We start from the raw sequence: 60,948 nt of genomic DNA on the forward strand, positions 1-60,948 counted from the left end.
AGTGCTGGATTTTGATAGTTCAAAGGGTGGTGGAGTTAATAAAGACCAGCTTTTGAGGCATCGATTTCAGGAACCTCTGAGCACAAAAAAGATGTTACACACTGAGGAAAGAGCAGCAGCACTCATCTCTGCTGTCTCTGAGGGAAACAGAGAAGCGTTATCCATTCAATCCGTAACCCAAAGAGGTAACTAAGGAAGGCTGTGGTGGGGTCTGAGGACTTAATTGACCTGGTCAGTACCATCACACCCATACCATCAGCCCACAGACCTATTTCAGCTCAGGTCTGGCTCATCGGGCCTGATTTGAGCTGCCTGTTCCTAAACTACCATTCAGATTTTCTGGGTTGACCTCAGACCCAGTTCATGACTTTGTCTCTGCCTGATGATGACCATACTGTTAGTTGGACATGTTGCTGTCACCATGCCACTGGGCTGCTGTGGGATTCCCTTACCTGGGTTGTAGCCACCCTTGGCTCCTGGTTTACATGATACCTGAAGCCTCACCCCATTCCTGAAGCCTCATCACCAAGATTCCATCCACTGTCAACACTTTTGTCCTGCAGCAGTCATAGTGCAGGGGCAACAAGAGGATTAAATTTTGGGCAGACTCTAAATTAGTTCAAGAGAGGCTTCAATACCTCATTAGCTGGCTCTGCTACAGATCTGAGGAGTACTTCCAGGAGCCAGTTGGATTGGCCAAAATCAGAGCTTTTGATAACCATTACCTCTTAAAACCTGAGGTGCTTTGTGGTGCGAGATCACACCACGATGGGAGAGAAGGCTGTGCTGGGACCAGAGTGCCCTCAAAAGCCTTTCGCCATTTCTCCTCTTAGCAAGCTCATGCAGAGCCAGACACTGTTCCTGCAGCTGCACCTTGGAGAGTGGGCACCAGTGACACTTCATCTCATCTGGACCCAGCAGTGGAGAAGGAGAGACCCTGATTTTGCTGTGACAGTGCTGATCCCTTAGATCTTTTCCAGAGCATCTCCTCCTGCTCCTTCTGCCTGTTCTCTGGACAGCAGCGGTGCTACACTGGAGTCATCCCCTCGCTGCTGTGACAGAATCAGTTGATGCTCTGGCCCCAGTTCCTGTCCCGCATTTTGGAGTGTACATTATACTCTCCATAGGGTCAGACCTGGAGGGACTGAGGAAGAGAACTTGATGAAGACAAAGCCTCACTGGTAGTGATTTACCAGGTCAGAGCTTGATTAATAATTGCAAGAATGCACACAAACAGCAAGGATATCCATAGTTACACAACTAAAGGACAAATAATGTAAATACGGATGGGGGTAGAACTTGTCCTGTTATCCTTGAGGACACATAAAATCAACCCAAGCCAAAGGAAAAAAGCAGGAGAAGATCCTCTGTTCAGCAGGGAACACATGCAACTGCTTAAAAGATATTCTGAGTGTGACCAGTTTATTCACATGTTTAGCGTTAAGCGTGTACTTAGGCTCTCTCCTAAACAGAGGCCTAAAGGCAGTCAGAATTTGACCCAGATCACACAATGATTTAGTAAGGCTGTAGGAGATAATCTCTGGATACTCTGTCTCTCACTCCAGCCAGTCAATCACGGTCCCTCTCTCAGCGATCTGACTAGCATAATCCTGGGGAAACAGTAGGAAAATAAAACAGGATTTCCATTTTATCAAGATAAAGGTGTAGCCAGAGCTGATAACAGGTTACTTGAAAGAATGCTGGTCATGTAGGCTTAGTGATTGTTGCTTAATTTGTTTAAGCTGAAAAAGCCTATTTCTACAGTGGAATACAAATTAGGGTAATTATGTTGTGATGGAGTACTGTATGTATAAGATGAAAGCCTTTCTTCACAAAAGCCTCTTCATCACTTGAGTAGAAGAAAATAAAATCGTGCCTAGACAACATGTTTTTTTCTGTATTTCCATTTAAACAAAAGACTTTTTAATCTTTTTTTCCCTTCACTATATTATAGCATGTCTTGGCTGTCTAAAAGAACTTTTACTTTTGACAACCTCACAATTCAACCCTCCAACATGAATTCCAATATATGAATATAAAAGGCCAAGGTAAATATAGTAATGTATAATTGTTTCTCAGTATCCATTTACTTTATTAGCCGAGCATTAAGGTTATATATTTTTTACCATCTCCTGACTGTCACAGCTGCTCATAAGTTTTCTTCTGTCTTAGTACCCTCTATGCATCGTAAAAACACAATATACAATGATGTTTATAGTAGGTTATACTTATGTTTTATGAGATACAAGCATCCTCTAACCCCTTTGTATTTGGTAGCACTACTGGATTCTCTCAAGAGTTGAAATTAGGTACAGCCGGATCATCTGATAATAAATTACTCAGATGGAAAGCTAAGCACTGTAGATATATGTGTATTCCTGATAATTGTTTTTCTTTCAGCCCATGGATACCATCATTTCCACTTTCTGTGTGAACTGTATTTATTGTTTCTCATAGGACATCTTCTAAAGCATCAGTGTGAAGTTCTTATTGCACAGGCTTACGCTTAATCAATGCACGTGCACACTTGCACACTTATCCAAATGATTTTATCCAGACCATCCTTATTCACATAAACAAATCTTCCCGTAATTAGTTCCAGTGAATTGCTGTGTGACTAAGACCTACTTGCAGAAGTAAGAATTTGCTGGATCGTACCCTTAGTTAACATGACAGGTGAGAAAATTGATTTCCTTGTACAGGAAAAGTAGACAGTGTTAAAGTGAATACACAGAGAATCATTATTCATTCTCTTCACACTAGAATTCAAAACCAGTATTTGAAGTTTGGGGAAATTGTCTTAATTAGGATTATTTTAAATGATGGCAATTTAAAGGCAGGCGATTTAATTACCAGGGAGACAGATCAAAGCAAATGCTTGAAATGGACGCTTTAAAATGACTCATCAAGGAAGATAGAATTTAATAAAATAAAGGGAAAAAGAAAGTAAATATGCAGATTGCCCAAGTACTCCCCTCCCAGGGAGAAGACTGCCTCCCTTGTCTTCATATGGATGACTACAAAACCAGTCATAATCGCAAGAAATAGATATGTCAGACCTGGTATATGGACATGTGCAGAAAAAGACAGAGAATTGCTACTATCTCCAAAATAAAAGATTATTTTCCAGCTTATTTTTTAAAAAGTAGGGATGGTATCTACACAAAGTTACATTGCTCTATTTGCAAGTAAGGTAAAGTGTCTGAATTATAGCATTTACAGCTGTGCTTGACGGGGATATGAGAAGGCATCTAAAATTGGCAGATGTGTAATTGGGCGTGCAACAGCACAGACCCACAGTGATTGGCAGAAACCCAGGCAAGGGGCAGATTTGGCCTCGTCCTGCCCACCCTTAGTAAGGTACGTACCTGCCAGCAGGGGAAAACAGTCCTCATACCTCTGCATGTAGTGCACAGGGAGCTAAAATCACTCAGTGCTTTCTGTGGGGACATGTCACTCTTCCCTTGTTCATGTTTTGTTCTCATTTGAACATGATGCCTGGTAATCTGAGTTAAAATATCTTCCTAGAGTCTCTAATACTACAAAGTGCAGTAAGTATGAGAAGCATAAGTCACAAGCATAAGTTACTAGATATCCATCTGTTTTGTAAAAAATATTTTTTAGTCTGTTACTACTGTGATTGCTTTTGATGCAGCCAATAAATTGAAGGCCAATAAACAAAAGACATAATATGACTAAAAAGCAACCAAAACAATTAGTCAAGTTTTTGATTCTTAAATGATCAGGGAACGTCCACTGGCTCTTAGTATGTGTAACTTATCAAGCATCACATCTGTATTGCCTTTTTTTTCCCGCTCCTAAATGAAAAGGTTGGCAGAGTATGCTGTATTTTTATTATATTTTTATTATATAATTTGATGAGAATTTGAGTTGAGCTTATCTTGTCTTCTCCTGACATTAGAGCTAAAGAGCTAAAGTCTACCCTGTGGAATTCATTTGCAGCATTTTTTCCTCTATTCTGAAATAAAGAGTAGGTTTTCTCCATTTCAGTCCTCCAAAGTGATGGCTGCAGTCACACATCTCGTCAGGAAGCATCATCGCTTCCTTGGTGTAAAGGTATCACACCTTACTGTAGGGCACATGTTGAGGAATAATATTCAAATGTTTTGTAATGATGACGCCTTTAGGCTCAGCTCTGACCTTGCAGAGATCTAGGTGGCTATTACCATAACACACTCATATTTTTATAAGATTATTCTGCCCTCTGAACCTTCCACTGACATCCCGTGGGAGTTGCCCCTGTGTATTTGACAGCTGAATTGGTCCTCGGGGAATTTTTAGCACATGGAGCGACGCACACAACTTTGGTTAACAATAACATGTTGCTATGGGAGCTCTGTGCATGCAACTCCCTGCTTACTGTGATGAAAATTGCCCTGGAAGGCATACGTAAGTATGTGTAGTATTAGCCTAATTATTAAGTAGAATTAGAATCTGGTACTCTATGAATATCAACCACAGAAGGAGCGTAGCATGAATAAGGACGCTCGCCAGCAGTGGCTGAGGTGCTTCTTCTGCATTCCGTTAAACGGAAATCACATCCATAGCCGGGAGACTAATTATTTTGGAACCTAAGGGAAATGCAGCCTATATAAGAGAGAGAGTGATCTGCAGTTAAGGATCAGTGAGCCAGCTAATGGCTGGTTAGTCAGGAGGGTACAACTCCAGAATGTTAATAAAACGTGTCTGAAGTCCAACACCTCAGGGAAGAGGCTGAATGCTATGGAAGATAGACGGAGGCAGAGGCTCTGTTGTTTTCTGCTGCTGAACTACTTCTTTAAAGCAGGTTTTTAAACCTGTTTCAAGACTTGTTAATGAATTTTGAAATACCAGCAGGATAATAACACAAAACTCACTGTGGCTGGAGCAAATGCAGCTTATAAAAGCAAAATATGACTGTTTTGTGAAGTGCATAAAACGTGTTGAGGGCTTGATGCACAGGTGTACAGTAGAGTACTCTTGTACAGTAGAGGCTTGGCTGTTTTTCATCATGCCCTCACTAATACAGATCATGACTTATTAACCAAAACAGCATGTAACATTTTAAAATATGGTATAAACGCTAGCTATTTAATCTTCGCAAGAAATAATTCAGGTCAATACCATGGCTTTTTTTGTGGATGGAGAAAATGAAGTAGAAATCAGTTAAAGGTTTTGACAGGAAAGCCTGCAGGAAATACCAAATTGCTCCTTAAGATGTATTACATAAAGTAGTTGTTATATTATTCTGCTTTATATAGCGCATGCAGCTGTGGAATAAGTGCTGTAGACTAGTATATTGGTAAACACAAGAGAATAGCTTGCTCTTTAAAATGTCCCCTCTCAAAGGACCAACTGCTGTGATTCTATGTGCCCCACACCCCGGCGTGCCTGGGGCTGAGGCGCACAAAACAGATCCTACACACCTCAGAGACCTGAGCAACAAGGAATCTGCAGGAATAGCTCAGCAGGATGTGACAGCCCAGCATTTTGGGGTGCATCTGGAAGCAGATGTAGCTCTATGTCTTGGTGGCCCAGCCACAACAGCCTCCGCCACTCCATCCCTTCATGATAAAGCAGGAGACTATGGCTCAAATCCCTCTGTCCAACACCCTCTGAGAGATTCCTGTCCAGCATGGAGCCTTTTTATAATCATGGGAGTAGGCAGACGGGTGTTTTGCAACACTTTTACATCTCAAACCACAGCACCGGTCACTTTGCTTAAATGTCTTTGCCATTAGAAGAATCATAAGAGTTTCCTGAACAACAGGGACAGCCGTTTTTTTATCTGAGAGCTACTGAGACTATGATGCTGTCCCCAACGCATTCTATAGTGTCACCCTTAGAAAAGCAGTTCTCATGGAAAATGACACCTTTTACATTAGATCTTAAAAATTACTATAGCCATGCTTAATATTACACCGTTGATAGCAGCTTTCTGCTAGTAATACTATCACACGAGTAGTTCTTGCAACGCAATCTCTTCTACAGGAGTTTATAACATATTGTCTAAACTGTCTGATTACATCACCTCCTCCTCTACTTCTGCTACTAGTTCTTGTAGTTGTGGTCGTTTCTCTTCCAAAAAATGTTTTAGAAAGGAGAAAAAAGTTTTTCTACCAATTATATTTTTATTATGTTATGTCCAGTAACTGAAGGGGTCCTACAAGAGCACTGGGGAGGGACTTTTTACAAGGGCATGTAATGATAGGACTAGGGAGAATGGCTATAAATTGGAGAGGGGAAGATTTAGACTAGACATAGGGAGGAATTTCTTCACCATGAGAGCGGTGAGGCACTGGCACAGGTTGCCCAGGGAAGTTGTAGATGAGCTATCGCTGGAGGTGTTCAAGGCCAGGTTGGATGGGGCCTTGGGCAGCCTGATCTGGTGGGAGGTGTCCCTGCCCATGGCAGAGGGGTTGGAACTGGATGATCTTTAAGGTCCCTTCCAACCCAAACTTTTCTATGATTCTATGAATTGCACTCATACAAGAACTCGGATGTTATCAATAGAGTTACTCCAATTTACAACACCCTACTTAAATTTGCTTTTGAGCACCCACAGGAAATATGTGTCAGCAAGTATTTTTGCATTTTTCAGCTTCTGAAAACTGAGGTATTTTAGTATATTAGTCTTTTTACTGGCAAAATGTAATATTTAGATAAAATATTTTTTTAGGAGTTAGGAACCCTTCAGAATAAAGGAGTGTGTCTGAATATATATTTATATATATATGCACACATAATAAGACAGTAAGAGAGCTCTACAGATAGTCCAGAGCCACTGAAGGACTTCTGCCCTATTGAGAAATATTGTTGAATTTGGAGGGTTTAGCAGTGGTAAATTTTAATCTAAGAAGGAGAGTGAAGTAGTCAGACCATGGTCTGCACATTCAAATGGTGTGATGCCAGATCAGATGACGAATTTGCGTGTGCAAGGAACGGGACAGTACTAGCCCCTACTGAGGGCTCTTGCCAATGGCTGTGCCACTAAATGGTATCTTTTTTACATGTTGGACATGCATTACATAGATTGTTGGTGTTTTTTAATGCCAATCATTTTATCACACCCCTATAGAGATTTGAATTAAAAGTGTCCAGAATACCCTATACAAGCAGTAACAGATGCAGATACCAAATACGGCATAGGAGCTTTAAGCAAAAGTTTATTCTTATTTCTGCATTCTCTTGCCTTCAATAAGCTCTGGCATCTTTTTCATATTTGTAATCCCACGTTGGTAGAGATGGACATAAATTTGAAACAACGCTTTGGCATGTTTCCCAAAAAAAAAGAGTTCATATGGTGAGAAATGGATTCTTAACAGAAATTGCATGCTTGTAATTGGTTTTGACCTGTTTTCATTTCCACGTCATTTGTAATTTGGTAACAATGAAGCCTGCAAGAAAAACTCATTGGGGTTTACAGCAAGTCTCTTCCAAAATGCAGTCTGTGTGTTTGGTATTTGAAAACACAGCCACAGCTCATGAAGCCTCAGAGTGACAGGAAATCTGGACTGAGTTTTCAAAAGTGGAAAGTGGAGATTCCCATGCAGAATTGGGTGTTGGGTTGCACAACTGCAGTGGGCTGTCCTCTGACTGGGAGAAACCAGCCAAAAACTGGAGCGTGCCTGCCTTTCTGTGCTGGTGAGGAATATTGGCTTCTGTTATTTCAGCAATGCCATGATATATTCATTGTTTACAGATAATGTGAGAGATCCTGATTTCCTAATCAGGAGTGAAATCAAAGGACTACGAGCAGATCCTTGCTCTCAGCTACCTGTGACTATCATTTCTGCACCTCTTCTGGGTGTGCCAGCAAGTGTTTGAGTGGAGAGGATGACATCATGGCACATCTCTGCTCAATTAACTGCTCCAAAATGTGCTTTTACCCAAAATACTTCAAATGCCTGAGTAGACTAATATTATTGGCTTGACTTGCAATTTCTGCATTAGGTCCCTGAGGGTGCCTTCAAGCCCTACTGTCCCCAACAGGCGTCCCAAAGACCTCTGTGTACACTATCCCTGTGTAGTGCACTGAAGCCTATTTTGGCTCAGTCATGCCCCATCCCAGCTCCATCTCTGTGGTTACTCTGGCCAGGGCTGAGCCGACACTAGTGGGAGCTTGTCTCCTGGGCTCACTGCTTCCCAAAAGTGTCAGGGGCTTTCAGTGGCCTTGTTACCACTCGGGCTCTGCCCATGGGATGGCACACACCAGGGGTCATGGACAGTGCTGGGGTCCCTGCAGCACTCCACTCCCCAGCCCCCTCATGGGGCAGCTCCATTCCTGCTGCACCCCACAAAACACCTGTTTTTCACAACAACCCTAAATGAGGAGCAGGGATAGTAACTATCAGTCTCACCTGAATATAACCAACCCAAAATAACTGTGGTTTCCCATGAAAACTGGGCACTGTACCTTCTGATCGGGAGTTTGGGGGAAAAAAATGTCAAACCATGCTCACAGACATGACTATACAGGCCGTTCTGTGCATCCAAGTAGTTTCCTACCATATGGAACTGCAGTTTCTTTCAATGCCTGTTTCTTTTCCACTTTGTTTTCACCCTGTTCCTCAAACTTTGTCTACTGTTCTAATATACGTTTCATTATCTCTGAAACCATAGTGCTTTCAACCTAGGAACTAAAGGGCTGAAGATCACATCCCTCATAGCTTCTGTTGATGCATCCTATATTTTGCGTGGATTCTGATGGGTTGAGGACTTCTATCTGAGAAGCTGACTGAGATCAATTTGATCCATTTTTTAAAGAGCACTAAGTTCACTATACTCTTCTCTAAACGTGGATGTTTTATTTCCTCAGCTGTTCTTACGTGCGTTACTTAAGGAAGGGTATTGTGTCTCCAGTCTTCATTAAACATTGTTTGTAGTCCACACTTCTACAGTGGACAAGAAAATATGTTTTCGAAGATCAAACTTCAATAATCACAGAATCACAGAATGGTTTCGGTCAGAAGAGACCTTAAAGATCATCTAGTTCCAATCCATACAGCTGATGTAGCAGAGCTGTAGCTCATGTTATCATCATACAATCATAGAATAGTTTGAGTTGTAAAAGACCTTAGAGATCATCTACTTCCAACCCCCCTGCCATGAGCAGGGACACCACCCACTACATCAGACTGCCCGAGGCCCCATCCAACCTGGCCTTGAACACCTCCAGGGGTGGGGCATCTGCAACCTCCCTGGGCAACCCGTGAAGTTCATCTTTTAATCCATACAACTTCCTGGTCTGTTCCACTCAAAAATTTACTTTCTCTCAATCTGCTCAAAGATAATTTTAATTGAATTTTTGATCCTGTAGACTAAAGGGAGGGGAGTTAAGAGGATAACATTTGACAGAATAGTTCTTTATTGAAAAGTATCTGTGAGTGATCCAGGGAAGGTCAGTTGAGATTCAGTTGAGACCTGCCAAGCCTTGAAAATCGTACTTAATGCAGAATTGTTGTTCTTCATCCGCATTGAGAAAGAGCCATCTGCCATGGGTCTCACCTGCATGGAGAACCGGAGAACATTGAGGGGTTCAGGGCTGTGGGGCCGTATTGTATTACATGCCCCACATCAGGTGCAGCTGTGTGGAGTGCCAAGTGCTTCTCTGAAACACTGAGCACTCTGATCACCAACTCACATCGAAAAGCAAGTGAAGGATCACATCTATTTGTAACATCTTACAGGACTAGATCGTGACTTTTGTGCTCTAGCTCATTACTGTTTAGTAGACATCAATTTAAAAACCTACTATGCAGCTTTTTTTTGCATGCTTGTCTGTGTCAGCTAAGATCCTACTCTTGTCAGCAAATTTATCCACTGTTTCTGTTCCTAATGGACTTGAATGGTGTTACATAAGCTAACTTCATGTTGCTTATATGGAGAGTTAAATGTGTCTCGACTCTGATTCCTTTACAAACGGCCTTTTTCTCTTTGTAAGTCTCCCTATAGATATAATTTGTCCCTCATCCTTCCATTAATCCACCATAATTCCCATTAACTTCCGTGAGCGTGCCCCGCATGAAATGGTGTCAGGACAAGGCACAGGCCAATATTGTATTCTTGCAGAAAATTATAACATACTATCTTTTTTTTTTCCAATACACCTACTACTACTTTTTTTTACAGACTTTTTGCAGCCTGCAGAAGGCTCAGAATTTATTTAAAAACTTGTTAAATGTCTAAATTAATGTATCTGATACATCCATTGTTTTCAGATTATTACCATTCTAAGGACATTATGGCAATAAGATATTTGTTGCATTAGCTATGCTTACACACTGGTTTTCTTATTACTCTTAACAGCTTTTTCAAAGTCTCTCAGTTAGTAAGAAAGAAGTTTCCTGTTGATGACAGAGTATTGTATTGCTGGTTTTATATTTCTGCCTCCACCTCTTTTCTGGGGCAGATATTCCTAGACATATCACCCTCATGCAGCAGATAAATCTGTTTACTTCCATTTCAGTTTAGTTTTTCCTCAGGTGGGCTTTCTTTGCCTTTCGTGACACAGTGACATTATGGAAAGAGATACTAAACTTGGCATATTTGTAAATATGTCTTAAATGTAGACATATGGTTGCCTTTCAGTATACACCTGGCACATGTGAAGACCGCAGCTACTGAATTATTCGAGTTAAAAGTGGTGGTCTTTTCAGCCTTTCTGGAAATTAATTTTGTTCAGGTGTATCCATCTATAAGAGGCAGATGTGACTGCAAATACGGGCATTTGTCCGTATTGCTTTACAGAAAAGAAAGAATAACCCTCCTCCCCAACTACAGATTTTTATTTGAGTGTGTTATGGTTGTATTTCCCCCCAACCATAAATTACAGTGTGTGTATGACAAGGGCTTTTTTGAATACCTACGATCTACTGCTTACCCCTGCTCACATGTTAATGCACCAGGTTCTTACCTGAGCCGGTTCTGTATTTAACAACATGTTAAATTAAAGAAGGTAAGTTCACTGAATCCAGCAAGCTCTCAGTATGATGAGTAAATAAACCCTCTTGATTCTGCTGCCTCAAGTATGTCTTGGCTTTTGCTTGTCAGATATGCTGTACCTAGGCTAATTCTAGGCAAAGCTAGAATTATTTACTGCACCATTGCACTGGGTATGAAAATGGCACCAATATGTGATTTCAATAAGGAATTGTTCATCTAGATCCCTGTGCAAGGCAGTCAGCATGGCCAGAACACCTCACTAATCTAGAATCATAGAATGTCCTAAGTTGGAAGGGACCCACAATGACCATCGAGTCCAGCTCCTGTCCCTGCATAGGACAACCCCAAAATTCACATCATGTGTCTGAGGCCATTGTCCAAACGCTTGTGGAATATTGTCAGGCTTAGTGCCATGACTGCTTCCCTGGGGAGCTCTTCCAGTGCTCCACCACCCTCGGAGTGAAGAATATTTTCCTGATATCCAACCTAAACCTCCCCTGGCACATCTTCCTGCCATTCCCTTCGGGTCCTATTGTTGGTTGGTCACCAGAGAGAAGAGATCAGTGCCTGTTCCTCCTAATCCCCTTGTGAGGAAGCTGTAGGCCATGATCAGGTCTCCCCTCAAGTGTCCTTTACAGGATGAACCGACCAACTGACTTTAACTGCTCCTCATACAGCTTCCCCTCTAAACCATTCACCAACACCTAGGGTGAGGTGGGGCGAGGATTTCATCCTGTAGCTTGGCTATACTTCCAACCTAGTTGGAGAAGCTACCATAAGCTGATTCCTGCTTCTCTGCAGAGGGAACCATGGCCTAGAGTAGCAGATAAACTGGAACATCATCTTTAATGGCTGAGAATGGAACACAGATATCACATCAGGGTTTGTAGCCTCTTGCCCAAGACAGGCTCCTAATTTATTAAGTCTCCAAACATGTACTCCAAATATACATGTGTACTGTACAATTATACATGTACCCAGATGAGGTTCAGAAAAATGCTTCAGCATAGGATTTGCATGGGATTAATGTGCCTTAATCTAAAAAGTCATGTGAAAAAGCCCTAACTGCAAAACATATTGTATGTGTTCCTGCCCCTCGCAGGGGGGGTTGGAACTGAATGATCTTTAAGGTCTCTTTCAACCCAAACTATTCTATGATTCTATGATTCTCCTCACTTCACCAGTGTGCGAGATGGCGCTTGAACACACTTATTGCACACAAGAGCACGTAGTGCTGTGTGAAAACATAGTAAAAGTGATGGGACACCAGGCTACAGGCTGTCCTTTGCCTCAAAAGATCCAGTCTCATCTCCTTAACACCGAGCTTGCAGGCACTGGGGAGTTACTGAGTTCTGCTCTGGCTTCACAGGATTATTTATGGTTTTGGCTAGGTGTCTTCCCTCTTCTGGCTGACTGCCCTACTCCCTAGGCTTTTATTTTATGTTTACTCTTGCCTGCCTTCCTTCAGGCCTCATAACTCTTGCATTCCTGCCTCTGCCACAACCCAGGTGTAAAGGATGTGGCCCTCACTCAGCTCCTCTCCACTTACAAGTCTCCCCAGGACAGTCGTGATGTACCCCTCAACTCTACAGCAGCTCCCAGCCCACTTCACTTAAATTTTCTCCCTTATCATTCAGACTGTCTCTGAAAACAAATTCAAACTCTCAATTCAGTGCAAATCAGGCTGCTGAAGCCCTAATGAAGGGTGAGGGCTAAAGCACTGCGCTTCAGACCCAGCTGTGAGAAGCTCCCTGATCAGTATTGGGGATCTCGTAGATTGTCTTTTAAATTTAAACGTTGAATTTTACTCCACTTTGGTTTAATGCCCCCTATGCACCCAGGCACCTAATCTGCCTGTGAAACCTATTCAGGAAACAATAAGGTGCTTTTCGGGATCACACCACTGTTGTTATAACTGTACTGCATTCAGAAACTGAGCAGCCACCTCCCACTGCTCCCACTGCCAGCGCTGCTGTCCAAAACCCATTGCCAGCTGGGGTGTGGTGACCATAAAACATTCGAGATCGAGTGCTACATGATCTCCAAGGACACTGGTTCTTGGAAGGAGAGGAGCTCCTACCTCCTTAGATGATTCCCCAAGGGGTGGATTTTCTCTAAAAATCTACTTCCACCCCCCAATACTAATTACTAAACCTCACAGTACTTTGTAGATGCAATGTAAGGGTTTCAACATTTTTAAGGTACTGTGAAGGTATTGATGAAATCTGTGAGGGAGAACACCTGATCTCTCTATCAGTAATATAGTCCAAGCTGCATTGTGTTTTTTATTATTTGGTAAATTATTAGATTAAATAAACTTTTCTTTCAGTTCTTATGTGTACTGAGATGTGTCTTTTCCCTGCATAGGCTACGCTACTTTTGCTTCTCATGAGTGATTTTGCTTTATCGTTTTCTAATTTCTGAGAAGGGGAAAAAGTGATTAAAAAAACGAAACATGCAGTCAAATAGAAAATATAATTTTATTCAGGTATAAGCAGAGTTGAGGAAGAGACAAATGCCTCTTTCTTGGTCTTTATTCTCAGGTAACGCAAATGATACCTGGGAAAATACGTCTGAATGCTGCAATGTTCTCCAAGCTGCAGATGCTTTTCTAATAGCTATGGAAAAACTGTTAGATCATTCTTGGAACGTCAGAATGATGATACTTCCAGTACCTGAAGGGAGCCTATGTGAAAGCTGTGGAGGGACTTTTTACAGTGGCGTGTAGTGATAGGACTAAGGAGAATGGCTATAAATTGGAGAGGGGCAGATTTAGACGAGACATAAGGAGGAATTTCTTCACAATGAGGGTGATGAGGCACTGGCACAGGTTGCCCAGGGAAGCTGTGGCTGCCCCATCCCTGGAGGTGTTCAAGGCCAGATTGGATGCAGCCTTGGGCAGCCTGATCTAGTGGGAGGTGTCCCTGCCCATGGTAGGGGGTTGGAACTGGATGATCTTTAAGGTCCCTTCCAACCCAAACTATTCTATAACTCTATGATTCTATGATAATGAAACACTGCAGTTAAATAATATCCTAGAACAGCAGCTGTGGAGTGGGCAAATATAAAAACCCATTCTGAAACACTATACTGGCGTCTTTTTGTTCGAGGCAGCGAGTCTTAGCAAAAGGCACTACAGAAGGCAAAAAATTATTTCTAATGCAGGAGTTGGGCAAAGCAAGCTTTCTAGGCAGATGTGCTTACAGATTATTCGCAACAAGTTTGTCCAGTAATGTCAACTTCTGTGGTGTGTTTGAAAAAGTAGTCCTAACCATAACTTTTTCCTTAGTTGTAAATCAGCAGTTCAGGCTTTTTCTTCATAAAGAGGAGGATTTTAAACATCGCACACCAGTACCTATCTCTCATGTTGCTACTCATGATAAATGCCAGGTGATATCTGTCATGGAAAGAAACACTCTGCACCCACCCTGATTTTAGCAGCTGGCTTGCTTCTGACTTCTGCTGCTGTTGATGCTCTCCTGCAAAGCTTTCTCAGGCATACTGTGAGTCAGGATTTAATCGTGCTTAAGGGTGAGAAAACATAGAGGATTTCAGTTCCCAGGTTCACTCCAAAACAAAGTTTTGTTTAGTTTCGTAGAATGGTTTGGGTTGGAAGGGACCTTAAAGATCATCTTCTTCCAACCCTCTGCCATGGCAGGGACACCTTCCACTGGATCAGGTTGCTCGGAGTCTCATCCAACCCAGCCTCGAACACTTTCAGGGATGGGGCATCCACAACTCCTCTGGGCAACCTGTGCCAGTGCCCCACCACCCTCACAGGAAAAAATGTCTTACTAATATCTCATCTAAATCTCCCCTCTCTTGTTTAAAGCCGTTACCCCTCATCCTACCCCTGCACTCCCTGATAAAGAGCCCCTCCTCATCTTTCCTGTAGGCCTCCTTTAAGTACTGGAAGGCTGCTATGAGATCTCCCCAAGGCATACCCTTCTCTGGGTTGAACAACCCAAACTCTCTCAGACTGTTCTCATACGAGAGGTGCTCCAGCCCTCTGATTATTTGTATGCCCCTACCCTGAACTCGCTCCAACAGATCCATGTCCTTCCTCTGCTGAGAATTCCAGAACTGAATGCATTATTCCAGTTAGGTCTTGTAAAAGCGGAGTAGAGGGGCAGAATCACCTCCCTCAACCTGCTGTTTACACTTCTCCTGTTACAGCCCTGGGTACAATTGGCAGTTTAACATTTTAGTATTTAACTAAACTAGTTCATTTTGGTTTTGTTTTGTTTTTACCCACAGCCATACTGAGAATTTATCTGTTCTGACTGTCACTTTGTCAGAACATAAGGGTTAGAGAGAAAATTGAGATTTATCTCCTTTAAGAACAGCCACATTGTAGGTGAACTCCTCAGTTGCAGTGCAATAGGGAGAATTAATCAATTCCTCACAGCTGGCCCAGCTTTGTTGTCCTGGAAGTCCCTAAACTGAGACAAAGGAAGAGTAGACATCCTTCTGATTTGAAAGAGAGAGCAAAAAGTCCCACCCAGCCTGCCCCAGTCTGTATGACTGGTGAATAGTTTTGGCTTAACAGAACTGATCTATAGACACAAACTTAAATAGAAATATATGCCTAGTAGCCATTGTTATAAGGTAACTTCACTGTGGTGGTGGGTTTTTTTTTCCTAGACGCGTAATTCTTCTAGGTTTCTATACATGGAACAGTCTATTTATTTTCCTGAAACTGTTATGCCATTGTGACAAGTAATAGGTTTGGGGTTTTTTGTCTGAGTCCAGTCTTTAGATGACTGAGAACATACCTGAAAATACCAATGTTATAGTGACAGAGCACTGTTAATTCAGTTTTATGCACGCCTTGCCTGCCAAGATCAAGAAAGTTTCATGTTACTTTTTGATAACATGGTAAAACTTTTTCTCTCTAGTTTATGTCTGAGTGAGGAAATAAGCATGATACAAACTCCTTAGGCAGCTCAGAAACCTGGCTGAAAAGCTGGAGCAAGTTTGTGGCTGTCCTTGATGCTATGTCTTTTGAGATGGATATCAATCATCAAAATTTCGCTGTAATAATTCTTGAAGTTTGATGAATTTGAATGCTTCATCTTTTGACCTTTCTGATGCATAAATGTTTTCAACATATTTATCTAAACTTTTAGGGAAAAGGCATCTCAAATTATGTGCGGAGGAAAAAAAAAAAAGAAAGGAAAGAAAGAAATCTGGAACTAATAAACTTGTGGAGCTTGTAAATTCCTTCTTTCCAAGTTATTCATCCTAAAGAGGGTAAGAGCTCTGCTTCTTAGAAACAAAAATGCAGACAGAGGAATGGGACACTTAATGAGCATAATATATCTGGAGGCTTCGGACTGAGGACAACCTATGTTGAGTATCTGCCTTTCTAGTCAAATCTCTTCGATTTCTTTCCCAAAATGAAAGGTTTGTACTACAAAACAGTCAAAATTAATGAAAAGTTAATCAAAATCTGACCAGAGTACACTACCCTTCAATACAGGTTATGTCCATGTTAACTTTGTTGTGACGCTCTGAGATTGGGAGGTTTATTCTATGTGAAAAACTTTTTCTTTTTTCTTTTTTTAACCATCACCACTTCAAAAGTGGATGAAAGAACATTGTAAAAAAAGACTTAGGAAAATCATTTAGGGGGAAAAGCCACAAAGAGGAAATTTGAAGCCACAGAATATTTAGTTAGGAAAACTGATCACATGAAAACAGGAAAGAAGATGATTAAAATGGAAATATTTGGCAACTTTAAGTATAATAGACACCAGTAATCATTTGCTCCTGTGTTTACTATATAAACTGTATATGAGCAAGCTACATATACATAATACATGTCAGATTTCAGGTGTGAGCCAGGTTGTGTGTGCATTGCCTTATGATTCACAGCAATGTGTATTTTCTAATCAGTGTTCCCAAAAGCCTGTGAAACACAGAGGCTACGAGATTGAGACTACAAACCTTAAAACTGGTATTTTGCATCAATAAAGCAGAGGAAGCTTCTCTACCATTCATGTATCCCGTCTCCTGTGGGAAGTGTCCTACAGCCATGAGGCCCCCGGCTTTATACTGGTGTCTCTCTTTCAACCTCAAAGCAATAGGGTGAGAAGACCTCACTGCAAAAAATCGGGAAGATGACATTATTTGTCAGTTCTATTAAAGGCTGATGACTTCTTGTTGTTCTGCGTGAACTGGGCATTTGGATTATCTTCAGTGCTTCTTTAAAGCGCAGAGAGACAGACAGTCGGTGTGCCTGACTCAGATGCTTTTCCTCTCTGCTCGTATCCCTGAGCGAAGCTGTAGCTGGTTCTGTAGGATGGAAGTGTTTCATAGGTTTTAAAACCAACTTCTATAAATGAAAATTTATTTTGTTTAGCTTAGAGACAGTCAACTTTAAGATACCAGAAAGGAAACGCTGGAAATCAATATAAATGCTGGCAGAAAAAGATGCTCTAACAGATTCCCGAAGAATTGCTACCTTTGAGGTTAACTGTATCATTGAGAGGGGGAGGTTTAACCGAACTCCATGGGTCCAGTGGCTTCATAGGGATTATCTGCTGCCGTCAGAGGAGAAGGGCTGTATTATTTCACTGCAGGTGGTCTCCAGCTCTTAAGTGACTGATCACCCATGTTCCTGAGAGAAGACTGAGTGTCTCTCCAATATGAGAGCATTTTGATTTCCAGGGAAAAGCCCAACACTGCATAAAAAGCTCTTGGCACAGCACACTTGGGGACCCTGACTCTGCTTCCAAAGCCTCGCGATTTTTCCATCAGCAGTCACAGCATGGGGATTTCTGTAGGATCAGTAGAGTGAGATGCTGCCAGACGAGTACTGCTCATTATATCCTGCCTGTTAGGGGACTAGGGAACACAAGGGGTCCCTGGGGAGTGGACAGGTAAGGTACTGAGCTCTGACTATTGGCAGGACAACAGCCACACACTGCCCCCACCTCCTCGGCAAGAAAAAGTTATGTTTCTCCAATTACAGTTCCAGGTAAAATTTAGGCAGAGACAAAAGCATCTAAGTGGAATTCTGTTGGTCTCCTCAGTATTGTAGAAAATGCCATGACTCCCACTGTCACTGGAAACACAGATGCTCGGGTCTCTTTTAAACCCCATGACCAGGTGATGCCATCCCTGATGGAAACAGAGAGGTTCCTCTGACACCAAGATTTCGTTAGAGTCCCCTTCAATTTCAGTCAGAGGCCTGAGCCTCCGTATCTCTACAGAAAAGAAAAACAGATCTGGATGCAGAGCTGCAAAGAGAGCTTTGAATTGTTTTGCATGGAAGGGACAAACCTGTGCCTGGCAGGTTGTTGGGTTGTTGCAGGGCTTGTACTTTGGATCTCTACAACCTGTGCCTGGCACAGCACCAAAGGACGCAAAGAGGGCTAGGAATTAGTCACCCCCTTGCTCCTCCTCTGCAGGACAGCACTTTGTTTCCACTCACAGAGAAAACAAGAGCACTTTTGCATCATGCAGGCCAATTTAGTAATGAGAAAATTCTGTCCCTAATGAGAAATGAGTAGTCATGCTAATGCAGGAGGATATGTTGAACGTCATCTCGTATCACCAAATATATTGCTGTAACCTTTAAATTCCAACTATCAGTTTCTGTCAGGCCAAACCAAACTAAACTCACAGACCAACCCGGTTTCCTTGTGCCACTGATGCAAACCACAGTGCTATGTCTGCGGACGTTTGCTTTTCTCTGAAACCAGCTTGCATGTCCCCTCCTAACTCCTCAAAAAACACTCTAGTTCTAACCATCGATTGTAAGGTGAAGGATGAGCACAAACTGTTTTCAATATCCATCGCCAGTTTTCCACACTGGACTTTAATTCTTAAGTTGTGTGTTGGCAGTTGCAGTCAATAATGACTACAGAATTTTCTATTACATTAACCGTAGCAAACTGAAATTTAATACCTCTGAAAACAGAGAAAATATCCTGAGTGTTACAAAAAATAAAACAAATATTTCTGAATGGAGCCCAGCAGCTGTCCTCTAATTACTTTAAATGTCAGAATATAGAAACTATGGTTGAGTGACAAGTCAATTTATTTGCATGCTGGAGAAGTTCTTGTTCTAGGCATGTGTTTATATGATAACAGCTTCAAGCATATGCTTTTTATTTTTCTGAAAGAGACAGATGATTTTTTTTTCTAGAGGCACATAGTAGGCTTCCTGCTCATATGCTGCAGTTAGCACACATTTTTCCTTATTTATGGTTTTGTGGGTGTGAATCTACTGTTCTTGGAAAATGTTGGATTGACAGTCGCACAAGATACTCCAGCCTGCCCTGCTGCTTTCCTTAATCCTGACCTGACGAAGCCACCTCCTAGGGAGACAAAGCCAGTCACTCTTCATCCCCAGCTGATACCTGGCTTTTTCACAAATCTGGCAAGCAAGATCACCACTTCTCACAGTACTTAGTGTGATTTGGGCGTCTGCTTGGAGAAACTGGTTGAAGATTTATATTTGTTTAATATATTGGGTTTGCTTGGCAAGGTTTTGGAAGTAGATGGGCTATAGGACTGGTTTTTGTGGGAGCCAGTGCCAGCCAGCTCCAAGATGGACCTGTCGGTGGCTAAGGCCAAGCCCATCAGCAACAATGGTAGTACCTCTGTGATAACGTATTTAAGAAGGGGGAGGGGAAAACCTGCCACAGAAACAGCAACAGGGACAGGAGTGAGAATACGTGAGACAAACAACTCTGCAGACACTAGGGTCAGTGAAAAGGGAGGGGGAGGAGGTGCTTCAGGCACCTCTGGTGAAGACCATAGTGAGGCATGCTGTCCTCCTGCACCCCATGGAGGCTAACAGTGGAGCAGATATCCACCTGCAGCCCACTGAGGACCCCACGCCAGAGCATGTGGATGCACAAAGGAGGCTGCAACTCCATGGGAAGACAACGCTAGAGCAGTCTCTTCCTGAAGGACTATACCACATGGAAGGGACCCACAGTGGAGCAGTTTGAGAAGAACTGTAGCCCGTGGGAAGGACCTGTGTTGGAGAAGTGCATGGAGGACTGTCCCGTACTAGGGCAGACTGAGAGAGTTGGGGTTGTTCAGCCTGCAGAATAAAAGGCTCTGAGGAGACTTTATAGCGACCCCCCCAGTACCTGAAGGGGCTACAGGAAAGCTTGAGAGGGACTGTCTACAAAAGCTTGTAGTGATTAGACTAGGGGCAATGGGTGTAAACTGGAGAGGGGCAGATTTAGACTAGACATAAGGAGGAATTTCTTCACAATGAGGGTGGTGAGGCACTGGTACAGGTTGCTCAGGGAAGTTGTGGATGCCCCATTCCTGGAGGTGTTGGATGGGGCCTTGGGGAGCCTGATCGAGCAGGATATGTTCCTGCCCATCGCAAGGGGTTGGAACTGGATGATCTTTAAGGTCCCTTCCCACCCAAACTATTCTATGATTCTATGATTCTATGATTCTTTGATTCTATGACTGTCTCCCATGGAAGGCACTCCACACTGCAACAGGGGAAGCGGTAGAGGACTTGACCCCTTGAGGAGGCAGTTCAAATCAGCTGAAATAAACCTGGAGATTTCATTTTGTCCAGCTTGCCCAAGAGACAACTCTAGTCTGTATGGGGGCTGGGTATAAAGCACATAGGTATGCAGTGACAAAAAGTTGCCCTTGGGCAGCAAAGGGCAAGAAATCAGGATGGGTCAGCTGAGCAAACATCAAAGACTCTCAAATAACCAACAGAAAAGTAAATAGTCTAAGGCAAATGGGATACACCCATAACACTACTGAGATTTCATAGAAATCAGTCTTTGAAAACAGCTCTGCTGGGGTGTCTCTATTTGTCTTTCCCATTCCAGAATATTGAATTAAAATGATCTGTTTGCTCTTAAAGTTCATCTGTTCTTGCTACTCATTTCTCACCGCAGCCTCTTGACACCTCAATTATCTCTTCGGCAACTCCTGATGTTGGAGTTGCCCGTCTGGATATTTCTAATGCACCCCACCATGAGACTTGCTTAGCAAAATACATGCAGGTACAGAGGATAAAAGGTATTATACTTATCCATAAAGGGGCTGTGCAAGGTCTAGGAATTATTTAAAATCCACTTAAGCCCCGTGAAGACAAGAAGTAATGCATTTAAGGATTATTATTTGAGGGTATTAAAGGAACATATTTTAAAGACAAAAATCCCTACATGATTTCCATTGCTACATCTCTTGCAGAAATTAGGGTGAAAGATTAAGACATCCATTAATTTCTATGCTCGAGCCCATAACTTGGGCTGAACCCAGAATTTTTTTGTTGTTCTTTGGTAACAGCAAAACTGCTATGAGCCGTGTATATGATGTAATCATTGCTTAAGATAATTGGCTGGGGTTTTGGTACATCAGTGTCAAGCCAGATACCAGATACCAGATACCTGGCTTGATACCTCTAGTGTACTGCACATGGAAGTCTATCATTTTGGCTCCATAACGCATCACCCCAACAGCTGGTTTAGTCACTTAATATCTGGCATAAGCGGCGAGATGAATGAATTCTGTGGGAGGCTAAATCTCCTTTAACAGCTGTAGCAGAAGAGAGGTTGCCAAAATCTCACGCTGCAGCCTGTGATTCCAGGCTAAGGTATAGCAACTTTCTGGAAGCACGATGGGGCAATAAAAGGTGTGTTAAATATACAAGACCGTGGAAGGCAAATAAAACATATAAGATTTCTTTTGGCTGGTAGTAGTGGTTGGTTTGGTTTTGCTTGGGAAGCAAGGATCTGACCCTGGAGCTTTCTTTGCTCCTCCACCTCATCTTCTGCCCCTTCTGCTTGTTACTCCCTTCACTGGAAAGAAAACATTGCTACTGTAAAGACTAAGAAAACGGGGTTTTATCTGTGTAATTGTTCCAGTACCAGGTTATCGTTACATTTCACAGTACTTTTTGTGCAGTGGAGCATCGAGTTTAATCCTTTAATTTCCAGGGGTGCCCTTGGAAAGCTTCGAAAACGTAAAGCCGCGGAAACCAAAAAATAAAGTGCATTAATGCGGAAGGGTTCGTCAGTGTTATCTATGCCCCCCCCCAAAAAAAAAAAACAAACAGCTGAACAAAGACGGCTTCTTCCCTTCTCTCGCTGCTTCATCGAAACGCTATAACTGCTCTGGTTTCCGTGGTCCCGGGCTGGCACTTCTCGTCACTCCGACGGCGGGGACATCCTCCCCCCGAGAGTCTCGTGTGTCCCCACTTTTAAAGGGCTTTTAAAGGCCACCACAGGTGTGTTTTTCCCGAAATAGCGGGATGTCCGACACAGCGAAAAGCGACCCGAAACGCTCCGGAGCGACCTCGGGAACCCACCGCTCGGTGGCACAGTGGATGGGAGCCCTGCGTCTCACCAGGCAGAGACAGACAGGGCAGAGGGTTGTCGGGTTGGGGTGAGGAGGAGGGAGCCTCAAATGTTCCCACCTCGGGAGAAGCAGAGGACGGGACGGGCGGCCACGCCGGCAGAGGCTCGCCGCCCCTTGCCGTGGAGTCTGGGCGCTCTGCCGTGGGTCTTGGTGATCGAAGCCTGGAAATGCCAGGACACTTAGACACTTATCTCCTTCGTAACCTGCCGAAGGGAGCCGCTTCCAGTGCTTCTCCGGGGGAAATATATATATAAAAATGAAGCTTTTAGTCTCGTTGCAAAATTGCGTTCATCAGGTTTTGGGGCAAAAAACCCTCTCTGGCTTTTACCATTCATTCACCCCAACTCCCACAGAAGCAGGGACCCTGGGGACGAGTGTGAGCAGCCCAAAGGATTTGCCAGTCCAATCCCCTTCGGCCACGGGGGCACCGCTTGGAGACGGGTTCTCCGCCTCACGACGAAACGTCGATGCTTTTAATTAAATGCAGCTACTCTTTTTTGTTGTTGTTGTTCAAAGGCGTCTAGAAGGGTTCGGTCCCTACTTGTGGAGAGGCAGCCGGGGTGCGCTGGCCGCTGAGCACCAGGCTCTCCTGCCGGAGAGGGCCATCACCCAGCGCATCCCTGAAGATCTGTACTCACCAAGCACATTGATAAGGAAAGACGACGGAGGGATCCGCTCTAGTTTGTTCCAAACCCATTAAAGGAAACGCACGGGGTGGGGGACAGGAGCCGATCCCCTCCCTGGACCGACAGACCCCCCCCCAATTCCTGTGGAAAGCGCAGGGAGGGCTGAAGGGTCCGAGCCGGGAGGGCTGCGCTGGGAACGGGCTCACGGGGAAGGGAGACAGGGGCTCTAAGTTGCCAGAGGTTCTAATGGAAAGGGGGACAAGGCTCACGGGGAAGAGAAACAAGAGTTCTAAGGGGCCAAGTGTGTCGTAGTGCCCAGGGATCCGCGACGGCGTGCGTCCCTTCGAGAGTCGCCCTGGGGGGGCGCGGGCGGAGGGCTCAGAGCGCTCCGCATCCTCCCGCGGCGCTCCGTCTCCCTCCCCGCCGGGGGAACGGCGTTAGCTGGGAGATTGCAGCAGCCTCCACGCGTGGAAGGGGCCCCTTGCGGCTTTCTGCGCCGTTTTTCCCGTGCCCCGAGCTTTTATTGAAGAGCTGAAAACGAGAACCTCGTCCTCCCCCGTCTTTTCTTTTTCGGAAAGGGGGAGGTAGAGGGGAAAAACCTCTCCCCAGTGCTAGGCATCCCGGCTCCGTTGCCCCCTCGGTGCCCCGGGAAGCCCTCGGAAAGCGACCGGGGCTGAGGGAGCGCACGTCGAGCAGCTCCGGGACAGGTGCGAACGCCGGGGCTGCCGCGTTGCCTGCCGGCACGGGAGGGCTCCTGCCTTCCCTGCTGGGCACACGTCGAGCCGCGACGGCAGGCGGTGGATAGCCCCTAGGGTAGGGGAGAGAGCCCCGGGAACCCCGGGGGACACGGGGAGGAGCAGTGTACCCACTCGGCAGGTCCTGCTCTTGCCTCGCAAAGCCCAGCCCGGAGCGCGGTGCGAGCTCGCCGCCTCCTTTCTCAGCCCTTCGGAGCCGCTTGGCTTGGAGAAAGTTTGTAGGGGCGAGAGAAAGAGTTATTTGATCTGTTTCCTAAAGCAAATGATCGTTCGCTTTGCTTTTTTTTTTTTTTTTTCCTTCTTCTTCTTTCCTTTCTTTATTTTTCTTCTCCTTTAAAGTAATCTTTTTTTTCCAACTGTGTGCATACCCAAGGTAAACAAACGCGGGCAGGTACGTCCTGCTCCCCCCGCCTCACCCATCGCTCCAAGGACGTGGGGAAAGACTGGAGGAGTGGGGGGAGATGATGGGCAACGCGAACAAGACAAGATCCTCCCCCCCGGGGCCAAAAAAAGTAACCCAGGGGATGGAAGAAGGACACGCAGCGAGCTCACACCCCCTCCCCCAAATCAAGTGGAGTCCGTGGAGGAGTAGGCAGTAGGTTACCGACAGGAGCAGAGATCAAATCTACCTTCCTCCTGCTAGAAATTAAAAAGCATCCCAGGGACTGTGCCGCTGAGCAGCAAGAAGGCTTTTAAACCCCCACTTTTCTGGGCAAAAATGACTCCAGGCACGTCTCCCTCCCGCAATTCCCTCCCTCTGTTCCCTCCCCGCACCCCGAAAGCTGCCGAGGAGCACGGAATTTGCCTGGTCCTGCCGGGCATCTCCACGGAGCAGGCCTGCAGGTTTGCCTGCGAGTCCGGAATTCCCTGTTATAAGCTCTTAAACAGAATATTGAAACCATTTTCCTTATGGTGCCTGTTCTAGCCTTGTAGCGCGGGCATTAAACAAATAGGAAAAGTGTGTTAAAGGGAGGCTACGGTTACAGCATCTTGGCCTGACGTTCCCATATATAATTAAAACCATAGCCACAATAATACATAAATAAATAACAGCAAACAGAAGGATCCGTTCCCGTTCCAGTCGAAATCAACTGTTTTGGCTCTGTCACTGCATTATTTTATTAGAGCGGTCTACGCCGTTCGCTCTTAATTATGTTTTGCTTTAGTAGGAAGGATAGCAGGGAAAGAAATGATGCGTTTGTTTTTCTTTTAAGTCCGTGTTTAGATTTAATTTTCCTGCATTTTAAAATAAACACGTTGGCTGGAGCATGTTTGATCTTTGCAAGAAGGAAGTCTATATTGTGAAGGAATGTGCAGCAGTTTGGTATGAAAATGGGGTTGTGACTCACAGCTGCAGGCAGAAAAAAAAAGGTGTTGTGGTGTCAGCCAGAGGTGTTCAGCCTAATAACTCAAGCTGTAAACTGTATCCTCTAAAATTACTTACGTAGTAAATCAATCAGGGGTTAAAAAATAGACTGGAAAGCGTAAGGGAGGAACAAAAAAAATCTTTTAGAAGTTCCCTTCATGAAAATTATTTGTAATGACCGGAATTAGGAGTTTAATATCTCCCTCATTTTCTTAAATGCCAGCCTGATACAGTTAATTGCCCCCATATACTCGGTGGTGCTTGCTCTGGGTCGTCCGCGAAGCTGCAGAAACTTGAAACACGCGTTTGGGGGCAGCTATTTCATGGACTCGCTTTCCCCGATTTCCAGCTGGTTTTGACCATCTCGAAGGGCAAAAAAAAAAAAAAAAATGTGATTTCCAAGAGGCAGCGAGTGATCCTTAAGCGTTTACCATCGCAGGGGGAAAAAAAAAAAAAAAACAAAACAAAAAATCAAAAAACTCCGAAAAGAGCCGCCTCCTCCTCCTCCTGCCTGGCCAGGCTGCTCCGCTTAGGCAAGGAAAACGCCTCTGCTATGTCTCTCTGCCCGAGACAACGGCGTTTTTCTGTCCCTCCTTGCCTAGCGTAGGTGTACCTAGTCTGGAGACAGTTGGGAAATCGCGGAGCGTTTGAAGAGAGAGTTCTCTTCCAGTTTAACCTTTGCTTTTGCCGCACGGTGCGGGACAGGGGAGGGTTGGAAAAAAAAACCCCAACCCTACTCCGGTGTCATCTGCAGAGTTAGGCTGCGAGGGAATGGAGCGAGTAATGAAGCAGAAAGGTGGATCCCAGGTCGAGATATTGCATTTCAGAAGAGCTTTCCCCGTTTCTCAAGCGGCGTTCGGTCTGGCTGTTGCCTTCGTTGTCTCACGGAAACGGGATGCGGGCGGTGGGTTCCTGGGCAAAGTAACTTGGTGGAAAAATTTCCAGAGGGAGGAAGATTCAATGACTGGGGGAGAAATAGATAAAGTGGGATAAAAGAAAACAAAAATAATTTTTTCAAAAAAATAAGAAAGAAAATAAAACAGAGAAAAATCGCCCTGCGGCGGTCAGCAAACGTTTACGGTGGAAATAATAAGTCACCAACAATTAAAATCTGGAAGCCACGTTCATTAGTATTCAGGACATAGCACCTAGCTTTCATGTTTATCTTTCTCCACGGATCAATATTGTAGCAGCATGTGCCAGGAACGAGCAGAAATCTGGCCACTGCATGTGGCTGACCTTTCCCTCTCTCCCTACAGGTCAGATCGTCTTCATCAAAACAGGTCAGATCGTCTTCATAACTATCATCACCTAATGCGGCCACAGCCACGGCTTTCATTAAAACCGGGATTTAATCTAGGGGCTGTGACTAAGAATCAAAGGAGAAGGGCTGTTTGCCCACACAGAGGAATTAGTGCTCTTAGGAAGAAGAAAATAAAGAAGTTGGAAGGAAAATTGCTCTTCCCCCCCCCCCCCTCCTTTTCCCCCAGCCGCAAACTGCTTTATTTCGGGATCCAGACCGAACCCACGCACACGGCCGCAAACACACCCCGCTGGAAGAACTTCCCACCCCCTCTTCAGTCGCCGGTTCTTTTCCACACCAGAAGAGGGTCCTTTCCTCCCGCTCCGGGACGGAACCCACGCTTGGGGCCGGCTGGAGGAGCTCCCACTCCTGCCGCTTTCCCTCCCGAGGGCTTGTCTTGTCCAAGCATCACTTGAGGCCACGGGCGAGGGGCGCGGGGGAAACCTGCTCATGTTTCCTGTCCTGCGAGGAAGTGGGATCGGCGGCCCGTTTGGTGCCTCGCTTCCTCTCCTCAGGACAACAGTAGGGCAGACACTTTGAAGTGTTATTAAATAAAGACATGAAACCACTGGCGAAGGTCCTCGCCCCCTCCCGCTCGTCTTCTCCTTCTTCCCCTCTTTTCTTCTCTTCTTCTTTTCTTTTCCCCCAAGTATTGAAGGGTAGAGAAACCCTCCAGCCTGAGCGAGGCTAAAACAAAAAGAAATTTAAAAAAATCGGAGAGGAAAAAAAAAAACCAAGGCACTAGGGAGGAATTGCAGTTTGGGAGGGAGAGGAGCACCGTGCCTTGCAGAGTGGGACGACAGTTTTTTTGCTTGCTCTGCTGGTAAATGCGACTGCTTCCCCCGGCCGTCTGGCTCGGGGAAAAGGAATTAAAAAAAAAAAAAAAAAAAAACAAAAAATTCAAAAAAAAGGAAGAAAAAAAAAAGAGGGGGGAAAAAGGAAGGAAAGGAAAGGGGGGAAAAGGAAGAATAAAAGGTGAAAGTGAAAAAGAAAAAAAAAAGGGAAAAACAAAAAGGAGGAAAAAAGCGACCCCGCGAGATTAAAAACCACCACCGTCAAACTCAACCGTGCATGGAGATGAAAAATTTACGTACCTCGCTGTGCCCGGCGCACGCCTAGCGTGCCCATGTGGCTGGGGAGAGGTTTGGGGGAGCCTGGTTATGTCTTCATAGCGGGCAGGAAACGTGTACGAGTTTCTGAAAACAAAGGGGAAACTTAAAAGGCTGTTGGGGGTTTGGGGAGGTCTGGGCAGAGCCGAGCGGAGCGGCTGCAGCCCCGCGGCGGGGCTGGCCGGGCAGGGGCAGCTCCTTGCCCGCTGGGAAGCGTTTCCCGGGACCGGCCCCGAGCTCGGTTTGGGGAGTGAGATGCTCTCTTTGATTTTATTTCGGTTAGTGCTTGTGTCATTTCTGGGTTTTTTTGGCTGGAGGTTGGTTGGATTGATTTATTTGATTGATTTTTTCTTTTTTTTTTTTTTTTTTTGGTCACCATCAGCTGCAACACAAAGACACTCGAGCAGCCAAACAGGTGAAGGAGAGGGTTTCACCGAGCACGGGCAGGTGAAGGCAAGGCAGAGCCCGCAGCTCCGGGCTGCTCTTTCACTCCTGTTGCCTGGGGCAGAGCACAACTTGCTTTATGGACTGAGCCTCAATTTCTTTTTTGGCTTAGAAAGAGCCCGTAAGGAGAGCTCAGTTCCCACGGATATTTGTTTTTTCCCCCCATGTTTTCAGGGGCTCTCCAGGCAGAGTTAGGAGCGAATTTGATGATGAATAATAAGAATTAGAATGAAAACCGTACATTTCACAGTAAACGAAGAGCCGTGCCACCGGAGGAGAACAGGGACGGTGGGGCTGCCGCAGCCGGGCACGGTTTCTCCGGGCCCGGGGGGCAGCGGAGGGGTGTCCCGAGTGCGGGGACGGGGCCACACGGGAGCCGTCGGGCAGCGCCGTCGGGGGGCGTCGGGGCTGCCCCTGGTCTCCCTCCAGGTTGGTCCCCAAGTTGTCTTCACGGTTTTGGAAAACTCTGTCTCCTTGTGGAAGACAAAGGGAGAGAGATGGGGGAGTGGGAAATTGGGGGGGGGGGGGGGGGGGGGGGGGGGATGGGCGAAGGAGAGGGGACAGAAGGAGAGCAGAGGGGGACACCGGGGCCACAGGTTCCTGAGCTCGGGCCACCCGCGCATAGGGCTGCGAGGCGGGTCTTGGTTACTCTCCACGCTCCCCACCCCCCAAAAAAACACCCACCCAACCCCTGAACCCGATGAATTACCGCTCTCCCTTAAGCGTGGCAGGGCCGGGCCGGGGTCAGCGCCCGGGGGAGGCGGGCGGAGAGGGGCTGCGGGCTGCAGCAGCCGAGGCCAGGGTCAAGTTCAGGGCCAGCCCTGGGAGGACAGGGAAGGAGGGGGGGTTGCTCACGGCCAAGGGCGCCACAGCCCCTTCCAGGGCCTGCCGGGATGAAGGCATCCCTGGCTGCCCCTGCTGCCGCAGGACCTGCCTTTCAGACTGGGGGAACTGCCTGCTCCCCTCTGTCGGGGGTCGAGGGGGCATCAGCCCCCCGAAGGCAGAAGGGGAGAAGGCGGAGCTGGGGTGCTTCTCGCCGGGGTGCGGGGACCCCGCAGTGGGGTTCGCTGCCTCTGGGCAGGGCTGCCCGTGCACCCCCGGCTCCAGGAGGGGGTTTGGGCAGCCGGTGGCTGGCAGGGGCTCTTGAAGTTTGGTTTTTCGGCTGCGGGGAGGCCGGGCAGGACAAAGAGGGATCCTCGCGGCTGCGTTTCCCACGGATCTCTCCAAGGGGCAGGAGGCATATGCCAATGATTTTAATAAATATTTTTTTGGCGTAATATTATTACCGAACATAAATTAGGTTTTAATAGCCGTTTGATTACCCGGGGAGCCTGCCGTGTGCGCGGGGATGGCTGCACTGGGAGGGGCGCGGCCGCAGAGGATGCTCCGGCTCGGCTCGGCGGCTAAACTTCCTTGACAGCGGCGGGACGGGATGGGGGGAGTCTTTCCCTCTCTTCTCCCCTCCTCCTGGGTGTAGGTAACCCTCATCCCACCCCGGAGGCGAGCAGGACACCGCGTATCCCCGTCTGCATCCTTATCTCCCCCACACCGGCTCCGGACACCTCGGCCGGTATTTGGACGTGGGGAATGAAGCCCGAAAAACCCAAAGCGACGTCTGTAGCGGGTGGGAGACGGTGGGGAGGGCCGGGTGGGAAGAGCAAAGGGCTCTCCCTGCCTGCCCGAGCTGCCGTTGAAGGTAGCGCAGCCACCGCAGGGCGCTCGGAGCCCGGCTCACAGCGATGCCTCTTCCCAGGGCGTATTTCGGTGGCTTGGCAAGGCCGAGGTTTTTCCACGATTTCCTGGCTGTTGACACAATCTCCTTGGGTGTCCTGGTGCGGCGGGAGAGCCGCTGAGGCTCCGCCGTCCTGGCCCCGACGGCGCCCGCGGAGCAGCGCTGGGGCAGCATCCCGGCAAAGGCATCGCCCCGCGGCTCTCCAGCCCTCGCTGGACGCATCTGACAACCCAAACCGCTCCTTTGGATAAAAAAAATAAATAAATTAAAAAGAAAAAAAAATAAAAGGAGAGAGAGAAAAAGAGAAGGAGAATAAAAAGAAAACTCGAACAGAAATGCGAGTTCTCGGGAGTCGCCACTTTTTCCTCTCCAGGGCTACCAAAAAAAAACGGGGAGGCGCAGAAGGACTGGATTTACGGCTCGATGCCTGGCTGCTGCCCCTTCACCTCCGCCCCGGAGCGCCTCGCTTTGTCACCCAGTGGGGAAGGAGCTCCCCTTCCACACAAGCACCTCGGGAACAAGCGTAAACCCCAATAAGGCAGAAGGCTAAGGGAGCTTCGCTCTTGCCGCTTAAAGCTCTTTCTAAAGCAGATCCTGCCTAGCAAGACATTTGGAGAACGTGCAAACGCTCACCTTTTTCTTTTATCCTAGAGGCTTCCCAAAACGATGTGGGTTTTTTTTCCTCTCCTGGACGGAGACCCCAGCTGGAAGAAACCTTCCTGTTCCAGTAACCGGTGGATTTTTTTAAAAGCATTTGTTTTACAGCCGCCTCTCAGCCCCTCACATGCACCAGAGCAGGTTTCAGAGAGCCCTTGGCTTAGAAAGGAAACAGCTCGTGCAGTTTCAACACGTTTTATTATATTTCTGTATGCATTACTCTCAAAACATATCACAAGAAATGATGAAATCACTTAAACCTTCAAATAAAAAATCTGAAACAGTTTATGCTCACAATTGTACATATTTATAGTTAAGAAACATTCTTTATAAATACTGTTTCCTCTGTAGCAAGTTAATACCATAATTTAATTACAAATGGATAAATATGGTAACAGGTATTTACAGGAGGAAGGGTGTTATTACGGAAAAGCTAACGGCACGACGTTTATTTTTCCTCACAATCTTTCGAACAGGAACTAACAAATTGAACTTGCAAAAGCACTAAAACATCACATGTAAACCCAGCTAACAGAAAAAATACATTCACAAGCGTTGTTGTTCGTGTGTGTGTGTCTGCGAGTAACAGAATGGAGACTTTGGCACGGTATTTCTTCCCCGGTCTATAGTTGAAATGCAGTTTACAATCAAGTTGCCTCTTAAAAAGGAACACAATATTCAAGATATCACGATTACAAAAGAAACCATTTTTTTTCCTTCCACGTTACTTTTTTTTTTTTTTTAAAGGGGTGAACTAAAAAAAAAAAAAGGAAGAGAGAGGGAAGCAAGGAAGGAGAGGAGGAGAAATGAAAACAAGTCCATCACTTTCTCGGGGAGGGGGGTAAGAGGAATAAAAAATAGAAAGAAAGAAAAAAAAAAAAAGAAGGAGGAGGAGGGGACCAATCCGCGGTTTACAAACGGGACGAACTTCTATACACCAAGAATCCAGGAAAACTTCGTTGCCCACCTCGCCGGAGGAAGGAGAGGGCCCTATGTACAGAGTTGGCGGGGCGGGAGGGCTCTGGCAGCTCCGGGAGGGAGGCGCAGGGGCCGGAGGGGTTGGAGTCTCTGATCTTTTGTCTGGAGGCTCCGGAGGGAGAGTTTCTTTCCGCCGGCTTAAGGAGCTTTTCGCTGGGTGATGCGTTGGTGGCGTTTGGGGTTGTTTCTCTCTCTCTCTCTCCCCCCTTTCCGTTCCTCTATTTATTTACTCATTCTCTTACGTTTTTCAGCACGTAGTTTTATAGAATTAAAAAAAATTGTTTTGCTGGTTCAAAATGTCCTCAAAAAAAAAATCAGAAGAAAAAAAATAAAGGAAAAAAAAGTCCAACAGCAAGAACAAGAAAAGGCCCGCAGACCGGAGGGGTGTGGGGAGATGAAGCCCCCCCGTGCCCGGTCGTCGTTTCGCTGCCGGCGGGTGCGGCGGCATCTCCCGGCGCATCTCCGGCGGGCTCGGTCCCTGCTGCCGGGGGCCGTGCAGAGCAGTCCGGCGGGGCCCCCTCTACACGTACCACTCGTTGAAGTTGGAGGAGAGCCCGCTGTGGCCGCCGCCGCCTCCGCCACCTCCGCTGCCGCCGCCGCCGCCTCCTCCCCGGTGCACGGCGGACACCGCGGCCGCCGCCGCCGCCGCTGCCGCCGCCGCCGCCGCCGGGGAGAGGTTGGTGTTGCTCTGGGACTCGGCGCTGGGGGACACCAGCCCCGGCGGCGTGGAGGATTCGTAGCCGGAGCTGGCGGCCGGGGAGGATTCAGAGCCTTGCGGGGACGATTCGTGCACCTGGGGGGCAAAGGCAACAAGGCCCGGTGGAGGGGGGACGGCGAGGGAGCGGCAGCCCCCCGGGAGCGCCCCCCGCCGCCTGCCCGGCCCCCCGGGCCCCGCGCCCGCCGCCCGCCGCCCCGACGGGGCGCCCGGAGCGGGGCGGCCGCCCTCCCGCCTCCCGGGGCCGGGTACCTTCATGTGCTTGCGCAGGGAGCTGGGGTGCGTGTAGGACTTGTCGCACATCTTGCACAGGTAGGGCTTGTCCGAGGTGTGGACGTGCATGTGCTTCTTGCGGTCGCTGCTGTTGGCGAAGCGCCGGTCGCAGCCTTCGAACTCGCACTGGAAGGGCTTCTCCCCTGCAAAGACAGAGCGGGCGGGGGTGAGCGAGGGCATCCCCGCGCAGCCCCCCCGCGCAAAACCAGCGCAGCTCCCTCGGGCTTTCCTCCCCTTTCCCCACTCTGCGCTCTCGGCCTCTCGCTCCCAGACGCTTCCCAGAGCAAAGAGGCTCCTGCTCCGCAGTGCCCGTCCGCCGCCTCCTTTTCCTAACGAATTTCGCTCCCCCCTCGAGTCCTGCAGCCCCTCCAGGGCACTCGGTTTTATTTCGACCGGCCCCGAAAGACGTTGAAAGACAGGCGATAAAGAGGGAGAATTAGGGGGGGAAAAAAAAAAAAAAAGAAAAGAAAAAAAGAAAAGAAAAGAAAAACACAAAAAAAAGAGAAAAGAAAAGGGAAAAAAAAAACCAAACACGGAGCCGTTTCTCCTTGGTACCAAATCCGCTATCCTGTTAAACTGGAAACCATTACCGGCAGATTTAAGGCCGGGCAGATTGTTTCGTGTATGGATATTCGAGATAAACGCGCATCCGCTGGGAAAACTAAAGGTCTGTAAAATACTTCATTTAATTTTCATAGGGATTCCTCTCGCCTGGCTGCCAGGACTCCAAATGCCAGGGAGTAATTTGGAGGTGAGAACTTCACATCTCCCCCCTCTCCCCCTGGCTTTGGGGGGGGGGGGGGGTGGAGTGGAGGGAGGAAAGCGTTTAATATTAAATTCCATTAGCACCCAAATTGTTTCTTAAAGACATCCGCTCAGACACAATGACTTCAGCGCGGGCATCTCATGCAAATACATTTCTCAAATTTTAAACCTTGCTAAAGCTCGTCTCGCACCTCGCATCGGGCTTTAGCACTTGAGAAAACAATAGGCCTCGAGATTTTTAGTCTTTCTCCGGGTAAATATTTAGAGTGGAAGTGGCTAAAATATTTGGCCGTCCTTTCTGAAATAGTCTGGCACGGTTCGAGCCGGCAGGAGCAGTAAATGAATAATAGATGAGGCGGGAGGATGCGTTTATTTTTGTTACCCTTCGACTCAAGCGATTTTCCATCGGGAAAGCCTGGGATCCTTTGCCCCTCTTCCACTTGATTTGGGTGGAAGTTTCCAAGCCTCAAATCTTCTGTTCCCTATTACATCATTTAATAAAGTCTCGCAAAAACACCTTCAATCACCTCGAGTGAGACTTTAAAAACACTTTTTTTTTTTTTATTTTGAAATGAGAAAATTTTATTGCCTTGCTCACGCCATTTAAATTTAATGGAAAGCATTCCCAGACAGGGACATTTTGCCACTACGAAGGGGATTTTGCACTAATGACAGATTTTGCACGTATTTACACGGTTTCTCTCTCTCTCAGTACCCATATACGAAAACCACGCTCGCAAGCGCTGAAGTTACATGCCAATACACCGGGCATTGTGAGTGTATAAGGCTTTTCGTGTATGTATATATACATATCCACACATATATATACACACATACATATACACACGTCTTCCCATCTTTTAGCAGGACGGCAGAATTTAGTTCTCCCCGTGTTTCGCGTTTCTGCGGTAAGACCCCACCGAGCCCCGGCACCAACCGACATCGATCACCCCGCAAATTACAAGAAATTAGTAAAATATCTTTTCGAAATCGGGGAAGTTTGGGGGTGGGGAGGAGGATGCCGGCAAAGAAGAAACCAAAACAAACGCAGCCGTGTGAGGGAACGCGGGGAAAAAAAAAAAATAAATACCGAACGGGAGCTTTATTTTATCACTCTCAACGTTTTAATTCTCTTTGCCCGAGTCTCTATATCTTATATATATTTAAGTACACGGACAGAAGAAGAAATCTGCCGAAAGAAATTCGAATTACCTGTGTGCGTCCTTTTGTGAATTTTGAGGTTTTCTGATCTGGCGAAAACTTTTCCGCAGCCGGGGAAGGGACAGGGGAAGGGTTTCTCTCCCGTGTGCACTCGGATATGATTGACCAGTTTGTATTTCGCTTTGAAGGGCTTGCCTTCCCGGGGACACTCCTCCCAGTAGCAGACATGGTTGCTCTGCTCGGGTCCCCCAACGTGCTCCACCGAGACGTGGGTGACCAATTCGTGCATGGTGCTGAAAGTTTTATTGCAACTTTTTTTGGGGTTGTTGAGCTGCTCGGGGTCGATCCACTTGCAGATGAGCTCTTGCTTGATGCACTGCTGCCGCATGTAGCGGAAAAAGGCACCTGGGTGGTGGTGGTGGTGGGCTGCCATGTTCATGCCCATATTCATATTCATGGGGCCGTACTGGTTGTGCAGCTGAGCCGCCGAGTACGGGTCAGTCCTGGGGCTGGAGACCTGCCGGTACTGATCCGAGCGGGCGAACACCTCTCCCGGCAAGCCCAGGCGCATCTGCCCGTTGAGGACGTTCTGGGAGGCGTGGGGGCCGTGCTGGTCGTGGATGCCCGGGAAGAGGAGGTGGCTCTGAGCGTCCGTGTGCGGGTGGTGCAGGCTGCCAGCCGCGGGGCCGAAGATGCCGTGCTGCCCGCCGGCCGGCGACGAGTCCCCGAAGCCGCGGCTGCGAAACAAGAAGTCCCGGGTGGAGTTGAAAGGAGCCCCGGAGTAAGAACCGACGTGGGCGGCGTGGGGACCCAGGGCGGCGGCGGGGTAGCCGGGAGCCTGCGAGGTGAACGCCGAGCTCTGCCCGGGGGAGAGGTCGTGGGCTCCGGCGTTGAGCTTGAAGGCGCCCATGTGCGCCGCCGCCGAGTCCACGAAGCTGTTCTGCGCCGCCAGGCTCAGCTCCCGGTCCTGCATCTCCGCCGCGGCCGAGTGGTGGTGCCGGGCGAAGGTGCCCACGCCGAGGGCCGGGAACTGCGGGCCGGCGTCCAGCAGCATCGTCCGAGCCGCTCCGGGGCCGGGGCCGCCGCCTCCCCCGCTGCCGCCCGCCCGCCCCGGTGCGGGGCCGCCGCGTCCCCCCGCCCGCCCCGAGCCCGCTGCCGCCGCCGGAGCCGGGCAGAGCGGAGTCCAAAGGCGAGCGGAGAACCAAAGTGTATTAAAGGAGCTGAGGCGGGGGCGGGCAGGGGAGGGGAGGGGGAGCAGGGGAGGGACGGCGGTGGGGATGGGGGGGGCAAGGCTCGCCTCGCCGCTCCCTGCGGCACACACGCACTCACACACTCGCGCACACACACACACGCCGCTACCGCCGCCCCCCCCCCGCCCCTCCGCCGCCACCGGGATGTCAGCGCCGCCGCCCCCCGCCCTCCCCGCGGTCCTCCCCCCCCCTCACACACACACATACACTCCCTTCCTTTCCCTTCCCTTTCCTCTCGTTTTTTTATCCTCCGCCGGGCACGAGCGGCGTCTCTCACGGAAGAAAACTTGCAGCCGCGGGTTCCCACGGAGCGAAGGGGACCCGGGGGGGCGCCCCGCACCGCCCCCGCCGCCGAGGGGCGGAAAGGAGAGGAGGGGGGGATGCCGGAGGCGGATTAAAAACAATAAGGGCGGCGGTGGGGGTGGGGAGGGGAGGAGGATGGGGGGAGGGAGGGAAAGGGGCCGCGGAGCGCCGGGGCCGGAGCGGCGGAGTTGCAGCCCCGCTCCGCCCGCGCCGCCTCGGGCTCCTCTGTTTATTTCGGTGGGCGCTGCTGAGGCGGCGGCTTTTTATTTTTCTCCTCCTCCTCCCCTCACTCCCCCTCTTTTTCTTCCCTCCCTCCTTCCCTCCCTCCTTTCCTCCATCCCTCCCTCCATCCCTCCCCCCTCTCTCCCTCTCCCCTCCCGCTCTCCCGGCTCCTCTCCCACCGCCGCCTTTCCCCGGCCGCTTTCCCGGCTCCCGCTCATTGGCCCGAGCCGCCCCGTCCATCCGGGCGTCCCCGGCCACCGGGCTAATGGCATCGCGGCCGCCCCGCGCCCTGCCCGCCCCCGGGGGCCGCCCCCAGCCCGGCACCGCCACCGCCTTCCTTATTTTTGGGGGGTGTGGGGGGGTGTTCCCCCCCTTCTCCAGCCTCCCCCGTGGCGAGGGGAGCGGCGCGGCGAGCCACACGCACGGCAAATATCGATGTGCGCTTGGCCATGCGATCCTGCCTTGGGAGGCAAACAAACAAAGCGAGGGGCTTAAAACGTAAACAGGGGGGGATGTGTGTCCGTGTGTGTTTGTCTCCGTGTGTTTGTCTCTGTGTGTGTGGCTGGGGGCTGCCGACTTTTTGGTTTTAGGTGGTGGCAGAGGGAGGGAGGAACTCGCCCATCCTGCAGCCCCTTTTCGGCTAAAGCGAATCAAACCCATGATGGAGAAAGCCAGGAGGGGTGGGGGGTTTATCAAATAAAAGTCACGTTGGAGGGACGACGGCGGCTTGGGAGGGGTAGAATAAAATAAAATAAAAATGCAAATAGAAGAGGGAACGGTCGTCTTGTTTGTTTGGGCTTTTAAACCATTTGCGCGGGAGCAGAGGAGTCGATCTGCATGTGTTATGAATGTGCATCCGAGAGCAGATGCTTTAAGGGTTTGCCTTATCTGTCCATTTTCTTGAAAAAGAAACAAATACTAGTCCGAGAAAAAAAAAAAAAATCCCCAAAACCCACCCTGCCATTGTTATTTGGAAACCGGTTTCTTACATGGCAGGAATAAAAAGCATCCAAGCCGCACACCCACACCCCCGCACACACACAGAGCAAACAAGTCCCCTTCCCCTCCCCCTCCCGTAAATACATGTCTGGCCCCTGCTTTGGTTTGTTTTGTAGTGGCAGAAAAATAATCATCTCGGGGCCAGCAGCTCGCCAATAAATAAGGCTTTGTAAAAAATAAACCCCGACGTTAATATTTGGAATCTTAACCGTCCTGCACTTGCGTCTCGATCCCCACGGCCTCTGGGGTCGGTGGAGAAGCAGCCCAAAATATAGGGATTGGTGTGGTTTGGGGGTGCTTTTTCGAAGAGGTGGACGAAATTCTCCATGAGACATTCCTCCTGTGACTCCTCACGGCATTAAATCCCACATCAGGCACAGGCACCCTCAAAGATGGACCCAGAGTCCGAGCAGGGCTTTCAGAACAGAAGGAGATAGATAGATAGATAGATAGATAGATAGATAGATAGATAGACGGAAGGAAGGAAGGAAGGAAGGAAGGAAGGAAGGAAGGAAGGAAGGAAGGAAGGAAGGAAGGAAGGAAAAGGTAACATTGCCCACCAGCTAGGGTTGTTTAACTAAAATTTTCCCTATCATTGCCACTAAGTAGTTAAAATATTTCCAAGCCTGTCCGAAAGCGGCTGAAATACGGCAGTACCGGACATTACTCTTCGAACAAGGGGAGGATTTAATTGGGGAAGAAGTGGGTTTCCGTCTAATCCGAAATGGGCATTAGAAGATAAACTGAATTTTAATGCAGAGCTACACCTCTGATGCCAGCAACCCTTTCCTCATCACCACGCCGTTATTCGGTCTTGTCTTTACAGGCAGGAGTGTCTGCTCCCCAGATATCGCCTTCCCAGGCTGCAGCTTGGGAGCATATGCTGTCCTTGTCCTGACTCCCCCGCAGGTTCCCAGGAACAGATCGCCAACAAATTTTATCTTCCTTTCCTGAAAGATTTTCGAGGCGGAGGTCTGAGAAGTGTCCTCCACCGCTGCTGGGGATTTCGAGACCCCAAGCTGGAGAGGAAAGCTTGGTCTTCTCCATCGTCTGTCTCCAGATTAGTGAAAAAATCATACGAACAACTAGACCCTTGAATACTTTTTTTTCCCTCTCTCTAAATTTTAAAGAAGCTACTACATCTGAGATTAGAAAGGGAATCAAAATGTCCAGGAAAATTCTTAGTTAAAACCACTATTTTGAAAAAAAAAAAAAAAAAAAGGTGAAAAAAAAAAAAGAGCGAATGTTCATATAATTGCCTACCTTCTGGATATGTACCTCGTTCTTCTTTCTTCCTTCTCTGTCTCACTTTTATTTTACTTTGTTTTTTTCGTTCTTTACGTTTCTTTCTTTCTCTTTCTTTCTTTCTTTCTTTCTTTCTTTCTTTCTTTCTTCCTCTCTTTCTTTCTCTTTCTCTTTTTCTCCTCTTACTCTCTATCTTTCCCTTCCTTCCCTTTTCATCGCTTTTATCTCCTTCCTTCCTTCCTTCCTTCCTTCCTTCCTTCCTTCCTTCCTTCCTTCCTTCCTTCCTTCCTTCCCTCCTCCCTTCCTTCCTTCCTTCCTTCCTTCCTTCCTTCCTTCCTTCCTTCCTTCCTTCCTTCCTTCCTTCCTTCCTTCCTTCCTTCCCTCCTCCCTCCCTTCCTTCCTTCCTTCCTTCCTTCCTTCCTTCCTTCCTTCCTTCCTTCCTCCCTCCCTTCCTTCCTTCCTCCCTTCCTTCCTTCCTCCCTTCCTTCCTTCCTTCCTTCCTTCCTTCCTTCCTTCCTTCCTTCCTTCCTTCCTTCCTTCCTTCCTTCCTCCCTTCCTTCCTTCCCTTTCTTTCCCCTTTCTTTTTTCTTTCTTTTCCTTTCTTTTCCTTTCTCTCCTTCCCTTTCTTTTCTTTTTTCTCCTTCCCTTTCTTTTCCTTTCTCTCTTATTCCTTTTGTGCCTTTCTTTATTCCTTTCTCTTTTCTCTCTTTCTTTTCCTCCTTTCCCTTCCTCCCCTGCCTTTCCTGCCTCCCCTGGCCCCGTTCTCCCTCCTCTCAGCGGCGCCGGCTCCGGGGCGCTTTTTGGAGGGGGAGGCCAGGCGGTGAATTCCAGCCGGAGCCCCCGCGGGCTGGCCGCGCTCTGCTATTCTTTCAGGGCTCCAGCCTTACTCTCTCTGCAGGAAACAGAGGAGCTGATCCAAGTTCAAAGTCACGTCGCCGTCCCTCCTAAGAAGTGCTTTATTTCCCTCCGAACCGCAAAACCCCTTTCCCCCCCATGTCACCGGGTAACAAGGGAAGGGAGCGAGGGTGGGAGGGAAAGGAGGGAGGGAAGGGGGGCAGAGGCACCGCCAGAAACGCAGCTCACGGCAGCTTTCCAGGGAGGAAAGAGAGAGGTTACCCGAAGTCGATGATAAACTGGTTTATTTCCAGAAGTTTTTTTTTTTTCAACAGGTTTCTGGAGGTGCCAGCCCTGCAGAGCAAACCTCAGCCTTCCCGGGAAAGCACTCCCCTCCTTGTAAGTGCTCCGAAATTTTCTTTCAAACTGCTGGGCTTTAATTCTGATGCGGAGGGAGCTGGAGGAGGAGGGTTTAGGGACGGGAGAGAGCGGTTTCTTGCTTTCCCGGCACATACCCTCTCCTTCTGCCCCTTTGCCCGGGAGGTGTCATCTGCTCCGAGTCCTCCTCCCTCCCTCTCCCCCGGGCAGCCGGGGGTGCAGCCTCGCCGGGCAACCAGAGGAGGAAGGGTCATCCAGGCTTGGGATGGAGGGAAGAGGGTTTTTCCCCCCCCCCCCCAAATCCAGTCTTCTCTCCTCCTCGGGACGAGGTGTGAGGAGGGGGCGTGCGGCGGGGCCGCAGCTTGGGAAGAAGAGGCCAATTGGGAGGAATCACTTGCACCGTTGTCTGTATCACAGACACTCATAAATTCAACAAGCTCATCAACAGGATATTAAGTTGCAGGTTACCTTTGATGGTGCCGATCCGAGGCACTTCTAGGCCGTTCGACCTATGACCCGTGAAGACCACATGTGTTGTGCTGTAGCCTCCCTCTGTAAAATACACTTCGGGACAAAAGTTCTTTGTCAGGCTCTACCGGCAGCGTAATGTAAAAGAAAAAGGGGAAATAATGAAAATCTCAGCCAAAGCTGTAATTTTTAAATGCCTTTTTTTTTTTTCCTTCCTTTTTTTTCCCCCCTTTCTTTTTTTTTAAACCTCTAGGTAGGGAGGGGGCGCAGGAAGGAGCACCATGTTTTGTGCTATTAATATTTATTGGTCTTTTATTTGCATATATACAAATATATATATATACTTACACATATATATGTATATAAGTTATATATATGTATACAAGCAGTTGCCATATAAAACTCTGCACTCGGCCGTGATGCCGTATGGTAGAGAGGGAGAGAAACAGAATAGCGGTGGTTTCCAGGACGGCAACCTCGGTCAAGCGGCAGCCGGTGCCTCCTCCCTGCCCAGCTGAGGCTGGAAAGATGCGCCGCGTATTTTGCGCGCCCTGCCCCACCGCGCAAACCCCGCGCAACGCCCTTAAAACGGAGTTCGCCGCAGCACCGATTGGTTTTATTATATGCATCTTTTTTTTTTCTCCTTTTTTTTTTTTTTTCCTCCTGGAAATGCCCATGTAAACGTTGGAGGCAGGGGAAAAGCTTCCCAATAATGCGCGATGGACTTTGTAATACAATTTATGCTGTCATTCATAAATAACAATGCCATATGGTAACCATATTGCTTATACAAGTAAAGCCGTCAAAGTGTCACTATTTGATTTATCTCAACAGCTTCTTCCAATGGTGACGTTCGGCTACAGAGAGAGGGGAAGGGAACGCAGAGCAAAATTTGGCCTGGGTTTCCTTGAGGCCGCCTCTCTCTTTTCTCTCTCTCCGCATGCATAAGTATACACGCGCACCTACATATACACAGGGATTGAAGGATGGAAATTTTTGTCCTTATTTTGCCCCTCTTTGAGAAATCCTCGAAGGGGCCGTGCGGGGATGGAGCCGGTTTTCCCTGGCAACTCCGAAACTTTAGTAGGTGCCCGCAAATCCCCGTCCCTGATACGCGGCGGGTCCCTGCGGAGGCAGCCCCGACGGCGGGCACGGTGCCGGCGCCCCTCGGGGCTGTGAGCCGGCCCTGGGGCTCCTGCTTAGGCGCACGGGACGACGAGAGCAGGGCGTTTATTTGCCGCGTTTTTAAGGGTCTAAAATATCCATCCCCTGATCTCCTCCAGGAAGGAGGGACGGGGAGCTTCGCTGCCAAACGCAGCCTCTCTCCCTTTCGTGCCCATGGACGAGCCATGACCCCCCTCTCCCGTCCGGGGTGGCGGCACATCCATGCTGTCCCCTCGACGGGACGAGGAGGAAGGTGTCGGGGTCAATTTCCACCCGGCTTGGGGTGCTCCCCTCTGCCGCTGGCCGAATTCATCGCCAGTCCCCCGTGTTCGCGGAGGGAACGGTGCCACAGGGTACTCCACGCCGCAAGGCAGCGAAGAAATCCACCCGCGACGGGGCGGGCGGCCGGGCAGCTGCTTTAGAAGGTTTGGAGAGATGGGGAGGTCTTGCCGAGGAAAGCGGCAATCGCCTTCACTTTTTAATGGTTCCCCAGAAGAATGTTTTAACACGTTATAAAATATTGCTCCACGCTCCCTAACTATCAATAAGACGTGCATTAAAGACGATTGTTTGTAAATGGTGCTCATGATCATTAGCATACATTTACATAATGCAGCTCACAGCACAACGTTTTACAGCTAAACCCTTCCTAAAGCCCATAGCCCGAGCTCGCTTTCTAGAGGAACCTTTAGGAAATATATCTTCGAGGGCTTCCAGGCTTTCCCTCCGCCTCTGCAGCCACTCCCAGTGTCCCTTGGCGGGGTTGCCAGCGAGCGGGACACGGCGGGAGGGCGCTGCAGCCGGCTCAGCCGACCCCCGACGGGAGCTGCCGGGGCTTTGGGGGGGACAGGAGGGGATAGGGACGCTCAGCCCTCCCCCCTCCCCCTCAGTCCCCCTGCCTGGTCCCCTCAGCGCTGTGGCAGCCTAGGTCTGAGCTGGGCTCCGTGAGTTAATGGGCTTGAAATTCTTCACCATCCTTTTTAGGGGTTGGCCCCGTCCAAAACCATGGCAGCCCGGGCAGCCGCCTTCTCTTCCCGGTGTCCTAAAAACGTGCGAATTTCCACGTGAGTCCTGGCCAACCCCTCCCTCCCCACAGTCGCAGGTCAGCTGCCTATTACCCAGCTATAAAATATTTTCTTTGTTTTATAGCCACTCATAAAAAGAAATTGATCGGGGGGATATATTTGAATTAAGACGTATTAAATCGATGACAGATACACACCACGCTGCGTTTAACAGGAGCGGGACACGGAGGCATGAGCAAGGTACTGTTCTTCACCTCCACAGCATCTCCCATCCAACCATTTACATCTCGGGACCTCGGTCCGGCAACGCGCCCAGAATTTGGGGGAGGGGGAGGGCGCTGTTGGGGTAAAAATACACGTATATAAATACTTATGCAGAGGCACGGCTAGTTTGGGACGAGAAGTTTTTACTGTGCAATAAAACCATCGAGCAGCCCGTTTTAAAGCCGGGAGAGTATTTATTCTGGTTCCTTGCCTTGCAGCATCACCGAGACCCCCACCACGACCAGGCGAACCCTCGGCAGCATCGGCTTGGCTCCGGGGGGCACCGACGGGTCCCCCATCAGGGGAAAGGGGACCAGGGCTCCCCGCGGGGCTGGTTCCTGCCCTCCCGCCTCTGTCTCTCTTTTGGCCAAATCCTGGGAGTTTTCCCCACGTGAGTAGAGGGGGAAAGGGAGGAGAGGAGGGCTGGAGCCCGGCCCGGGAAATGCCGCACCAGCACGGGGCTTCCATTGGACGTGGCTCGGCAAGGGACACGCAGATGTGCTTTGCTCGAAGGAACAAGGTGGCCGGGGAGGGCCGGGAGGGGGTGTATGTCCCCTGGCATCCCCCGCCCCGTTTCTTCTCCTGCTGCCCCCCAGCACTGCACTTTCTTAAGGAGCGCCAGGCATTCCCAGGAGGACCAGCAGACTAAGGAAAGTAGATGACATATCAATAAAGGCCACCACTCCTCCCGCGGCCCCAGAGAAAAGCCACGGCACTGCTCTTTTCCCTCTCTTCGGTTGGCAGGGATACCCTCGGCCCTGCCTTTTCCTGACGCCCAAACGGCAGCATCCTCCTTTGTGCGGGAAGGGCAGTTTTGGCGTTCCACCAAACGCTTCTCTTTCGAGAACTAACACACTCAGCACCCCAGGGCCAGTCACAGCGTTCCCCCCTCTCTCTCCCCACGTCTGCCCCCCTTCAGGGGAGCCCCAGTTTTTCCTGTCACGGGCAGCAACTCCTGGCAGATGTCCCTCAGCCGGAGATTCCCCCATTTCCCAGCCCACCTCTCTCCCCGACATTCCAAAACGTCGAGGGGCGTTGCTGCTCCGGGGCAGTGTAACTGTGGCGATTTCCTCCCTGTTAATTCGAGGCTGAATTAGGGCTGAGGCGGAGGCAGCCTCCTGGGGTACGGCTGGTGGCCCCGCGAGGGGCGGCTCCCCCGACGGGGCGTCCCGGAAAGGGTCTGCGGTGCACCTCGGGAGGAGGAGATCTCCGAGGAGAAGCCGAAGGCAGGCTCCCAAACCTTCTCCCTACCATGTGCTGCAGCCTCGGCTGCTTACTCGCTTTCTAACGGGAAGGAATCCCCCTCCGCCCCCACGGCCGCCGCCCTCTTTTTAGGAAAACCCTGGCTGCCGTTGCCTTCAGTCGCCGCCTCGGGCGTGAGTACACGCAGCCCGAGCCTCGCGTGGGCGTGGGGTGGTGTGCGTGGCACCAGGGCGTGTTTTCCCGCCTCGTCGATGAATGAACGATGGAGAAAAGAGAAGGGAAACGAGCGCCGAGCCCCTCGGCGTCACCGCGCGTGGGTCGCTCCGAGGCGAGGCGAGAAACCCCCGCTAACGGAAAGGCGGAGGAGCGGCTCCTGGGAGCAAGGCACAGGGGGAGCGGCAGCTGCTGCCCGCTGCCGGCGGGGACGGAGGGGAAGGCGAAGCGGAGAAGGGAAACGGGGGGCGCGCAGCGGGTGCGCCCCGTCGGGCCCCGCGCGAAGTTTCGCAAGTGCAACTTCGGGGGGCGGTGCGGGTCTGGGGGCGCGGGGGGCTGCGGGGGCGGGTCCCCCGCGGCGCCGGCGGCCTGAAAGGGAGCCAATCGCGCTGCCCCGGCCGCTGCCAATCATCGGGATCCGTCCAATCCCTCCGGTGCGGTGTCCGAGCCGTCTTTCCCACCGCGCCGCCGGAGTGTGCTGAGGGCTCTGCCAATCGCGGGCGGCCAGAGCGGGGCCGGGGATGCGCGGAGTTAGGAGCGCAGACAAAAGAAGTTAAAGAGCCGCTTAATATATACATGTTTTTGAAGGCGGGTAGAGGGAAAAAAATAACAACAGCGAGCGTAGATGGGCTTGGCTGTGTCGTTATGGAGCCCCCTTTGAGCAAGAGGAACCCGACACTGAGATTAGCGGATTTGGCAGCGGCTCAGCCCCATCCTCACCAGAACATGACAGGCTTCCCGGGGCTGGGTAACCACCACGTCCACCCCCACCACGCGGCCCACCTCCACCCGGGGGACGCGGGCGGCGACCCCGGCGGCGCCCTGACGCCGCTCGGACCCGAGCACATGGCTGAGCCCACCGCCCTCAAGCTCACGCCCGAGGCGCTCACCGCCGCCGCCGCCGCCTTCGCCGCTCCCGCCGCCACCACCGCCGCCGCCGCCGCCGCCACCGCCGCCGCCGCCACCACCGCCGCCGCCTACGCGCCGCCCGCCGCCGCCCTCCCGGGATTCCCGTCGGGGGGGGCCGCGGGACGGGAATTCCTCCTGCGGCGGGAGCTCCCCGCCGCCGCCGTGCACGGGGCGCTGGGCGAGCAGCACCCGCCCGCCGGGTCCCCCCACCTCCCGCCCCCGCCGCCCCACGGCGTCTTCATCTCGGCCGCCGGCACCTACGGGGCATCCGACGGGGCGCACGCCGCCTTCGCGCACGGCGAGCAGGGCGCGCCCGCCGGCCGCCACCCGCCGCTGAACGGGCAGATGCGGCTGGGGCTGGCGGCCGGGGAGCTGTACGGCCGAGCCGAGGCGCACTACGGAGCCGCCGCCGCCTCCTCCTCGGCGCTGCAGGGCTACGGCTCCGTCAACCTCAGCCTGGCGGCGGCGAGCGGGCACGGGCACCCGCACCACCCGCATCCCCACCACCATCACCACCATCACCACCACGGGCACGTCGGGGCGGCCGGGGCCTTCCTGCGCTACATGCGGCAGCCCATCAAGCAAGAGCTCATCTGCAAATGGATCGACCGGGAGCCACCGCCTCCTCCGCCTCCGCCTCCGTCGCCGGGCGGTAGGAAGCCTTGCTCTAAAACTTTCAGCACGATGCAGGAGCTGGTGAGCCATGTCACCGTGGAGCACGTCGGCGGGCCCGAGCAGAGCAGCCACGTGTGCTACTGGGAGGAGTGTCCCCGGGAAGGCAAGCCCTTCAAAGCGAAATACAAACTCATCAACCACATCCGAGTGCACACGGGAGAGAAACCCTTCCCCTGCCCCTTCCCCGGCTGCGGAAAAGTCTTCGCCCGCTCCGAAAACCTCAAGATCCACAAGCGGACTCATACAGGTGGGTGCCCCTCCCCGCCCGGCCGCCTCTATAAGGGGGTTCTTCCTTTTTCTTTCTTGGCTTTTTTTTTTTTTTTTTTCCCAATTCTTTATTTTTTTCCTTTCTTCCCCCCCCCCCCCCCCTTCCTCCTCTCTACGAACATGTGACTTTTTCATGAATAAGTAATTCGGCGGCACACGGGCCACGCACACGCAGCCCCGCACCGGCCCCTCTGCCCCGCACACACGTGTTCCCCCACCCCTCCCGCCCCCCCGCACTTTGGGCAACTCCCTCCCCACCGCCCTCCCCACACCGCGGCACCACCGGATAAACCCAACCCTTAAAAACCCACGCAGGACACGGGGGGAGACTAACGGAACGCCGAGGAGAGGATGAGAGCCTGGATTGGGGGGGGGTGTTCACCCCAAGCCTGGGGGATCCTCTGGGAGGCCCATCCCTCTCCAAGGACAGCTGTGCTGCCTTTCCTGCCGGTTCTGGCTCCGTGCGGGGGGCTCTGGGCCCCGCGGAGATGGGGCTGCGGGGGCTCTTGGGGGCGCAGTTCCCCTGCGCTGCGGGCGGCGTTGCCACGGGGGGCTACCGGGGCTACCGGGGCTACCGGAGCTGCCCCTGGGGCTCCAAAGGACTCGACCTCACTACCAGGGGTGCCCCTGCTACCGAGGCTACCGGGGCGCCCGGTGTTGCCGGTGCCGCCGGGGCTGATCCGGCTGCCGGGGATGCTCCCGCCCGCGGCGTTGCCGGCGGAGCCGGCAAGGAGGGCGCAGGGAAGGCTCTTGCCGGAGGACACTTCCCTCTCTTTGTGGATCTGAGGAGGAAACTTCAAAGCAGCCCCGGCAGCCCCGTGGGGCTTCGCGGAGCTGGAGTCGCGGGAGGAGGGAGCGGCACCCCCGGGGATGCCCCGAGGGACAGGGGTCCGGCTCGGGGCTCTCGGAGGGGATCGGGGGTGTCTGAGCCTTTAAGTCTTTCCCCCTCCTCTTTCTTTATTTTATTTTTGTTTTCTTTTTTTCTTTCTTTTTTTTTTTCCTTCCTTTTTTTTTTCCCTTTTCTTTTTACCTTTCTCCTCTTTTCTCGCCACTCCCGAAATACGCATTTCGAGTTGGGTGTAAAAACGCTGACGAAAACCGAACCAAGCCGGGATTTATAGTGGTAGACAAATATTATTCCTCGGAGGACACTTAAGGAAGTGGAGTTGCCGTAATTGCTTTCTTGATTTATTGTGTGCTGCTCGGGAAGAGAAAAGCGGTGACCGCGCAACGTGTTGTTCCGATGTAAAACCAAATGGCCCATGGCGGAAAGGATTATAGATTTTTATCTCCAGAATATATCAGGCATGAGTCCATGTGTAGCCGCGGAGATCTGAGGATGCCCAACTCTCTGCTGCCTGGGTCGGGGGATTTCTCCTTCGGAGGAGGGGGGGACGGGACATTGACACTTTTTTTTTTTGGGGGGGGGAGGAGGGCTGTTGTTGTGTTAATGGCACCGCGAAATGAGTTAGGTGCCGGAGGCCCGTGTTTTTGTCATCCAGCCGTTCCCATCTGTCTTGATTTGGAAAACAAAACTTCACCGCGGACCTTTCTAGGCTCCTCAACTCTTTCCCAAATCCCAGCTCCAAGGGGTGGGGGGCAAAAGGGGTGAGTCCAGGGGAGCCTTGAGAGTGGGGGGATTCAGCGGGAAGAGAGGTCCCCAAAATAATCTAAATAGGTACCGGGCAGAGTTTGCAGCTCTGAGTCGTGGTCGAGCGTCGCCCCGAGTCCCTGCGTGGGACACGGCCCCTTGCAAAGGGGGTCTGGAGGAGCTGGCAGCCGGGGGTCACTCGCAGCCCCCCAGGGGGGTGCCCACGCGTCAGCCCACGGGGCTGTCTCCACGCAGAAGGGGCTGTTGCAACAAAGCAGCCCTGGGGGCTTGCTGCTCCCCTCCTCTCATGACAGCTCGGCCCATGGGAGAGCGAAGGGGATGTGACTCTTCCCCCACGCACAGCCCTCGGGTGGACGAGGGATCCCAAACCTTCTGCCTGTCCCTATGAGATTAATTACTGTAATTTTTCCGCCTTGGCTTTAATTTAGTCATGTGCAGCTCGGGAGCAGGAGAGATTTACAAACTATTCGTTTATTATGGGCATTTTTGAGTGGAGGGGGAAAATAAAGACACATTAATTATATCATTAGGGGATTTTGCGTGCTCCTAGTAATGCCTTAGAGAAGTATGTCGGTAATTCAGGAGGTGTTTGCCTGCTTCTTCCTCCCCCCGCCCCTCGCCTCCCACCCCTTTCCTCTAAAGCATCACCCACTGCTCATCGCACCCTGAGGCTACAGCCCCATTTTGGGGACAAATCGCTGTTGCCACCCTCGACGGGGGCTACATCCAAACGGGAACCCTCCTTCCAGCAAAAACTGCTGCCCCCTCACCGAAGACAGTGCTCAGGATTTCTAAGCATCCCCCGAAGACTCCTAAACCCTGCCCGCCCCCCAAAAAAGGGTGAACCCAAAGCCTCTCCGTGCCCCCCCCGCCCCCCCCCGCCACCTCCACTGCTGCTGCCGGGAGGAGTCAGGGGACGGCCCCCGGCATCTCGTCCCCTTCCTTAGGTGGGAACCACCTACAAATAGTTAAACTCTGACGTGATGCCCTCGTCAGCGTGCCAGGGACACCTTCCCCGCTCCTGGATTTGTGTGGAATTGGACCGTCGCGATCCGGAGGCTGGAGAAGAAGAGCTACCTTGAGGGCTGTGGACCCCGATCCCGATCCACAGCCCTCAGGGGGGTGTGCACGCGTGAACCCACCGGGGAAGGCAGTTCTGTGAAGTCCCGACGGAGAGGGACACGCAGACGCTGCATCCCGGGGGGGCTCCGAGCATCTCTCGGAGGTGGCTGCTCTTGGGGCCACCGCCGGCAGCAGGAGGTGTGAGCCGGCATCCCTGGGGTAATACAGACATAAACCAGCCAAACCCGCCGGAAGATTCGCTTTGCTTTTCCAGATTCAAAAAAAAAAAAGAAAAAAGAAAAAAAAAGAAAGAAAAAGAACAAACGAGGTGACGCCAGATTTGTGTTGCTGGGAATGGCAGCGTGCGGGGTTTTCACGTGAAAACTCCACTTTAAATCCACGAGATACGTTTTCTTTCCACCCCTTTTAAAATTACACATATATATATATATTTTAAAGAATAAACCTGATCTTTCTGGTGCTACAACTCCGTTGGTGGGTGAGCTGATTTTAACTAAAAAGTTGACGCGAAAATAGGCTGCGGAGGCACGTGTTTATATACTTACAGCAGAGAAATACATGTTATTTTAAAAATGAAATTAGTTTTGTTTTTTTCCTTCGATATTTTTCTAAACGTGACGCGATTTTATGAACAGAAGGAGCAATAAAAAGCGCCTGGTGAAAATTAAAAAACGTCCACCGAGACAGCTGCTGGGTTGTTATTTTCTGAGCGCTCAGAGCAAAAGAGATCTGAAAACACACATCCCCCATGTCTAAACCCACAGCTTTTTTAACTCACGAGTCTCAATAGTCGTGACAAGGATTGTCTATGCAGGTCTTTCTGTAGCATGTAGCGTGGCAGGGAAAGGAAAAGTTGCTGTAAGAAACTCCGGTCCGTGTAGGGTAGAGAGACCTGGCATATTTCTTTTTCCTCTGGTGTCTCTGCAATAGGCATTTCCTCAGCCCTGTTGGCGAACTGAGGGTCGGTCCAGGGCAATGATGTGTGTGCCACAACATACACGTCCCAAGATCTGGGATATCAGAGCCGGGGCGGGGGAGGAGGAAAGGTACGCCAGGCAAACCCGCCCCGGGCTGATTTTCACAACCCCTTTCACTGGTAAAGCTCTTAAAATAGACCGGCCGGAGATTTTTAGACCCATATTAGCCCGGGGTAACCAGCTGCGGGAACAGCAACCCACTGCTGTCATCACCAGTGCCCAGGGTGGTCCTCCGTGCCTGCAGGTTCCCAGCTGATGGGTGCTCCCTCTTTAGACGGGGATGCTTAAACAGGTGTTACTTTTCTTCCGCCCTCCCCTCCCCCCCGCCCCCCAACTAATTATTCCCTCAGCATAGTGCCCCATTGGGAAAGGATTACGCAGGAGATGTGCCAGGAGAGCCAGGCTGCCGGCAAACGCCAGCCCTCGCAGGCGAAGGCATTGAGAGGTTTTGTTTGGGCTCGGTCATTAGAGCGGTAATGAAGGTTTCTCGTGTGCGAGGGGAGAGCCTCAGAGGGCAAACAAGGCAGGGCCCTGCCTGCGGCTGAGGGTTTGGAGCCCGCCAGGCACATTTCACAGAGTTCCTTGTTGTTCTTACTAAGTGGCAACCTGGTTTTAGCAGTGATAGCTTCATATATTTCCTTTAATCCTTCTTGCAAGTTAGCGAATAACTCTTCTATCATAACTGGATGATCTTTAAGGTCCCTTCCAACCCAAACTATTCTATGATTCTATGGTTCTATGATTCTATGGTTCTATGATTCTATGATTCTGTGATTTTATGATTCTATGACTCTTGGAAAGAATCAGCCTGATGCAGACATAGAGAATTTCCCCCTAACAGGCTGAAGTTAAACTTACAAAGAAATTAACGGTTTAAAACGTGAATCCGAAGGCATCGATCGTTGTGCCGGGTGCCACCGGCTCTGCCTGTTCTCTTCCAAAGCACGGGGGGAAATCGGAAGCCTCGCAATTGTCGTGAGAGGGGAGGAAAAAGGGGAGAAGGAAGGGGAAGGAGGGAGGCCCCGGTGCCGTGCCCTGTCGGTAACGGTGCCGTTTCTGTGTCCCGGCAGGAGAGAAGCCCTTCAAGTGCGAGTTCGACGGCTGCGAGAGGAAATTCGCCAACAGCAGCGACCGCAAGAAGCACTCCCACGTCCACACCTCGGACAAGCCCTACTACTGCAAGATCCGCGGCTGCGACAAGTCCTACACGCACCCCAGCTCCCTGCGCAAGCACATGAAGATCCACTGCAAGTCGCCCCCTCCCTCCCCGCCGCCGGGCTCGCAGGGCTTGCCGGGGCCCCCCGACGGCCCGCTGTCCCCCGACGGCGACACGGCCCCCCGCGCCGCCGCCCTGTCCCCGCCGGTCACCAACCTCAGCGAGTGGTACGTGTGCCAGGCGGGAGGGGGGGGCCGGCGGCCGCGCACCCCCTCCAGCGGCGGTACCTCCCCCCTCTCCGAGGAGGACGAGTCCCACAGGACCTCTGGAGGGAGAACGGCTCCCTAGGGCCGGGACGAGCCGTCGGTGACCCACGGCTGCAGCGGCAGCCGCCTGGCACGGGGGCTGGAGTGGAAGTGCCGTCAGGTTTGACTCGCGCTATTTATTCCGTGTACGAAACCCTATGGTGTTTGTACGGTAACTAATTTAATTAAAGAGACTCGGACTTTTTTTTTTTTTTAATTTTTTTGTTCTTTTGGTAAGGAAAAGCATTAATAACGCCACGCTGGGCCATCGCAGCGACGCTTCGCAGGGGGACGGTGCCAAGGGAGATGCCCGGCTCCCACCCTGCTCTGGATAAGAGACAGAGCCGGGGGAAGGCTGGGAGCTGGCAGAGCCCTCATCCTTCCCTGGAGTGGCTCCTGAATACTTTAGCTGCCGCCCCAGCGCCTCCTCCCCAGCCTGGCTAAAGCCCCACGTTTGCAGCGGCCTCCTGACCGTACAGCAGCACCTGCTGAAGTCCCGGCCGGTAGAGGACAGGTTACACATACCCTAAAATAAAACAAAATAAACGCATTTTCTCCTCCCCTCTTGCAGTTCAGCTCCTTTGTAAATATAGATTCCACTCCCCCCAACCCGAGTCGTGGGGTCCCACCCGGCATTTTCTCTCCAGCTCTCTTTCTTTCCCCTTTAGCCTTAACCAAGTGAAAACGATTTAGGGAAGGAAAGATAAAAGACTCAGCACTGCCTCATCGCTCCTCCACGGGTTTGTACGTGTATGGCTCCTAAAACTTAGCTGGAGAATAAAAGAAACCCGGTGCTATTTGACAACAGCAATACTGTGATACATTTTGGGTTGGGTGTTTTTTTTTCGCTGTAAAAAAACACACGAAAACTGACAGATAATTTCCCCTTTCTCGGGGTTGGCATTATTATTTCTTCTGGTTATTATTATTATTACTATTATTATTATTATTTTTAAAGTTCGTCTCGCAGGGGAAGGCTTTGCCTCTCGCTGCCTTCATCCCCATGTGCAATCAATTCGTGGCTGCGGGTGAAACATCCCCCCCCTACCCGGTCCCAGAGAGTGCCATGGGGGGAGGGAGGCGCGGGGATAGGGCTATTATTATTTGCTATTTTATATTTATATATATTTAGGTTGATTTCCTCTCTCCAGCCGAGCCGGTGCCTGCGCTCACTCTTGCTTTTCACCATCCCCCCGCGGTGGCCGGGCAGAGTCACCTGGGAGGAGTGGACCAGAGCTGCTGGGAAAGAAACAAGGAGGGGGGGTGAAAGGAGCCGGCTGAGGTCGGGGTGCCCACCTCCCCACACCCCCTCCCTGCGAGGCAGGGACCCCCCCTGCCCACCGCCCATCCGCCAGGAGCAGGGCGCAAATAAACTAAAGAGCACTAATTCCTCCTCAGAGACCCCGAGAAGAGAAGCGGCAGCCTCCCTCCCCTCCCCCAGGGCTTGTGGAAATGTGTTTTGTGTGCCGTGAATGGTGGATGTCGTCTTGTCATTGTTAATAACGTGTATGCGAACGCGATTATTTTGTACAGTCGAATTAATTTATTTTCTGACATCATCCTTTTTTTTTTTTTTTCCTTCGCCCCTTCCCTCTCTCTTGTATTTTTTTTATTTTTTTTATTTTTTTTTACTGGAAGAGTACAGAGAACACCAAAGAATTCTCTTATTAATTTTAGTGATAGATTGTTGTTTTTGATGCTGTGGTTTGTTAAAAAAAAAAAAATCATTATATTTTTCAGCTTACTTGAATGAACGATGTAATGTGAAATAGACTCTTCCTGCATGTCCTCCGTGCGGTGTGTTGGTGCTGATATAAATATATAGTTCATAGAGAGATTATATTATTAGTACAGTGCATGGTGCTGTCACTCTGGAAGCCGTTAAACGTTGTCTTCATATCGTTGTGTTGGGTCTAAAGAAGCAGGCGTTACTTTAAAAAAAAAAACAAACAGAAAACTTGAATAGAAAATAATTTTTTAAAGTTCTTTCGATTTGCTTTTTATTCGTTTTTTTTTTTCAAAGCCGATTTGAATAAATAGAAAATAATAAAGTAAGGTATGGACTTTTTAAAAGTATAATTTATGGAATGTAATCTTATTAGAGATATTTTGGTGCTGATTTATAAACGAACTTTTTAATTTATGCATTTTTTTCAACAACAGATTGCACTATACATTACTACATGGCAGGGTTTATAAACTATGGCTCGGGGGGATATATCACTATTTTTATGTACTTGCTACACATAGGGTCACACACTTGCCCATCAGTTTTATGACACATGATACCTCTTATATAAAATAATATTAATTTAATTTTTTTTATCTCTGTAAACCCCATAAAAAAGCAAAAAAAGAATTATTATCATGCAAATGAATAAAAATATTATTTCTGTGTATTGCATGTGCCTTACTGACAGACGAGGGGCAGAGACAGACCAAAACACCTCCCTCCCGAGGTTCAGTAGGTAGAGTCAGATACAGTCACAGCCTCAGAGGAGCAGCAAAGATTTGGGGGCGGCTGAGACATCCCGGCTTTTCCCAGCGAAACGTGTGAGTTAAAAAAGGTTCTCCTTCGGATTTACTATTCGGTTTGCAGGCACGCAGGAGGAGGATGCTCTGGGCCAAGCCAGCCCTGCCTGCCCTCCTGCTGCAGGCTTTGGTCCAGTCGATGTTTGTCCCTGGAAGTAAAGAGGGCTCTAGTGGGGAGAGGGGGGCAGAAGTGGGGGGGTTTGCCACCTCACGCTGGAGAGATTGGGTGCTTTGCTGCTGGCTTGCCATGCACAGGGCAAAGAGAGGCAGATAGATAGATAGACAGACGGACAGACAGACAAACGGACAGACAGACAAACGGACAGAACGCGGAGAAAACTCAGGCGTTTATACGCACGATATTCCCCATCTCTCTCAAGGACAGACAACTTATCAAAGTATCAAATCAAATCAATAAAAATGTTAATATTTGCTTTGGGGAAAAGATTTTCTTCCTGGCAATCTCGTCTGGCAGATGCTAGCGAGTTAAATAACACTACTCTTCAGCAGAAGACATAGTGGCAAAACCGTATGCCAGAAGATTATTCTGAAATAGAGTCAGGTCAGGCGAGAAATAACGCCAGAAGATCACTGGAATGAAAAAAAAAAAAAAAAAAAAAAAAGTTTTCAGGAGCTGAGTGAGGACACACGTTCCTTGTTTCGAGACAGGAAAACTCAGTGAAGCCCCTGTTGAAAAAATTCCGGGCAAAGTCATGTGTCAATATCCTCCAGGATTATTATTTTTTTTTTCTTTCCCTTGTATTTTTTTTAAATATATAAAATAAATAAAACCAGCACAGGATGATTTTTTTTCCCTCCATGTAATTTACCAGTGCTCGAAAATGACTGGTCAAAATGTCAAGAACAGTTTCACTAAAAGGTTAGAGTGTTTTTCAAGTCAGTTTTGTTAAATGTGGTAAAGGTGAAACAGGTTGCAAAGAGTTGTTTCAAGCCGAATGACAATAACCAACATACGAAGCAGAAAAACACTCATAAATGAGGGCTCCAATCAATGGGAAAACTTATAGCTCCCTAATGAAGTTTCTTGTGAAAAGGAGGGCGACACAAAGCCACCGAGACATGAATCATTCATGGGAAATATAAAAGATAAAAGATATCTGACAATGAGCAGAACCTTGTATAGAGTGTCTAAAACAAGTTTCCCCTTCTTATTTTAGGCTTCCCCCCCCTCCAGCCTCCCTCTCCTAGTGTTCCCTGCCCGCCCTATAGAGTTAACATTGACCAGTGCACGTCCTGCCCCACTTCAAAGTAATTTAGCCCAGAACGGAAGGCTTGGCGCTTGGACAATCTTCATGGTGTGTTAAGATTTCTATGGCAATTGGCAAGCAAGACGTTCCCATCTGAATATGGCTCAAAGAAAGCCACTTATTGACACCGAGTTGGCCATCATCAAAGACTTCATCTTTTTCCTAGGCGAAACGTGGTCCTAGCAAACACTGTTTAAATCATCTACCTTTGTAGTCGGGGCTTGGGAGATATCCCGCCACACACTATTGCTGGCGCTCGGCCCTTTAAAGCGGCGCTAGCGAAGTTTGAAGGGGCTCAGGAATATCGGGAGTGTGGGAAATGGCATTGCGGGGCCGGGGGGAGGAGAAGCTGCGCCCCCCAACACCCCCTCCATGGGCAGGGATTGGGTGTCCCACACGGGGCAGGCGGCTGCTTTGCTTTTCGGGAGCGGTGGGGGACAAACAAGGCTTTTTTTCAGGGTTTTTCTCGGCGTTTTTTTGTGCTGTTTGAGATGTCGCCAGGAAGGATGGATTGTCAGCATCCATCCCCCCCTACTCCCTCCCCCCCCCCCCCCCCGGCAAAATATTCGCAGGTAGAACGAAGTAGGAGAGGTCATGGAACGCGGTGGCACACGCAGTGACACAGGCACACACGGACACGCAGTTACAGACGGACACACGGTGACAGACGGACACACCCGCTCCCCCCCGCATCCCGCGCCCACAACCACGCTCCCGCATTCACACACACACCACGCAAGTGCCTAATCAGGCAGGGAGAAGTTCAAAGGCAGGTTCTTTGAAATTCAAACTACTGCTTTTATGGTACATCAACATGGAGCGTTAGGATTGCTATGGCAATGAGCGCAGCAAAAGCAAGCTGCATTTAAAATAGTCCACCTCGATTCGAGACACTCTATTAAGATACAGTTGCATTGACCTTTAGTTTCATGCCGTGTTAGCGCAGTCAATTTTCACTTCATCAGAACGTCTCATATATATTTTTTTTTTTCGGCCCTTCTCCCTCCCCCATATCCCCTCCCCTTTTTTAGGACACCCCCCCCCCCAACTTCAGCGGATAAACAAACAAACAAATAAGCGGAGAAGGTCCAGCTCTCCTCCTCCTCCTCTGCCCCCCGCCTTTTTAAATTCTTTTTTTCCCACCTAAGCACTTTTATTTGCAGAGCGATTGTTCTTTGTTTATTTAATACAAGTACTGTGTGAATGGTGAAAAATAAACACGATGAAAAATAACCAAACAGATGATTCCGCCAAGTGAAAAAGCCCGGACTTAATAAAAGTGCGAAGCAGTCACCGTTGAATGAGAAATCCTTTGAAGTGGAACTTATTATAGGAAGAATACTTTTTGGTTTCCCTAACGACGCTGCTGAATTGAAAGGGCTCGCCTTTGTCAACGATTTGTTCTCCTTTGCCGGGATGCCCGCAGAAATTACTTACATGGGCTGCCTTAACATGCAGCCTGCAAATCAGTAACTTCCCAGCTCAGACTCGCAGACGCCGCTCTCCTAAGGACAAAAAAGAAGTCAGGAGGAAAACACCCCAACCTTTCACTCAGCCTCTTATTTTGGGGAGTGGGAGGTGGCGGAGGGAGAAGAGGGGGTTTGAGAGGGTTGGGGGTGGTGGTGAGGGAATAGGGAAGGCGGGTGTCCCCCCGCCTGTCCCCGCTCTGCCCCGCCCGGCTGCGACACCCGCAGTGGCACCGCTGCTCCACTCCGTCCCGGCTGGAGCAGGGGGTGGCGGGGCTCCTCCGGCAGCTCCGTGGCTCTCCTTCCCCCCCTCCTCTCTTCCCCCCCCCCAATCCTTTTTTTTTCCTCCTCTGCCAAGTGATTTTCCCAGGCAGAGACATATTTAATAAGGGTCGTTTATTACGAAGGCGCTTTGAAGGGTCGCCCCTGAAGCCCTGTGTCCATTAAAAACATGGAGGTGACATTTAAACCTCGTTTTAAAGGAGCTCTGGGGTAGTTCAATGAAAGGCAACTCGTTTGTCTTATGAGCTTGGAAACAACCTCCCTTCTTCTCCTTTTGACCACATGGCATAACTCAAAAACAATAGTTCAAAAGTAAAATGGCATCGTGGTGTTCAGCCTCAGACAGGCACCCATCTAGCAGGAGAGAAAAGGGATAGTCCATAACACAATGTGCTTTTTGTGTCCGACTCTGTCACAAGGATTTCGTTGTTTGCTTTAGAGGCTGCGCCTGTTATACTTTCTTGAAAGTGCTTGTGTTAAACAAGAGTTATAAGTCATCCAAAACAACAAACATTTTGATTTTCTTTGCCTAAAGGGTTTTCCCTGGCCATGGGCACCGTGAAAAAATAATGTACTTGCTGAGAAAGGAGCACCAGTAGTAGCATTACAAGCGCAGTGCATTAAATATTGAATGACACGAGGAAAAAAAAAAAAGAGAGCTTGTCGAGGGGCACTCAGCCTTAAAGTCTTTCTTCAACTTTGTCTTCAGTGCCTGTTGGACTATTTAAGATGGTGTTAATTAAGGGCTGCATCTGATTCCACTACCCCCCAGCTTTGTCTCTTTGCAGCGCTCCCGTCAATAGCCCCTCTCAACCGCGAGCTTTCCCCACACGTTGGTTTAGTGGTGCATGTGTCACTTCTTATTTCGAGGCTGAAGAGAAACCCGGATCGTGCATTAAGGGCAACGGGGAGATAGTAATCAAGCGGTATTCCAGGGCCAGGAGGGGACAGAGGGGCAGGGGCAGCAGGAGGGTGCGGCGGCCAGGGCTGGAGCAGGGCGGCAGGGAGAGGACCGGGGGCACCGCGCTGGGGTGAAAGCCTGTTTGCACATTGCCAACAGCCTGTTTGGCAAACAAGAGGCGGGCGAGCTTCATTTGTTTCAAATTAATCGTTTTCCGAAATTAAAAAAAAAAAAAAACACACAAAGAAAAAAAATAAAAAAAAAAACAGAGGGGGAAAAAAAAAGAAATAAAAAGAGAAAAAAAAAAACCAACCAGCACTCCCCAAAATCCTGTAAGAGAGCAGGAGGGGCCGTCTCAAGCCGCTTGGTCCCCTGTGTGAGCCCACGCGTGCCTGCGTGGGAAGCCTTGGCGTGTGCCTCTGCTCCTTCCCGGCTGCATCCCAGCAGCTGCTGGCTCTTGTGTTTGTGTCCCCCCCTCTAAATGGGCCCGTGCCCGTGCCAGACACCCCTCGGGGGCATTTATCATCCCGTATCGAGGGGCTGGCTACTGCCCCCTCCGCAGGGAGGACAGGGGCACCCCGGTTTTGGGGGAGAAGCTGTTCTATCCCTATTCCCGCGCTGTCGGGGCTGCTCCAGCCATCGGGGGCGCCACTGGGGGTCGTTTCCCCCCACACCCCGTCCTCTCGCTGAAGGCCGAGAGGGGATTTGCCCCTGGGGGGCATCGCCTCCCCGCTCAACAAACACCATCAGCGGCGGGGGGGGGGGAAATTGGGAGGGATGCTCCACTTTTCTCCCTATCTCCTTTGCAACTCGCCAAAGGCACCGGGCGTTAAAAGGAAGGGGGCGCAGAGGGCAGGTGTGGGGGGCTGGGATGCCCCGTTCCCCCGGGACCAGAGGGGGACCCACCGCCCCCACAGCTCCCTCCAAGCTGGGGTGCGTTGGGGAGAGAGTCGAGGGGCCACCTCCGCTCTGCCCTGCCCTAGGGGCGAGGGGAGTAGAGCCGAGCGTGGGGCTGGGAAACCAAATAGCCGGATTTTCTTCTTCGTAGTCGTCTTTTTCTTTTCTTTTCTTTCTCTTTTTTTTTTCTTTTTTTTTTTTTTTTTTTTTTAATGTCTGTGTTCCCCCTCTCCTCCTCCTCCTCCTCCTTTCACACGGCGAGCCCGTCTAAAGCGCTCCAACTGGCCTTTTCAAACAAGAAAACCCTTCAAGGAAAAATGGGCACACATCCCCTTCCAGGCACCTTGCCAAAAATCTCCCAAGCACCCTACCTGGCATCCTAGCTTAAGTTTCTTCAAGAAGTGTGTGTGTGTGTGAGTGTGCGGGGCGGGGGGGGGGGGATCGGGGCCGCGGGGGGGGGGGTGGAATTACAGCCGCCCTGTAGTGGTAGACACAAGTTCAGAGCTCCACTTCCCCCGTCTTTAATTAGGCTGGGGAGAGCCGCAGAGGCGCCTGGTTGATGTGCAGGCGAGGCGGCCGGGCCGAGCGAGTGAGTACCCAGCGCAGCCCCGACGGGACGGGGATGGGCGCCCGGGGAGGAAAGGAGAAAAGAGTTGTGGGTGGGGGGGGATGCGCCCGCCGGGGGTGGTGGTGGGGACTGCGTACTGGAGAGGGGGCGATCAGGCCCCCTTCTCCCTCCCTCCCCCGGAGGAGGGGATGGAGGGAATGAGAGTGGGAGCAGTGGGCTGGGGGTGTGCCAGGGTGACTCGCGTCCCCAAACTTGCGGTGCGAGTTTGGAAAGGCCAGTGCCGGTGCTGCAAAAAGTCAGCCCGAACCAGCTGTGACTTCACCTATTAGCCCCGATGTCTTTCCGAGGAGATTGGCGGAGTTAAACATCCCACAATGGGCGCTCTGGGGCGTCTCCAGCCTGACCTCTACCCGGTTTTAATAGTTTCATAGGAACTTCATTAAATCAATTACTTAGTGAGCACATCATCATTTATTTGTAATTAGCACTGAAGAGCTTGATTTTTGCAGCAGCCCGCAGCCCGGTTCCCAGCGGGGTTGGCCATGTACTACAAGCACTTTTGTTTGCTGTGTGTGTTGACTCGTGGTATTATTCGGCCGCCACAATAAAAGTGTAATCTTCACGTCTTAATCTAGCGTTCAGGGGGGAAAGGAAAACAAACACGGAGGGGACGAGGCGCCGGTTCCGCGTCTCCCCTCCCCAGCAGCGGCTCCCGGGAGGAGGGCGGAGGGTGGGATGGAGCCCGGGACCCGAGGGGAGGAAAAGGGGAGGAAATGGGTCATCCGCAGCCAGGACAAAAGGGAGCGGCTCGGTGGTTTGAAGGGCATGAAATAAGGGCTGCTGCAGCTGCGAAGGGGCTGCCCGGAGCCGGGCAGGGAGTGATGGAGGCGGGGGAACCGGCGAGGCTCGGAGCTGCAGGAGGCTGGGGGCAGCAAGGAGGCTCCCTTTCCAGGGGGTTCGGGGCGGGGAAGGGATGGGAGAGGGCAGGGAAAGCCGCCTCGGGCGCGGGGTGAGCGGCCGGGGATGGGTGGGAGAGGAATAATCCCCCCTCACCAACCAACAGACCGACACATCAAACACCCATCCAAGCAGGTTTCCTCGCTTCTGCCACGGCCCCCACGCGTGGGGCGCCCCACGGCTGCCCCCAGGCGACAGCCCCGGCCCCGCTCTCTCCCAGAGCATCGCTGAGCGCCCAGCGCCGGCAGGGACAGGGAGACCCGGGGGGGAGGTACCGAAAATGCCGGCAAATAACCCAGACTGGGAATTATTTAGGGACGGGAGCAACTGTTTTGTGCGAGGAGGAAAAAGGTTGTCAGGGCACGCAGCCACCACAATAAGCTCCGCAGTGGGAGCTCGTGCTTTGCCATCAGCAACTACTTCGTGTTATCAGGAGAACCGGGCTTTGCAGCTCCCCCGGGCTGGGCAGGGGACTGGGAGAGGGGATGGCTTTTGGGGTGTCTGTCCACCATGTGCTCCCCTTCCTCCTAGGGAAGGAGGGGTTGGAACCCCATTAGAGGCGACAGCATATCTGCAAGCTCCCCGGCTCACCCGCCCCAGTCGCGGGGGGGGGGGGCATCAGGACGGGCACTCACGGGAAACTCCACAGACGAGGGGGCGGGAAGGGCTCTATATAGCCCTGGGTGGGGGCAGTACGTCCAACGTGACACCCCCACTCCGCTCCTCAGGTGCTGCCCCCATTCCACCTGCAGAAGGGCTCCACTCCACCTCCTTCCACCCGCCCAGACCTTCCCCACGGAAACCCGCCGGGGTGAACGGGACAAACAGCCACGGAGGGGCCCAATCCTTAATTTCCATCCTCATCACAGCGAGAGCCGGGATGCGGGGGCAAAGGAAGGGTGCAAATGCCACCCGCAGCGCTGCCGCCCCTCACCGTGCTGTCGGGTCGGGCATCCATTGAACCCCGGCCCGGGCCGTGGGGGATCGGGGCACAGAGCCCCCTCGGGTGCAAGGGCTGAAACTAGGAGGGGGTGAATGTTGTGTCTTTGGCAGGGCGGGGGCCACCGCCCATCCATCGCCCTCTCCCGAGCTGCAGGATGTGCAGACACAGGGGATAAAACACGCGGGTACTGGGAGGAGGGAAAAAAACCCGGAATCCACCGCTCAGGAATCATGCAAGTGCCGAGGGTGTCCGGAAGTTTCCTAAATTAATGCAAAGAGAGGGGGGGAAAAACCCACCCCAGTTGGGACTGGGAGCCAGGAGAACTGTTTACTCGAGCAGAGCAGCCGGGATGCCACATGGGTTTGATTGCTGCGTGGTTTTAATATTAAGAGAGTC

General features: G+C 50.3%; 2 protein-coding genes and 1 long non-coding RNA gene across 3 annotated transcripts; 2 read left to right on the plus strand and 1 right to left on the minus strand.

Annotated features, from left to right (window-relative positions):
- Positions 1 to 30,480: 30,480 nt before the first annotated feature.
- ZIC2 (Zic family member 2) lies at positions 30,481 to 35,298 on the minus strand. Its single transcript, XM_054077970.1, has 3 exons — positions 34,238 to 35,298; positions 32,240 to 32,403; positions 30,481 to 32,065 (listed from the first exon to the last, which is right to left on the minus strand). Exons 1-3 carry the CDS (start codon positions 35,238 to 35,240, stop codon positions 31,793 to 31,795), a joined length of 1,440 nt encoding a protein of 479 aa, XP_053933945.1. The 5' UTR covers positions 35,241 to 35,298; the 3' UTR covers positions 30,481 to 31,792.
- A 3,629-nt stretch (positions 35,299 to 38,927) lies between these two features.
- LOC128850905 (uncharacterized) lies at positions 38,928 to 43,009 on the plus strand. Its single transcript, XR_008448137.1, has 5 exons — positions 38,928 to 39,208; positions 39,375 to 39,438; positions 42,034 to 42,113; positions 42,199 to 42,314; positions 42,557 to 43,009. It is a non-coding gene; the product is annotated as an uncharacterized LOC128850905 (long non-coding RNA).
- Positions 43,010 to 44,138: 1,129 nt separating this feature from the next.
- Positions 44,139 to 50,933, plus strand: ZIC5 (Zic family member 5). The gene is given in 4 exon segments (XM_054081846.1): positions 44,139 to 44,659; positions 44,661 to 44,733; positions 44,736 to 45,585; positions 50,348 to 50,933. Coding segments are annotated over 4 exon segments (1,686 nt in total). The 5' UTR covers positions 44,139 to 44,330; the 3' UTR covers positions 50,782 to 50,933.
- Positions 50,934 to 60,948: the final 10,015 nt, after the last annotated feature.

Source organism: Cuculus canorus, chromosome 1 (assembly GCF_017976375.1).
Source record: "Cuculus canorus isolate bCucCan1 chromosome 1, bCucCan1.pri, whole genome shotgun sequence".
NCBI lineage: Eukaryota > Metazoa > Chordata > Aves > Cuculiformes > Cuculidae > Cuculus > Cuculus canorus.

Bases quoted from the DNA above. Each gene is read 5' to 3' on its own strand.
- ZIC2 (XM_054077970.1), bottom strand. From the start codon at position 35,240: ATGCTGCTGGACGCCGGCCCGCAGTTCCCGGCCCTCGGCGTGGGCACC. The intron at 32,404-34,237 runs GTAATTCGAATT...CTGTCTTTGCAG, and splicing joins TCACAAAAGGACGCACACAG to GGGAGAAGCCCTTCCAGTGC. The intron at 32,066-32,239 runs GTACCCGGCCCC...TTTGCCCCCCAG, and splicing joins CCCTGCGCAAGCACATGAAG to GTGCACGAATCGTCCCCGCA.